General features: G+C 45.2%; 4 protein-coding genes across 4 annotated transcripts in view; 1 reads left to right on the top strand and 3 right to left on the bottom strand.

Annotated features, from left to right (window-relative positions):
• Positions 1 to 3359, top strand: part of HADHB (hydroxyacyl-CoA dehydrogenase trifunctional multienzyme complex subunit beta) — a 10640-nt gene extending 7281 nt beyond the window's left edge. The window contains exons 4-6 of the mRNA XM_072143997.1: positions 1362 to 1436; positions 1843 to 2007; positions 2990 to 3359. Of these exons, the coding sequence (XP_072000098.1) occupies positions 1362 to 1436; positions 1843 to 2007; positions 2990 to 3025 (276 nt within the window). The 3' untranslated portion in view covers positions 3026 to 3359. The remainder of the gene's footprint in view (positions 1 to 1361; positions 1437 to 1842; positions 2008 to 2989) is intronic.
• A 12130-nt stretch (positions 3360 to 15489) lies between these two features.
• Positions 15490 to 20183, bottom strand: LOC140123011 (adhesion G-protein coupled receptor F3-like). Its single transcript, XM_072144262.1, has 6 exons — positions 20162 to 20183; positions 19720 to 19943; positions 18982 to 19173; positions 17272 to 18660; positions 15765 to 15806; positions 15490 to 15681 (listed from the first exon to the last, which is right to left on the bottom strand). The coding sequence occupies exons 1-6, from the start codon at positions 20181 to 20183 to the stop codon at positions 15490 to 15492; spliced, it is 2061 nt and encodes a 686-aa protein (XP_072000363.1).
• Positions 20184 to 24167: 3984 nt separating this feature from the next.
• On the bottom strand, positions 24168 to 32673 carry LOC140123010 (adhesion G-protein coupled receptor F3-like). The gene is made up of 6 exons (XM_072144261.1): positions 32601 to 32673; positions 25686 to 25734; positions 25418 to 25564; positions 24931 to 25104; positions 24437 to 24655; positions 24168 to 24220 (listed from the first exon to the last, which is right to left on the bottom strand). Exons 1-6 carry the CDS (start codon positions 32655 to 32657, stop codon positions 24168 to 24170), a joined length of 699 nt encoding a protein of 232 aa, XP_072000362.1. The 5' UTR covers positions 32658 to 32673.
• Positions 32674 to 38435: 5762 nt separating this feature from the next.
• On the bottom strand, positions 38436 to 52291 carry LOC140123009 (adhesion G-protein coupled receptor F3-like). Its single transcript, XM_072144260.1, has 11 exons — positions 52205 to 52291; positions 51096 to 51162; positions 49649 to 49795; positions 48916 to 49062; positions 45162 to 45479; positions 44515 to 44687; positions 43102 to 43275; positions 41571 to 42938; positions 40422 to 40463; positions 38724 to 38777; positions 38436 to 38467 (listed from the first exon to the last, which is right to left on the bottom strand). Exons 1-11 carry the CDS (start codon positions 52289 to 52291, stop codon positions 38444 to 38446), a joined length of 2601 nt encoding a protein of 866 aa, XP_072000361.1. The 3' UTR covers positions 38436 to 38443.
• Between the last annotated feature and the right edge of the window lie 19798 nt (positions 52292 to 72089).

The following is a 72089-nucleotide window of genomic DNA, read 5'->3' as shown; positions in this document are numbered from 1 at the left end:
TAATTTTAAAGACTTGTTTTTACCCCCAGATTGAATGTCAGATCCTCCCAGAGGGGGCGCACACCTGTATGTTCAGTACTTGGTTTACAAACCTTCACCCTGGTGGTTCTGGAAGTTTTCGAACAAACAATCTAGCGTCACCCCTTCTGTAGCAGGCCCCTCAGCTCTGCTCCCCTCCCAGAATGGCACCCCTATAGCGGTCATGTCCACCATATGAAAGCTAGCCGCTCTCTGGGGGTGGGAGCTCAACCATTCTATTTCTATATGAAGGATAGCGTATAGCTATAAGTGAGGAGCTCCCAGCATGCCCCGGGGTAGTGTCTGGTACTGAGGCCCTACATGTGATTTCCATACATCCTCTGTAGGTAAATCCGTGTCGGCGTCCGCTCCCTGCGCCTGTGTGTACCTACCCTGCGCCTCCAGGTGTTTGTACAGTCTCCCTCTCTGTTTGCTCAGGATAATTTAATGCAAAATTAAAGCCATCTGCAGGACGCGGGTCACTGCTTATAGCAGCGGGGGATTTAAAGGGCCACCCCCCCTCCCCCCCCCTGTGTAGTGTAGCATCACCCTGACACCTCTGGTAACTGTGTGTCTCCTCCTCCTCCTCCGCAGGGCCAGCACCCCTGTAGTGTAGCATCACCCTGACACCTATGGTAACTGTGTCCTCCTCCTCCGCAGGGCCAGCACCCCTGTAGTGTAGCATCACCCTGACACCTATGGTAACTGTGTCCTCCTCCTCCGCAGGGCCAGCACCCCTGTAGTGTAGCATCACCCTGACACCTATGGTAACTGTGTGTCTCCTCCTCCTCCGCAGGGCCAGCACCCCTGTAGTGTAGCATCACCCTGACACCTATGGTAACTGTGTGTCGCCTCCTCCTCCTCCGCAGGTCCAGCACCCCTGTAGTGTAGCATCACCCTGACACCTATGGTAACTGTGTCCTCCTCCTCCGCAGGGCCAGCACCCCTGTAGTGTAGCATCACCCTGACACCTATGGTAACTGTGTCCTCCTCCTCCGCAGGGCCAGCACCCCTGTAGTGTAGCATCACCCTGACACCTATGGTAACTGTGTGTCCTCCTCCTCCTCCGCAGGGCCAGCACCCCTGTAGTGTAGCATCACCCTGACACCTATGGTAACTGTTTGTCCTCCTCCTCCGCAGGGCCAGCACCCCTGTAGTGTAGCATCACCCTGACACCTATGGTAACTGTGTCCTCCTCCTCCGCAGGGCCAGCGCCCCTGTAGTGTAGCATCACCCTGACACCTATGGTAACTGTGTCCTCCTCCTCCGCAGGGCCAGCACTCCTGTAGTGTAGCATCACCCTGACACCTATGGTAACTGTGTGTCCTCCTCCTCCTCCGCAGGGCCAGATCCTCGCCAACCTCAAAGCCATGGAGTCCGATTGGTTTGCACAGAATTACATGGGACGGAAGACAAAGGTGAGAGAACGTTTGGACTGAACAGGGAGATCACATTAAAGGGGATGAGGCTTTTACCTTAATGGCCACTGCTGTGCATGAAGGGAGTGCGGTCATTACCCCTGTGTAGAGAGGGCTCACAGGCTAAATCATCTGCACACAAGGCGGTGTCCCCGGATATGTAGCTGCTGCACTGCTAGGACTCACCAGATTTCCATAAGGCCCCTAGATAATTATTCCTGGGGAGCTCCTCTGCGGTGTCCCCGGCTCCCGGATATGTAGCTGATGCACTGCTAGGTCACCAGACCTCCATAACGCCTTTATAATTATAATTTATAATTATTCCTCCTCTGAGGTGGTCGCTGATCTTCCCTCGTGTGCAGTTACCTAAACTTACAAATAATTCTCCATTTTGTGTCTTTGTCAGGTCGGAGCTCCTGCCCTGGACAAGTTTAACGCCTGGGGCGGCTCGCTGTCCCTGGGTCACCCCTTTGGGGCCACTGGCTGCCGGCTGGTCATGGCGGCCGCCCATCGGCTGCAGAAGGAGGGAGGACAGTACGGGCTGGTGGCGGCTTGTGCGGCCGGAGGACAGGTGAGGAGTCTATTACATGGAGATCGTCTCGCTGTTACACACATTGAGCAGTGGCTGCACATTGCACTTCAGCTCTTAATGACTGGAACTGATCTGCAATAGCTACAGATTACAGAAACGATTGATATCACCGGACCCCTAAACAGTCCATTATTGGTAAAACCCCTTTACGGCTGCCGTCTTCCACAAGTACAATGCATGAGTGTGACCTGCATTACCTGAGATGACCTCTGGACAGGTGGGGCGCTGTCTTTGGCGCTGGGCAGCTTTTGCTTTAGTAATCTCTCCAGTCCTCATGAGGACTTGTATATTAGCTGCTGCTGTGGTGGTTCAGGGGTTAATCATTCTAGAGGTTACTTTACACTTTGTCCTTAAAGAAACCTAAATGCCGAGAGAAACCTCCCGGGGGGTGAATGCTTTATCTGTTACACAATCCCCCATGGGAACACTGTGACGGATCCTCAGCGAGGCTCCGTGTCTTGTGTTTCTAGCCCTAAATAACCCAGTGTTTGTATGTGGCTCCTGCCCCCAGGGGTCCCACCTCCTCCGCCGCTCCTGTACAGGTGTGTATGTCTCCTCCTCCTGCAGGGGGCGCTCTATAGACTCTGTATACCATATTTACTCTGGTTTATCTTGCTTAGCTCTCCAGATAGTGATGTGTTGATAGTCTCGTGATATCCTGTATGACTGTTATACACAGTACAGCAGCCTCTTCTCCCTGGGGGGTCTCAATGACCCCCAGATATGTCACTTGTAGTCATAATAGCACCAATAGGTGGAGTCGGGTCGCTCCATTTCCCTCCCGCAGGTTGTGTAGATGTCTGACCGTTCACTCAATGTCATTCGATTTTTCTGATAACCTCCCGTTCCCTTTCCCGTTGCGTCTCCGCTTTTGTATCGGTACTTGGACCCGTTGCCTTGTTAATCCTGTAAGAGACTTTGCACTTTAATGATTCTCTCCTTCTCTCTTCTCCCCTTGCAGGGCCACGGGATGATAGTAGAAGCCTACCCCCAGTAACCCGACCCCCCGGACCCCCAGAGCGATGCACTGGCACCCTCCAATGTCTCTGGCCATTTTGCAGCACTGTAAATATATAAATTTTTTTCTTAGTTGCCTTGACTGCAAATTTGGTGATAGATGTTCATTGTACGGGGCACACGGGGCATCTGCTTGTCACCACACGTGGGGCTGATCGGGGGCCCAGGGCGGGTCCTTGCTTTCCTATCCAGGACATGGCACTTGCAGGCGGGTAAAGCCCCTGCCCTCTAACCGCTTTCAGAGATTGTAGAGAATCTAAAACCACGCGAGAGACTGAGCGCAGAGACCCGAGAACGGGGAGAGAAGACGAATTTTTCAAGAACAAATAAAAAAAATATATATAAAAAAAAAATGTGTCCAAATCTGTTACCTTGATATTAAACGAAGCGCGGAGGCTCCGGACCTGCTGGTGCAGAATCCCCCAAACCTACAGGGCAGGGTGCGGCGTAACCAGAAATGAGAGATAAGAACTTTATTACAGAGGTCAGTGCGGGGTCATGACCTGCTGCAGGTGATGTAAATACACGAGAATACGAGAAATCTGATCAAGTCACATAGAAAAGATGCACATCCGGGATAGGAAACGTATAACACGGAGCCAGTCATACAGGACGCGAGGATGTCCCCGCTCTTACAGGAGACCTCCTCTGCTCGCTGTAGCCTGGGCGGGTAGGGCCTTTGCTGCATGGATGTCCGTGGTCAGGTGCAGTGACAGATGACAGGGCGATACATGTGCCCAGGAGAATGCCCCCCCCCCCCCTTTCTGTACGGTACCGGCTGCAAAGTCTGGCGTAGGATGAGGGATAAAGTTACTGGGATGAGGTCCAAGGGTGGTCTCTTGGTTCCTCCTGCTTCCACATATTAGGATATTGTGGACAGTTATTGGCCCATCTTTTCAGGGTTCAGTTTGGGGAAGACTTTTCTGCTCAAGGATGACTGTGACCCTAGTGGACTTGGAAAAGGGGGAGGTGCGTTGCACTGGGCAAGGGCATGAGGGGGGAAGGGATCGCGATGCGTTTGGCAAGGGCGTTGGGGAGGGGAGAGCTGTTTGCATGGTGGTGGGTGCGCGGTGCGCTTGTCAAGGTCATTGGGGACACACAGTGCGCTTGTCAAGAGCAATGAGGTCATGGGGGGGGAGGCAAGGGTTACTCCCTGGTCTTTGGGTGCCTGGTCTCTTGTGGATGGACTATTGTTTATTTCACAGTAGATGATACAATACATGTACAGTGTTACTATGTTACTCCAGGATGTGGTGGTCCTGGGGGTCCTCCGTGTCCTGCTGCAGCCGGGCCGCCTGGTGACGCCATCATCTCCTGAAGATCTGTCTGTAGGACTCGAGAGCTTCTGGTGCACGGTTCTGGTCCTAGAAGATATAAATGTAAAGATTTTGGTTCCAGTATTTTGTTTAGGCTCAACCATGTTGGTGGTCCTGATACTGGACTGTAAATCCTGTGCCGGATGTGGTTACGCCGTGATCCCCATCATGGACTCATTGTTTGGATTGTTCTTTCGCTGTAGACCATGAAGTGACCTATTCCCTGCCTCTCAGCTTGACTCCTCTCTGGCAAAAAGTAACTCTTCTCAGCTCATTTGCATATGACTTTGGAGAAGATTTTATGATTGGTTTTGATATACTTTCTTGCATTCCTTCTTTTATATTTATACCCCACCTTGTGTGGCTGCTGGTCTATTGGTGTATGGACTGGGGACCAAGCGCCTTTCAGTTTCCTATTTCTACAACATTTTGTTCTCTAGAATCATGACAACCATCCTACTCTCCCACTGCAGCCATCATTTTCCAACGTGCTGCAATCACCACAACACAAACTTGTAACACTTCATACTTTCTAAGCCGTGAACTTTGTAAGGAAGTTGTGGCCACGGAGACTGTGACATGGTTATCATCATTGTATTTCAATACAACACAACGTGTGCAGGACTTGGGGAATTCAGGATACGTATATGCCCCTCCCCCCTCATCCCAGATTGCCATTGTCACATACTCTAAGTGACTACAGTACTCATCAGACACACACAATAGGGGCATCTAGCAGCTTACAGGGGGCCATTGGCTCCTTTTGAGTACAGAACTTCATGACGACTTCTCCCGGCCATGAGTTAAAGCAGCTGAATTTGCACCCAGATGTCTTCAGATCCTTGCAGCACATCTCCACAGCGCACCCCTAAAAATACCACAGTCACTTTATTATGCCCCTTAGATAATAACCTATATCCTGCATTGTACTTTTATACAATATATACCCCCTCATAACACAAGTAACCAAACTGTGCCCCCCATATGTAGCATATATACCCCTCACACCACAACTAACCACACTGTACCCCCACATATATCATATATACCCCTCACACCACAACTAACCACACTATGCCTCCACATATATCATATATACCTCTCACACCACAACTGACCACACTGTGCCCCCCACATATATCATATATACCTCTCACACCACAACTAACCACACTGTGCCCCCACATATATCATATATACCCCTCACACCACAACTGACCACACTGTACCCCCACATATATCATATATACCCCTCACACCACAACTGACCACACTATGCCTCCACATATATCATATATACCTCTCACACCACAACTGACCACACTGTGCCCCCCACATATATCATATATACCTCTCACACCACAACTAACCACACTGTGCCCCCACATATATCATATATACCCCTCACACCACAACTGACCACACTGTACCCCCACATATATCATATATACCCCTCACACCACAACTGACCACACTGTGCCCCCACATATATCATATATACCCCTCACACCACAACTGACCACACTGTGCCCCCACATATATCATATATACCCCTCACACCACAACTGACCACACTGTACCCCCACATATATCATATATACCCCTCACACCACACCTGACCACACTGTGCCCCACATATATCATAAATACCCCTCACACCACAACTGTCCACACTGTGCCCCCACATATATCATATATACCCCTCACACCACACCTGACCACACTATGCCTCCACATATATCATATATACCTCTCACACCACAACTGACCACACTGTACCCCCACATATATCATATATACCCCTCACACCACAACTAACCACACTATGCCTCCACATATATCATATATACCTCTCACACCACAACTGACCACACTGTGCCCCCCACATATATCATATATACCTCTCACACCACAACTGAGCACACTGTGCCCCCACATATATCATATATACCCCTCACACCACAACTGACCACACTGTACTCCCACATATATCATATATACCACTCACACCACAACTGACCACACTGTGCCCCTACATTATCATATATACCCCTCACACCACAACTGACCACACTGTGCCCCCACATATATCATATATACCCCTCACACCACAACTAACCACACTATGCCTCCACATATATCATATATACCCCTCACACCACAACTGACCACACTGTGCCCCCACATATATCATATATACCCCTCACACCACAACTGAGCACACTGTACCCCCACATATATCATATATATCCTCACACCACAACTGACCACACTGTACCCCCACATATATCATATATTCCCCTCACACCACAACTGACCACACTGTACCCCCACATATATCATATATACCCCTCACACCACAACTGACCACACTGTGCCCCCACATATATCGTATATACCCCTCACACCACAACTGATCACACTGTGCCCCCACATATATCATATATACCCCTCACACCACAACTGATCACACTGTGCCCCCACATATATCATATATACCCCTCACACCACAACTGATCACACTGTGCCCCCCACATATATCATATATACCCCTCACACCACAACTGATCACACTGTGCCCCCACATATATCATATATACCCCTCACACCACAACTGACCACACTGTGCCCCCACATATATCATATATACCCCTCACACCACAACTATTCACACTGTGCCCCACATATATCACATATACCCATCACACCACAACTGACCACACTGTGCCCCCACATATACCATATATACCCCTCACACCACAACTGATCACACTGTGCCCCCACATATATCATATATACCCCTCACACCACAACTGACCACACTGTGCCCCCACATATATCATATATACCCCTCACACCACAACTGATCACACTGTGCCCCCACATATATCATATATACCCCTCACACCACAACTGACCACACTGTACCCCCACATATATCATATATACCCCTCACACCACAATTGACCACACTGTACCCCCACATATATCATATATACCCCTCACACCACAACTGACCACACTGTACCCCCACATATATCATATATACCCCTCACACCACTACTGACCACACTGTGCCCCCACATATATCATGTATACCCCTCACACCACAACTGACCACACTGTGCTCCCACATATATCATATATACCCCTCACACCACAATTGACCACACTGTGCCCCCACATATATCATATATACCCCTCACACCACAACTGATCACACTGTACCCCCACATATATCATATATACCCCTCACACCACAACTGATCACACTGTACCCCCACATATATCATATATACCCCTCACACCACAACTGACCACACTGTACCCCACATATATCATATATACCCCTCACACCACAACTGACCACACTGTGCACCCACATATATCATTCATATCCCTCACACCACAACTGACCATACTGTACCCCCACATATGTCATATATACCCCTCATACCACAACTGACCACACTGTGCCATCCACATATTATATATACCCCTCACACCACAACTGACCACACTGTGCTCCCCCCAAATATCGTATATATCCTCACACCACAACTGACCACACTGTGCCCCCATATATATCATATATACCCCTCACACCACAACTGACCACACTGTGCCACCACATATATCATATATACCCCTCACACCACAACTGACCACACTGTGCTCCCCCCAAATATCGTATATATCCTCACACCACAACTGACCACACTGTGCCCCCATATATATCATATATACCCCTCACACCACAACTGACCACACTGTGCCCCCACATATATAATATATACCCCTCACACCACAACTGACCACACTGTGCCCCCACATATATAATATATACCCCTCACACCACAACTGACCACACTGTGCCCCCACATATATCATATATTCCCCTCACACCACAACTGACCACACTGTGCCCCCACATATATCATATATACCCCTCACACCACAACTGACCACACAGTACCCCCACATATATCATATATTCCCCTCACACCACAACTGACCACACTGTACCCCCAAATATCGTATATATCCTCACACCACAACTGACCACACTGTGCTCCCCCCATATATCAAATATATCCCTCACACCACAACTGACCACACTGTGCCCCCACATATATCCCCCTCACACCACAACTGACCACACTGTGCCCCCACATATATCATATATACCCCTCACACCACAACTGACCACACTGTGCCCCCACATATATCATATATACCCCTCACACCACAACTGACCGCACTGTGCCCCCACATATATCATATATACCCCTCACACCACAACTCACCACACTGTGCCCCCACATATATCATATATACCCCTCACACCACAACTGACCACACTGTGCTCCCACATATATCATATATACCCCACACACCACAACTGCCCACACTGTGCCCCCACATATATCATATATACCCCTCACACCACAACTGACCACACTGTGCCCCCACATATATCATATATATCCCTCACACCACAACTGACCACACTGTGCTCCCACATATATCATATATACCCCTCACACCACAACTGCCCACACTGCAGAGACCACATATATCATATATACCCCTCACACCACAACTGACCACACTGTGCTCCCATATATATCATATATACCCCTCACACCACAACTGCCCACACTGCAGAGACCACATATATCATATATACCCCTCACACCACAACTGACCACACTGTGCTCCCATATATATCATATATACCCCTCACACCACAACTGACCACACTGTGCCCCCACATATATCATATATACCCCTCACACCACAACTGACCACACTGTGCCCCCACATATATCATATATACCCCTCACACCACAACTGACCACACTGTACCCCCACATATATCATATATACCCCTCACACCACAACTGATCACACTGTGCCCCCACATATATCATATATTCCCCTCACACCACAACTGACCACACTGTGCCCCCACATATATCATATATACCCCTCACACCACAACTGCCCACACTGTGCCCCCACATATATCATATATATCCTCACACCACAACTGACCACACTGTGCCCCCACATATATCATAGATACCCCTCACACCACAACTGACCACACTGTGCCCCCACATATATCATATATACCCCTCACACCACAACTGACCACACTGTGCCCCCACATATATCATATACACCCCTCACACCACAACTGACCACACTGTGCTCCCACATATATCATATATACCCCTCACACCACAACTGCCCACACTGTGCCCCCACATATATCATATATACCCCTCACACCACAACTGACCACACTGTGCCCCCACATATATCATATATACCCCTCACACCACAACTGACCACACTGTGCCCCCACATATATCATATACACCCCTCACACCACAACTGACCACACTGTGCTCCCACATATATCATATATACCCCTCACACCACAACTGACCACACTGTGCCCCACATATATCATATATACCCCTCACACCACAACTGACCACACTGTGCTCCCACATATATCATATATACCCCTCACACCACAACTGACCACACTGTGCCCCACATATATCATATATACCCCTCACACCACAACTGACCACACTGTGCTCCCACATATATCATATATACCCCTCACACCACAACTGACCACACTGTACCCCCACATATATCATATATACCCTCACATCACACTGCAGAGACCACATACGTAATATCAGAAGACTTGGCGATAAGCCAATGACTCACACAGAAAACATGGAGGACCCCAGCGCCTTCTCTGCTGTACATTACTGCTTGTGGGGTTAGTGAGGATCCCATGGCGCTCCCCTGCTACATAAACAAGGACATGACAATTGCAGATGGACAGACTGTGCACTTACAAGGAAGAGAAAAACGGCTTCACAAAGTTTCATTTCTAAGAAATAAAAATAAATTCCTATTCTTTGAAGATTGAATCTTTTCTGCTGGAGACCTCGCGCCTCCCCCGCGCCTCCCCCGCGTTGTGGTTGTAATTCTGGTCCTGGAATTCCTCAGCGCTTGTGTCTTCTCCTGGATGATTTCGGTTATTCGTGGCCTCGTCAGATCTCGCTTGTGTTTGCATTTTTCTGTGTTGCTACCTGCTCTCAGCAGCGCCCCCCAGAGGCAGGGGATGGGGGCTGATTCCTTCCATCACTTCTGTAGGTGACTTTCAGTTGGTTATTTTTGGGAGGGATCTCACGGGCAGCAGAGGTGGTGACACCGGAGCTTTCAGCAGCTCATTCATGTTGGTAGCCGGTAGAGATGTCACACGGACGATCACTCGACCTCCACATCCATCCGGTTATTGGAATAATGCAGAACGTGGAGGTAGAATCGGACGCCTCTCTGGGTGCCGCAACTTCAATCCCCATGGGCACTGGTGCACCCCCCAGCCTCGTCACCGGCACTGGTGTACCCCCCCAGCCTCGTCACCGGCACTGGTGTACCCCCCCAGCCTCGTCACCGGCACTGGTGTACCCCCCCCAGCCTCGTCACCGGCACTGGTGTACCCCCCCAGCCTCGTCACCGGCACTGGTGTACCCCCCCAGCCTCGTCACCGGCACTGGTGTACCCCCCCCAGCCTCGTCACCGGCACTGGTGTACCCCCCCAGCCTCGTCACCGGCACTGGTGTACCCCCCCCAGCCTCGTCACCGGCACTGGTGTACCCCCCCCAGCCTCGTCACCGGCACTGGTGTACCCCCCCCCCAGCCTCGTCACCGGCACTGGTGCACCCCCCAGCCTCGTCACCGGCACTGGTGCACCCCCCAGCCTCGTCACCGGCACTGGTGCACCCCCCAGCCTCGTCACCGGCACTGGTGCACCCCCCAGCCTCGTCACCGGCACTGGTGCACCCCCCAGCCTCGTCACCGGCACTGGTGCACCCCCCAGCCTCGTCACCGGCACTGGTGCACCCCCGTCACGGCTCCTTAGTTTTAGGTAATTTTGCCTAATTTTCACAACTCAGTCTAATGAAAGTCAATCCTGCAGCTCATTTCATGGATCTGATATTGATGGATAATTGAATCTGTCCTAACATCTCCTGACCATGTGATACCTGATCCAACGATCACTAAAGACCTTTGGGCCACAGTTACAACCTCAACCCACGAACTAGACCTGAAGAAGCACTCTGCATACTGCGAAACGCGTTGTCAATAGCTTTTCCTAATAAAGAAACCCTCATTTTTGAGCACCAGCGCCCTATGAACGTCTCTTTTTCCCACCTGGGGAGTCAAAAACAGTAACCCACCCTCCATCACCTACCTGATCCAACGATGACTGTGGTGAATGTATAGTCCTCCTTTACATTCATAATCAGCCATAAACTCTCCCTTCTAGTACAAACTGGCCACTTTCAGATATAAATGAAAGGTTAGGACGCAGGGAAGAGTCTGTGCAGAAAGTGTGACCGTCCACACCACTCCAGACCACAGGTCCTGTGCCTAGGACCACAGGGGAAGGGTAATACAGGGGACTTAAAGGGGTTTTCCCATCTGGGCAGTCACATTTAATGAAATCCATTTGCCATATGTAAACATTTCTTCTATTGGATGTTGTTAAAAAATGTTCCTGTGTGAAGATGATTTCTCATAAATGTAGTCATGTTGTCCCTTAGAAACGAGATAGCTTCCTTGGATACGACCACCTCACATTTTGGCAGGGGTGGCCAGACATGGGCTATTGAGTCCTGCCTGACCTCCTGGCTCCAGCGATCATTACCACAGAACGGGTGTGAGACCTACAGTAACTCCCGGACATTACATATACAAAAACCTTTTTGTTTCTTTGTGCAATCGCTCCAGCAGCGGTGGTCGTATCCAAGGACACAGTCTTGTTTCTAAGGGACCAAATCACTACATTTATGAGAAATTATCTTCACACAGAAACATTTTTTTTTTAATAACATCTAATTGAAGAAATGTTTATATATGGCAGATTAATGGCACTGAATGTGAATGCCCAGATGAGATGAGAAGACCCCTGTAAGGAATTAGATATTTCCTAATGACTCAGGCATAACGTGTAGTTACGAGGCCCCAATAACCGAATAGGATTAAGAGGGCTTATCCACATGTCTTTTACATTTCAGGACTCTAGTTGTTTGGGAACAACAACAGGGTCAGATGACATAACACCCCTGATTTTAGACCTTGCCACCCCAAATTTGGTACGAGGTGATAGAGGGCGGGGTATTTATTTCCCCCGCTGTATGTATTGTGTGTATATTCATTATCTGATAAGTATAAATGAGTCCTCTGCTTGGTGGGCTGTGGTATGAGGAATACTCCAGCCATTAAGTTAAAGGGTTAATGGCAATTAAAGCCTTTACAGTGTAAAAATAATAATACACTATCCCACCGCTGCCACCAAACTGTGATGAACCCCCCTCTGGAGTTATGTCACGGGGTGCACTTACACTAGAGAACCTCATAATTTAGCACCTACGCAATATGCGCGACTTTTCTCTAAATTTTACTCTCTCGTTCCTGGCAATCATTTCAATCATCACTGCCAGCACTTATACTTCTGTTATTAAATTATAACAATAAGGCAAATAAGGGCCTAAACAATTACAGAATACACAATAGATAGATAGAATAGATTTCGCTAACATTATGTTTTTGGACACTTAAGTTCTTTAAGGCTTATTACGTTTTAAGGGTTTAATACACAAAAGTGCAGTGCAAACATGAAAAATGGTTACAGTGAATATACACACAATACATGTATAAACAGTTATAAAAAGGGACAAAAACGGATAGCCTTACTATTGAATAGTAGCAGTTATTTGGCTGTGGACTTCCAATGGACAGATCTTCCGGGCAGCCCCTCTATGCAATGATGAATTCCCCAAGTGACTGACAACAGGTATTTGCATAGACACTAATTTATAGTTCCTGATTTTTCCTTCCACCCCACAACCGGTGATGTCACTGAGGGAGGAGTCTGCATATGCTAATGGACACTATACTGCCATTTATACTGCAGATTTATAGTAAAACATTAGTGGCCGTTCTTGTGTTGAAGGATCCTCTGCAAAGTATCTTTTGTGGGAGCCTCAGCTTTGGAGTGTGGGATTAGTAATGATCCCGGTGCCTAAGGGTGCCGTACGGTGTCCAATCTAGACACTTCATCGGGTTCTACACATTGGGGGTCATTTACTAAGGGTTCGAATGCCGCACTTTTCGTTGGGTTTCCCGAATATTTCTCTTTTGCCCTGAATTGCCCCGGGGTTTTGGAGCACGCAATCAGATTGTGACGCATCGGTGCCGGCTTGCATGCGACATAAATCGGGGGACGTGGCCGTCGGAGAACCCGACGGATTCGGATAAACTGCGAAATTTAAAAAAGGAAATGTGTTGCAAGATCAGCACTTACATGCACCAGGAAGAAGATGGTGAACTCCGGCGGACCCCGGCGCAGCAGCGACACCTGCAGGATATCGGGCGCACAATCTTAGTGAATCGCGGCAGCTCCGAATCCTCGTCGGACAATGAGCTGCGGGATCACGAAGGGACCGGGTAAGTAAATCTGCCCCATTATATTGAATTCACATTTTTATAGAGTATTGTCTCGTGTTGCGGCTTTTGTCACTTCCTACACGACATCGCACTCAGTGGAGGGCTAAATAAACATTGTAATAATATTAAAGATGGCTTTCTCCAGCATCGCCTCTCCCATTGCACCTGTCACCATAAAAATAATCCAAAATTACTCCGACATTTAACAAAAGACGTCCACAATCGTTTTGAAACATTGGGGCTCATTTACTAAGGGTCTGCGCGATTCAGTCGGGTATCCCGACGATTTGCGCCGAATTCCACCGGGATTTTGGCGCACACGATCGGATTTTGGCGCAATCGTGTCGGGTTGCATGTGACGGAAATCGGGGGTGTGGCCGTCGAAAAAACCAGACGGATTTGGAAAACCTGTGGTATTTAAAAAAAAAAAAAAAAAAGACATGCTTGCTTGACATGCACTTACCTGCACCAGGAAATAGAAGGTGAACTCCAGTGAACCTCGGCGCAGCAGCGACACCTAGTGGATATTGGCAGACCCGAATCAGCGTCGGAGAACCTGCCACTGGATCGCGACAGGACCGGGTAAGTAAATGTGCCCCAATGCGTAGACGTAAAGTCTTTTTGATGTACAAATTAAAAACTATAGATCCCTATGAAATGAAACAATCATAGTAGCCCTATTTATGGTGGATGTACAGATATATGGGCGTATATATATATTATTGTGAGACACTGAAGGGGTTATCTGTGGATGGGCGGTATGTTTCCCCTAGGTTTTCCTACTATGCAAGGCCTTAGTGCTGAGGTTGAGTTGTCCAGTACCTTGGACACAGGTGGTGGGAGCAGCCTAATCAGCCTGCATAAAGCTGCTGAGCAGAGCTAAGAGCGGTGTGGCTCTGAAAGGAGGCTGGAGAGCACACACAGACTGACTTTGCCTGGAGCAGCAGTCTTTTATGTTCTAGTGGTGAGTTAGAATAACTCTGTTTAGTTAGCACCCTGATTTTGTTTATGTTTGATGCCTGAATGTGAAGGCTGTTCTATTTTGTACCTGCTCCTGGAATAAACGCAGGTGAGACCTGTTTTGGACAAAACTTTGGTGTCCCTGTCATGGACTGCATCACGAATCACCACTACCACGGTCTCTACTGGGCCAAATCTCCCACAATATATATATGTATATGTGATGGGCAGCACTCCTGGGATTTGCATCCATTTATATTTTAATTGTTGTGCTGCTTTTCACTGTATACATTTTTTGTATTGATGGAACAAGTCAAACCCCTTAACCCTATGCGATCCGGTCATTGGGGCCTCATAACTACAAATTAAATCAGAGCTATTAAGAAATATGTAAATCCTTTAGTCCCCTGTGTTACCCTTCCCCCGGCTCCTCCCCTTTGGTCCCAGGCACAGGACCTGTGGTTTGGAGCGGTGTGGATGGTCACACTCTCTGCACAGACTCTTCACTGCATCCTTTGAGCTTCAGACCCGTGGGCCACCGGCACCGGATCGGATCTCTACCTGAAACCTTACGTGTCATTTAGATTTCCAAACCAGGCTTTGTACTAGAAGGCAGAGTTTATGGCTGACTCTGATTATGGATGTAACGACGAGCTACGGCTATATTTATACTCTCACCACGAGGACCAACATTAAACTCCCCACAAATATCGTGTGGTCTTACCACGCTGTACGAGACTTGTTCACAGCAGGTCGGAGAGGAGAACAGGGATTGAAGCTTTTGGAATCTTTTGGCCAGAAATTTCCGGATCTGGAACGATAGACGTGACACTGAATATCCATCACTCCGTCCTACAAGTCAGCGCTCTGTCCTTACAGTATCTGTGCACTTACCCTTCTGTCCAGGAGACATCCAAAGATCAAGATGATCACACCCTGAAAAAGGAGGGCACAATGTCAGAGCAGAGGCTTCATGTGTGGTGGTGTCTATGAACTCAAGAAGATGTTGGATGGGAAAGGACTGGATGGCGTTTTATGGGTTAAACTGAGTGACCTGGAAAGAGGAGTGATGGATGAGCGTAGCCGGGGGGAATCCGATGTGTAAGCAGAGGAAATACGATAAAGCTCCAGTGAAATCTAGATCTACAGCTGGAGCGTCGTCACTGCCAATTGTGTAATTTTTGGACATACTGGACAGAGGTTTTAACGACAGAAATTAGGAATAACTGGAAATAGCTTTTCTTTGAGGCAGACGACATACAAAATTGTACAGGGATGTAACGAAAGAAGGATCGGACAAGTTGGATGTCATCATACCCATCCTTTCTATCATGGGAGATAAGCCACTGATCAGAGGGGTCCTGAGAGCAGGGCCGGTGTTAGGGGGCGGCACACTGGGCATTTGCCCAGGGACCCCTGTTCTAAAGGGGCCCCCTGCATGTGGATTTTTGTGGGCAGAGGATGTATTGTTTTTTTGTAGGGAACCCTTTTTCTGGCTCCCGCTTATCCCCATTAGAGAACAGTGTACACATTGCCAAAGAGTTTTTATAGTAAAACTGGCTTCTGCTGATGAAAGTTTAGCTTTCTGTATGCAGAGCTGTGTCCCTAGGAGTAGGCAGACATGTATGATGTCCTCAGGGAGGAAGCGTATGGGGGAGAAGATATGGGGGACATGGGAGGGGCCATATAGGGGGTGGGGGCAGACATGTATGACATCCTGAGGGGGGAGGAGATATGGGAGAATTTCGGGACACTGCTCTGCACAAAGAAATGTAAACTTTCATCTAAAATATCTAAATAAAAGTCAGGTTTACTATAAAAACTCTTGTGTACACTATTATCTATGGGGACATGGGGGAGCTTAAAAATGGGCTCCTGATGACAGGTTTAATACCCTGTGTTTGATTGCTTATCACCTACCTCCTGTCTATAAATCTATCATCTATCTGTCTAGTTATCATCTCCTATAATCTGTCTATCTAACCAGTTATCTATCCAGCTCTTTGTCCATGTATCTATATATCTATTATCTACCCATCTATCAATCAAACTTCTACCTCTTATTTACTGTATCTATCATCTACTTTATATTTCTCTATCATCTATCTATAAATCTCTATCATCTTGCACATTTATCATCCATCTCCCCTATAACATTCTCCTACAGTCCCATATTACAGATACTTACCTACTACTGTGTGTAACTACAATGTGTTATTACTGTTACAGGAGCCTCTTACTGACTGTGACTCTTCATACAATATTTGATTTTGGGGCCCCACTTTTAGTTTTGCCCAGGGCCACTCTTTGTCTAGCCCTGCTGCCTGAGGGGGCCGTGGTGGTAATAGTCCACTCCTTCTTCCTCCCTCACACAAAGGTTGTGAACCCTCAAAGATCTTACCTGGAAAGAATTGAGCACTTTAAGGGCATAAACAAAGAACTCGTGGACTTTCTCCAACCACATCTCTGACTCCAGAAACCACGTTATGCCAAACAGTGATGTTAAACATGCAAGTGCCCTGGCCACCAGGGATTTAGTGTCTCCCTCATCCTCCGGCTCTTCAGCTTCAGGGGGTCGTAATAACTTCCAGACCATCGCACCAATTGTAAAGGAATTGAGTACAACAACCAGAAGAGTGGGACCTTCAAAGGCGAATACGGCTCCATCTTCTCGATTCAAAAAGCAGGTCCCCTCCGTGAGGTATCCTTCGTTGGGGTATTCAACCCCTATGGTCACACTGGCAACGATGAGTGGACAGATATAACCAATGCCTATCATGGCCACAATGACAGCGGCTTTGAAAAGTTGGAAAGTGAAGACGAGCTCGTAAAGAAGGATCAACCCTTGGATCAGCATCCAGAATAAGCTGGCCAGATAGAAGACGTGCTGGAAGAAGGCAGCCGAGATGCAAAGATGGTTGGTGTGACTAACAGATATGAAGGTAGACACCAAAAACCAAACATCGGCAATGATCCTGGAGACACTAATGTTGATCAAAGTCACCTGTCGATAGAAAGTGATGTCATCCTTCACCACGAGCCTCCACTCTATTATGTAGACAATGAAGCAGATAAGAAGGCTGAAGATGGACAGACTAGCTCCAACCTGGCTGAGAATCTCCAAAGCATCCTCCTCCAATTCATCTCCAAAAACACCAAGTGACCTCAAGACTGAGCATGGCGCCACGTGTCTACACCTGCACACAACGCTGTGATCTACAGGCCGTGTCTGGCATCCTTCAGTGGACCATCCTCCAGATCCTTCAAAGAGACTGTTGTCCCAAAAGACACATTGGGCAGTAGTGACTTCTGTCTCATTGGGTTCCCTCATACGAAAGAAGGTCATATGTAAATCAGATTCTGTAATCGTCTCGGCCCCACCCTTCATGGTGTTGATTAGGACATGACTTTCCACACTGTGGTTGTGTCCTCTCACGCTCTCTCCAAAACTCCACGGAAGTATCTTGCCAAGGTTCATCAGGACCATATTTATTATAGTGATCTTACCACTGGGCTTCATTGCTATATTTTTAATGACCACTTCAATGTTGGGTGTTGTACTGAAGGAAATGTTATACTCGGTCCATGCCGAAGAGTCTAGGACCACGGTGCTCACGTGGAGGTTAGGCTGGATGAGCATGAGGGAGCTGGAATCGGTCTCGAAAAGTCTGGATATTACCTCCACTGACTGCAGGAACATGGAACCAAGGGAAGGTTGTCTTCTAAGTGCTGGTGTCCAGAATGTCTCCAAGTCAAAACTGAGCAGCCGGCTACACACTGTAACAAAATCCTGCACAGAAAGAAGATCCCATCAGTGATATCCAAAATCTTTAACAAAATTCAAAAACATAATACATATGAGGAGAGAGCACTGCCCAAAAGAACTTGCACCACCATATAGGTCGTTGTCTACATATTTTACAATGTAATACCCCACTCCAGCTCTTCCTCCCCTATCACAGCATTCACTCTCAGAGAAGGCAATGCTATGATTTCAGTGGAAAAGCACATTTGTTCCTGAACCTTTGTAGATGATATAACTAGGGCAGCGTAAGAAGCAGATCACATACGGAAGCCGTTTAGCCACTCCTTCTCTAGACGACATACTTACCAACATGGAAGAAGGGGGCAGTTGTATGTTATACTCTACACCGGCCCTGGAGAGTATCTTTATGGTTTCCACCACTGTGATGATATCCGAGGGGTGGCTGATGTAGTTTAAGCGCTGCATGGTGTAGTTCCTGAGAGTTTCCATAGTCAGTGAGATGTCCACCTCTGGTATTCCGACGCCACCGTTGAGCCTCTGATGGAGGAAGATTTTATGTTAATGTAGAGATTCTCCGATTTACATTCTATCTTGACCTTGACCTTGACCTGTTCTACCTGCCCTGACCTGCACCTGATTACCATATTGGCTCTGTGCTGCCTGTCCTGACTTATTCCTTAAGTATAGTAACCCACAAATCCTTAGTCCTAATATCAGCTTCCCTCCTGAATAAGTATCTGCCTCCTCCTTTGGGGATTTGCTCCAATGTCTCCTGAAACCACCACTGATTAGAGATTAGGCCAAGAGGTAGCGACCTGGTGGTTCTCTGCAGTGAAGTCCTGATACCTATAGAAAGGTTAAAGTTGATACCAGGGGAGACTTAAGTTGATTCTTTTAAAACATTGATTTGTGTCATGAGGTGGGGTCCTAGAGAAAGGGCAGTGGGGAGAAGGTCCTGCTGGGGCCAGTCGTCTTACAGCCAGTGACCGGAGAAAAGATCATGGGTAAAGATGAACACAGCTCTGTATACGAGGGGAGTATTAGACAAGAACATGGCATAATATGGAGATGAAATGGACCCACCTTCGCCTGCTCAAGTAGACTCCAGAGCCTGGTGTCCTCACAGGAGTCTTCAGGAGGTGCCCACTGACCGGTCGTTAGACAGCTTCTGGTTATCCTTCCCGTTTTACCTCTGGGACAGAGGATTTCAGCGTTGTGTCCGGCTTTGGTCACCTTCCATCTTCTATCTCCGTCAACAGAGCAGAACTTATCTGTGTCTTCACATGAAATACAGAAGCTATATGAGGCTGGAGAAGAGCGTAGAAGGAGAAATAGACAGCGGCCGGCACTTGTGAGGCTGCAGGGTGTAGGACAAGTGAAGTCTCTGGGTCCTGGTCAGGGTCTCAAGGAGCAAAACAATAATATAAAGCGAGGACCCAACAAGAGGGACCAGGGAGGGTCCAAACTATGAACTCCAATAGACCACACAACTTCTCTAGAGACTCTCCTCATGGATGTCACCTACCCGGGAAAAGGGTACTAAGCATATGTAAGAAAAGAGAGAACAAACCGACTTACCTCTAATAACCGCAACCTGGACACCAGACCGGACATCAGCACCAAAACCATCCCGAAATATACACGAGTAATACATGTCCTGCTCCGGGATCTCATCCATAGAGAAGGGATAACACCGCCAGTCACCTCTGTACACGGGATCTACACAGCAAGGAGCAGAGAACATTCACCTTCCCATATTCTTATAGCTAGTAGCAGTATCATACATAGGGGGCAGTATTATAGTAGTTATATTCCTGTACATAGGGGGCAGTATTATAGTAGTTATATTCCTGTACATAGGGGGCAGTATTATAGTAGTTATATTCCTGTACATAGGGGGCAGTATTATAGTAGTTATATTCCTGTACATAGTGGGCAGTATTATAGTAGTTATATTCCTGTACATAGGGGGCAGTATTATAGTAGTTATATTCCTGTACATAGTGGGCAGTATTATAGTAGTTATATTCCTGTACATAGGGGGCAGTATTATAGTAGTTATATTCCTGTACATAGGGGGCAGTATTATAGTAGTTATATTCTTGTACATAGGGGGCAGTATTATAGTAGTTATATTCTTGTACATAGGGGCAGTATTATAGTAGTTATATTCTTGTACATAGGGGGCAGTATTATAGTAGTTATATTCCTGTACATAGGGGGCAGTATTATAGTAGTTATATTCTTGTACATAGGGGGCAGTGTTATAGTAGTTATATTCCTGTACATAGGAGGCAGTATTATAGTAGTTATATTCTTGTACATAGGGGGCAGTATTATAGTAGTTATATTCTTGTACATAGGGGGCAGTATTATAGTAGTTATATTCCTGTACATAGGGGGCAGTATTATAGTAGTTATATTCTTGTACATAGGGGGCAGTATTATAGTAGTTATATTCTTGTACATAGGGGGCAGTATTATAGTAGTTATATTCTTGTACATAGGGGGCAGTATTATAGTAGTTATATTCCTGTACATAGGGGGCAGTATTATAGTAGTTATATTCTTGTACATAGGGGGCAGTATTATAGTAGTTATATTCCTGTACATAGGGGGCAGTATTATAGTAGTTATATCCCTGTACATAGGGGGCAGTATTATAGTAGTTATATTCTTGTACATAGGGGGCAGTATTATAGTAGTTATATCCCTGTACATAGGGGGCAGTATTATAGTAGTTATATCCCTGTACATAGGGGGCAGTATTATAGTAGTTATATCCCTGTACATAGGGGGCAGTATTATAGTAGTTATATTCTTGTACATAGGGGGCAGTATTATAGTAGTTATATCCCTGTACATAGGGGGCAGTATTATAGTAGTTATATCCCTGTACATAGGGGGCAGCATTATAGTAGTTATATTCATGTACATAAGGGGCAGCATTATAGTAGTTATATTCCTGTACATAGGGGGCAGTATTATAGTAGTTATATTCCTGTACATAGGGGGCAGTATTATAGTAGTTATATTCTTGTACATAGGGGGCAGTATTATAGTAGTTATATTCTTGTACATAGGGGGCAGTATTATAGTAGTTATATTCTTGTACATAGGGGCAGTATTATAGTAGTTATATTCTTGTACATAGGGGGCAGTATTATAGTAGTTATATTCCTGTACATAGGGGGCAGTATTATAGTAGTTATATTCTTGTACATAGGGGGCAGTGTTATAGTAGTTATATTCCTGTACATAGGAGGCAGTATTATAGTAGTTATATTCTTGTACATAGGGGGCAGTATTATAGTAGTTATATTCTTGTACATAGGGGGCAGTATTATAGTAGTTATATTCTTGTACATAGGGGGCAGTATTATAGTAGTTATATTCCTGTACATAGGGGGCAGTATTATAGTAGTTATATTCTTGTACATAGGGGGCAGTATTATAGTAGTTATATTCCTGTACATAGGGGGCAGTATTATAGTAGTTATATCCCTGTACATAGGGGGCAGCATTATAGTAGTTATATTCATGTACATAAGGGGCAGTATTATAGTAGTTATATTCCTGTACATAGGGGGCAGTATTATAGTAGTTATATTCCTGTACATAGGGGGCAGTATTATAGTAGTTATATTCTTGTACATAGGAGGCAGTATTATAGTAGTTATATTCTTGTACATAGGGGCAGTATTATAGTAGTTATATTCCTGTACATAGGGGGTAGTATTATAGTAGTTATATTCCTGTACATAGGGAGCAGTATTATAGTAGTTATATTCCTGTACATAGGGAGCAGTATTATAGTAGTTATATTCTTGTACATAGGGAGCAGTATTATAGTAGTTATATTCCTGTACATAGGAGGCAGTATTATAGTAGTTATATTCTTGTACATAGGGGCAGTATTATAGAAGTTATATTCTTGTACATAGGGGCAGTATTATAGCAGTTATATTCTTGTACATAGGGGGCAGTATTATAGTAGTTATATTCCTGTACATAGGGGGCAGTATTATAGTAGTTATATTCTTGTACATAGGGGGTAGTATTATAGTAGTTATATTCTTGTACATAGGGGGCAGTATTATAGTAGTTATATTCCTGTACATAGAGGGCGGTATTATAGTAGTTATATTCCTGTACATAGGGAGCAGTATTATAGTAGTTATATTCCTGTACATAGGGAGCAGTATTATAGTAGTTATATTCTTGTACATAGGGAGCAGTATTATAGTAGTTATATTCCTGTACATAGGAGGCAGTATTATAGTAGTTATATTCTTGTACATAGGGGCAGTATTATAGTAGTTATATTCTTGTACATAGGGGCAGTATTATAGCAGTTATATTCTTGTACATAGGGGGCAGTATTATAGTAGTTATATTCCTGTACATAGGGGGCAGTATTATAGTAGTTATATTCTTGTACATAGGGGGTAGTATTATAGTAGTTATATTCTTGTACATAGGGGGCAGTATTATAGTAGTTATATTCCTGTACATAGAGGGCGGTATTATAGTAGTTATTTTCCTGTACATAGGGGGCGGTATTATAGTAGTTATATTCCTGTACATAGGGGGCAGTATTATAGTAGTTATATTCCTGTACATAGGGGGCAGTATTATAGTAGTTATATTCCTGTACATAGGGGGCAGTATTATAGTAGTTATATTCCTGTACATAGGGGGCAGTATTATAGTAGTTATATTCCTGTACATAGGGGGCAGTATTATAGTAGTTATATTCTTGTACATAGGGGGCAGTATTATAGTAGTTATATTCTTGTACATAGGGGGCAGTATTATTGTAGTTATATTCCTGTACATAGGGGGCAGTATTATTGTAGTTATATTCTTGTACATAGGGGGCAGTATTATTGTAGTTATATTCTTGTACATAGCGGCAGTTATGAGGCTTAAATCTGCCTGAAGTAGTAGTTGCTATTCATCACCATCTGATTCTTGTCGCCTCTGACCTGAAATCTTGCGTCCCGGTTCCCAGAATACATTGTATGAGCTTCCGTCTTCCTGGATGCAGCACTCTAAGGTTATCCCAGTAAAGTTGGTTGAGTTCTTCCAGATAAAGACTTTTGGAGAGATTGGGACTATATCCTTGGAAGTCAGCGGAAACTGTACTTGATGACTTGTCTCCAAGTGGGATCCCTGATATTCATATCTGCACATGTAAAGTCCTGCGAGACAAGAGGCCAAGATGATGACTCCATAATCAAGGGAGACCAGGTCATAGGGGTTTAGACATTTTACCTTAGTACCAGCGACACCAGGTTACTGAACACTGGGACAACCCATAAACCACATGGATTGTTTGGGATCTAAACTGCTTAAAAACGCACAAGGGTGAAGAAGCAATAACCTGCCCCGGCCTGGCTACACAAACCATTGCACACGAGAGGAAGGGACTTAGGATCCACAACTACAGATCAGGATTCCAGAGACCAATAAATCAAGTAGCCTGATAACCAACAAGAACTTCAGTGATCTAGAAAGGAAACAACTTTCTAGAACCACTCCAGAACCACTAGAGTACCAGTGCTTGAACTGGACACCAGGACTAGCAAGCAGAACCCTAAAGACCCAGGACTTGAGATACTTGTATCTCCAGGGGCAGGAGGACCTCATGGCAGGACATCAGTTAAGAAACCAACAGACTCCAGGGATTCAGAATACGACTACTTGAAATTTTCCATTTTTTTCTAGATTATCTGACAATTTATTGTTCTAATTATTATGTGAAAGTGCTAAATATACGGTAAAAGCAGCAGCTTACCTCCCCAGTATCGAGGAATGTTCTTGATGGTCAGAGTTGATGTCCTCCCGGAGGTCACCACCGTCGTTCTGCTCCCGTTGTGAACCTCCATCACCATTTTCAACCTCACGTTTCCCAGGAACCATCTTATGTTGGTGACATCATCGCTGGCCGTGAACTCCAGGACGATGTCGCTCCCCAAAGTGGCCGGGATTGGGGATAAGGTTATTTTACCTGGAGCTACAGAAACGAGAAGAGACGTGAATTAATAGACTACAATGTCCTGGAGGTTTGGGAGGAGGACAATACATTGGCAATAAACTGGACAAGAACTTCAATAAAAACCTGTAATACATTGGTTGAAGGTCCTCTAAAAGTAGACTGCACCCTTCTCCAACTATGACTTGTTTTGGTGAGCAAAGTATAAGGTGGCAAATCAACTAAACAAATCAAGCAACATGGACGAATATCACAAGAATAATATATGAAGGGTCCAGGCTGAGGATGTCACCTACGTGGTGGAGGCTCCTCGCAGTACACAGTGTTGTTCGCATACAGTTCGGGGCAGAAGCAGTACTCGTCATCCTTGTCCGGGATGTAGCACGAGGGGTGGGAAATGCACTGCTGCATGTCAAAATGGAATTCAGACAGGCAGCCACACTCCATCTTCTGATCTTTCTTGGTGCATTCTGAGGGACAGAATATGGCAAGTCAGGCAAAGAAGACACAGGTAGGTTCACAATATAGAGGTTGGTTAATCTATGGGACACTACATGGGGTCAGAAAGCTCCATACACCTGCCCCATCACTAGGAAATTCTAAAACCTCTCCCAATTAAGGACATATTTCCATGACTCTCTCTTGTTCAGGTATAATTTGGTGGAGAATGCGGGCAGATGTGCCACCTATCCCAATATTCTCAGGCCGAGCTGCACTGATCAAGTTGCAAGGACATCTGTTCATGTAGGTCACTCTTATAACATAGAGAAGGAAGACTCTGACCTGTGGTTGCCACTATACTGGTGATTTCAGTTGTTGACTCTTTGTATGGAAAGACCTCCTCTGTCAGGACACTCATCACGACATGCAGGTCACTGGCTTCTTTATTCAATGGTATGACCTGTATGTAGGCGATTCCAGAAGATCCACCTACAAGGCACACCATATACATATTATATATATCATCCAGGGTTGTCACCTCTAGGTGGTTGGCACTGAGTTTTCTACCATAGCCGTGGAATTGTTGCCCTCACGAAGGTCAAATAATTACCCGAAGATCTTCTTATTCTTCTCCCTGGTATTTTCTCAGCGATTTCCACCTGAAATATAGAAAAGGACAGAAAAAAAAAATCTAAATTTGCAAATGAGAAAGTCCTTCTCAGGATCACGATGCCCGTCCTCTCCTCAGGCCCCTTGGTGCCCATGCACATTCTTGGGGCCCATCTTGACTATGGTGTAGTAATACAACCAGACACATTTACCTCTCACATCTGAGGCTTCAGGGTCATCAGGGTCTCACAAGCTTGATGGTGGCAATGGTCTTACTTGAGGCAATGAACTTAAGGGACATGGAGGTGACGTAGACTTTGGGAGAGGGCAGCAGCTTTGCATGGGCACAGTTCTTCGCATATGTCACAGAGGGACCCAGCTTGGCGTAAGAGAACACAGTTCCTTCCAGAATTTGATAACTGATGGTACCAGCAGCCCATGGACCTATGTCCTGGAGCATCTCACACCCCACAGCTCACTACACACCTTGTCTCTCTCGAGCCTCCACACCAGTTGATTGAGGCTCCTGTGGTTCATGGTCGGAGGTCGACAGGTCATGTGCAGGTCTGGAGTGTGTCTCATAGATTTATGCAGGGCTTGATCTCTGACCATCTACAGGCAGGATCAGAATCTCCTAATCTTGTAATGTCCTGGAGTTCCTAGCGAAATGATCTAGTGGTCCCACTGAACTTTCCCGAACTCAGTTATCCAAGCCATAGGGCTCTTTCTATGGGCTCAGGATAAGAATGGACCGTTACATTGTGCATTACATGGACGTCTGTATGTGTAACCTGAAAGGGTTCAATATTTTTTTTTATCTTAAGGGCTCATGAGTCGGTGAGCTGTGAGCCGGCTGGAGAAGGAGGGCATGAGTGTCCGGCTCCAACACGGTGCGGTGAGACAAATATGTGCTCGTCACACCATGCCGCATGGCATTGCATGTCTATGGCACATGTGAGCTGGCTGCACTGTGTGCAAGAGGCCTGTGCCTGCAATATTATTACCTGCCTGAGGCTTTGTAGGCTGCGATTGGTTGGCAGCCCAGAACTTTCTAGAGAAAGCAAATCCATAAATGTAAACTCTGTCTGGAGTTCTGAGCTGATTGTTGTGCTGCTAATGCAGAAGAGCCGATGCAGCTCACCAGAGACTATGGCTGACCCAGGTGACCCCTGGACCAGGCGGAGGTATTATTCTGTCCTTGCTACATGAGGTCTATTATCCTGCCACAGCCAACTATCAGCCCTGCTGGTCCTCAGAGGAGGAGATTATCCCCAGCCTGGTGTCTGCTGCTGTTGGAGTTTACAAGGTCTCCACTTGCTTTGTGTATCCCCGACCAGACGGTTCTGCCACCGGCTCCATCCTACAATCTGCTGGGGATCTGTCACCTACACCAGGAGACCCCCAGGGGGAAATGTTACTGTCACACAGACTCCCCCCTGCCGGCTGTGGCTGAGGACAGGACTTCTGTGACGACAAAGACTAATTAGCCATCAAGTTGCCAACTCTTCTCCCAGTAACCTGCCGTCCCCCATACACTATGGGCACCCGGGGGGGGGGGGATTCTGGCAGTCTATCTGATTGGTCACAATAATCTTACAGTCATCTGTGATCTCTGCCGGTCTCTGTATTCTCAGGACCCCCAATACGCCCCCCCCCCCCCCACTGGCCTTTAGGACTTTCCAGGGGAGGATTTACATCTGAAAGGTTTCAGTGAAACCGGAGACGAGTAGTAGCGCCCTGCACGGCGGCTGACGAGGCTCCGTGTACTTACCTTCTGTTTACTCTTCTCTTTACATCCGAGGACACGGACAGAAGATTTGTATATACAAACTGCAGAGATTATATCCGGATATGACTGATAGGACACAGGCGGGGGGGGCGGTCACCCCACAACTCACCTCCGGGCCCAGCACCGTAAGCCCAGGCCCCACAGACTTCAATCCTTCCTCCAGAGAGAAGCCAAAGGATGAATTTTTGTTGCTCCTTACAATTTCTATTCTCTGCTGAAGTCTCATAATACCCCGACTGTGGCCACAATGTAGGGTCCATCACCGCTACTGGGGCTGATTCTGTGTGACCACTAGGGGGCGAGCAGTGTAGATTATGGGGAACTACACAGAATACGGCTCTCTATTCAGTACAGATCATGTAGATGTGTCCTGCAGTCCTATGTAACACCACAGATAGCACAGTGATATCTCTGAGTACAGATCATGTAGTAGATGTGTCCTGCAGTCCTATGAAACACCACAGATAACACAGTGATATCTCTGAGTACAGATCATGTAGTAGATGTGTCCTGCAGTCCTATGTAACACCACAGATAACACAGTGATATCTCTGAGTACAGATCATGTAGTAGATGTATCCTGCAGTCCCATGTAACACCACAGATAACACAGTGATAGCTCTGAGTACAGATCATGTAGTAGATGTGTCCTGCAGTCCTATGTAACACCACAGATAACACAGTGATATCTCTGAGTACAGATCATGTAGTAGATGTGTCCTGCAGTCCTATGTAACACCACATATAACACAGTGATATCTCTGAGTACAGATCATGTAGTAGATGTATCCTGCAGTCCCATGTAACACCACAGATAACACAGTGATAGCTCTGAGTACAGATCATGTAGTAGATGTGTCCTGCAGTCCTATGTAACAGCACAGATAACACAGTGATATCTCTGAGTACAGATCATGTAGTAGATGTGTCCTGCAGTCCTATGTAACACCACAGATAACACAGTGATATCTCTGAGTACAGATCATGTAGTAGATGTGACCTGCAGTCCTATGTAACACCACAGATAACACAGTGATATCTCTGAGTACAGATCATGTAGTAGATGTGACCTGCAGTCCTATGTAACACCACAGATAACACAGTGATATCTCTCTGAGTACAGATCATGTAGTAGATGTGTCCTGCAGTCCTATGTAACACCACAGATAACACCGTGATATCTCTGAGTACAGATCATGTAGTAGATGTGTCCTGCAGTCCTATGTAACACCACAGATAACACAGTGATATCTCTGAGTACAGATCATGTAGTAGATGTGTCCTGCAGTCCCATGTAACACCACAGATAACACAGTGATATCTCTGAGTACAGATCATGTAGTAGATGTGTCCTGCAGTCCTATGTAACACCACAGATAACACAGTGATATCTCTGAGTACAGATCATGTAGTAGAAGTATCCTGCAGTCCTATGTAACACCACAGATAACACAGTGATATCTCTGAGTACAGATCATGTAGTAGAAGTATCCTGCAGTCCTATGTAACACCACAGATAACACAGTGATATCTCTGAGTACAGATCATGTAGTAGATGTATCCTGCAGTCCTATGTAACACCACAGATAACACAGTGATATCTCTGAGTACAGATCATGTAGTAGATGTGTCCTGCAGTCCTATGTAACACCACAGATAACACAGTGATATCTCTGAGTACAGATCATGTAGTAGATGTGTCCTGCAGTCCTATGTAACACCACAGATAACACAGTGATATCTCTGAGTACAGATCATGTAGTAGATGTGTCCTGCAGTCCTATGTAACACCACAGATAACACAGTGATATCTCTGAGTACAGATCATGTAGTAGATGTGTCCTGCAGTCCTATGTAACACCACAGATAACACAGTGATATCTCTGAGTACAGATCATGTAGTAGATGTGTCCTGCAGTCCTATGTAACACCACAGATAACACAGTGATATCTCTGAGTACAGATCATGTAGTAGATGTGTCCTGCAGTCCCATGTAACACCACAGATAACACAGTGATATCTCTGAGTACAGATCATGTAGGAGATGTGTCCTGCAGTCCTATGTAACACCACAGATAACACAGTGATATCTCTGAGTACAGATCATGTAGTAGATGTGTCCTGCAGTCCTATGTAACACCACAGATAACACAGTGATATATCTGAGTACAGATCATGTAGTAGATGTGTCCTGCAGTCCTATGTAACACCACAGATAACACAGTGATATCTCTGAGTACAGATCATGTAGTAGATATGACCTGCAGTCCCATGTAATGACAGATAACACAGTGATATCTCTGAGTACAGATCATGTAGTAGATGTGTCCTGCAGTCCTATGTAACACCACAGATAACACAGTGATATCTCTGAGTACAGATCATGTAGTAGATGTGACCTGCAGTCCTATGTAACACCACAGATAACACAGTGATATCTCTGAGTACAGATCATGTAGTAGATGTGTCCTGCAGTCCTATGTAACACCACAGATAACACAGTGATATCTCTGAGTACAGATCATGTAGTAGATGTGTCCTGCAGTCCTATGTAACACCACAGATAACACAGTGATATCTCTCTGAGTACAGATCATGTAGTAGATGTGACCTGCAGTCCTATGTAACACCACAGATAACACAGTGATATCTCTGAGTACAGATCATGTAGTAGATGTGACCTGCAGTCCTATGTAACACCACAGATAACACAGTGATATATCTGAGTACAGATCATGTAGTAGATGTGTCCTGCAGTCCTATGTAACACCACAGATAACACAGTGATATCTCTGAGTACAGATCATGTAGTAGATGTGTCCTGCAGTCCTATGTAACACCACAGATAACACAGTGATATCTCTGAGCACAGATCATGTAGTAGATGTGTCCTGCAGTCCTATGTAACACCACAGATAACACAGTGATATCTCTCTGAGTACAGATCATGTAGTAGATGTGTCCTGCAGTCCCATGTAACACCACAGATAACACAGTGATATCTCTGAGTACAGATCATGTAGTAGATGTATCCTGCAGTCCTATGTAACACCACAGATAACACAGTGATATCTCTGAGTACAGATCATGTAGTAGATGTATCCTGCAGTCCTATGTAACACCACAGATAACACAGTGATATCTCTGAGTACAGATCATGTAGTAGATGTGTCCTGCAGTCCTATGTAACACCACAGATAACACAGTGATATCTCTGAGTACAGATCATGTAGTAGATGTGACCTGCAGTCCTATGTAACACCACAGATAACACAGTGATATCTCTGAGTGCAGATCATGTAGTAGATGTGTCCTGCAGTCCTATGTAACACCACAGATAACACAGTGATATCTCTGAGTACAGATCATGTAGTAGATGTGTCCTGCAGTCCTATGTAACACCACAGATAACACAGTGATATCTCTGAGTACAGATCATGCAGTAGATGTGTCCTGCAGTCCTATGTAACACCACAGATAACACAGTGATATCTCTCTGGGTACAGATCATGTAGTAGATGTGTCCTGCAGTCCTATGTAACACCACAGATAACACAGTGATATCTCTGAGTACAGATCATGTAGTAGATGTGCCCTGCAGTCCTATGTAACAGTACAGATAACACAGTGATATCTCTGAGTACAGATCATGTAGTAGATGTGTCCTGCAGTCCTATGTAACACCACAGATAACACAGTGATATCTCTGAGTACAGATCATGTAGTAGATGTGTCCTGCAGTCCTATGTAACACCACAGATAACACAGTGATATCTCTGAGTACAGATCATGTAGTAGATGTGTCCTGCAGTCCTATGTAACACCACAGATAACACAGTGATATCTCTGGGTACAGATCATGTAGTAGATGTGCCCTGCAGTCCTATGTAACAGTACAGATAACACAGTGATATCTCTGAGTACAGATCATGTAGTAGATGTGCCCTGCAGTCCTATGTAACAGTACAGATAACACAGTGATATCTCTGAGTACAGACCATGTAGTAGATGTATCCTGCAGTCCTATGTAACACCACAGATAACACAGTGATATCTCTGAGTACAGACCATGTAGTAGATGTGTCCTGCAGTCCTATGTAACACCACAGATAACACAGTGATATCTCTGAGTACAGATCATGTAGTAGATGTGTCCTGCAGTCCTATGTAACACCACAGATAACACAGTGATATCTCTGAGTACAGATCATGTAGTAGATGTGTCCTGCAGTCCTATGTAACACCACAGATAACACAGTGATATCTCTGAGTACAGATCATGTAGTAGATGTGTCCGGCAGTCCTATGTAACACCACAGATAACACAGTGATATCTCTGAGTACAGACCATGTAGTAGATGTGTCCTGCAGTCCTATGTAACACCACAGATAACACAGTGATATCTCTGAGTACAGATCATGTAGTAGATGTGTCCTGCAGTCCTATGTAACACCACAGATAACACAGTGATATCTCTGAGTACAGATCATGTAGTAGATGTGTCCTGCAGTCCTATGTAACACCACAGATAACACAGTGATATCTCTGAGTACAGATCATGTAGTAGATGTGTCCGGCAGTCCTATGTAACACCACAGATAACACAGTGATATCTCTGAGTACAGATCATGTAGTAGATGTGTCCGGCAGTCCTATGTAACACCACAGATAACACAGTGATATCTCTGAGTACAGATCATGTAGTAGATGTGTCCTGCAGTCCTATGTAACACCACAGATAACACAGTGATATCTCTGAGTACAGATCATGTAGTAGATGTGTCCTGCAGTCCTATGTAACACCACAGATAACACAGTGATATCTCTGAGTACAGATCATGTAGTAGATGTGTCCTGCAGTCCTATGTAACACCACAGATAACACAGTGATATCTCTGAGTACAGATCATGGAGTAGATGTGTCCTGCAGTCCTATGTAACACCACAGATAACACAGTGATATCTCTGAGTACAGATCATGTAGTAGATGTGACCAGCAGTCCCATGTAATGACAGATAACACAGTGATATCTCTGAGTACAGATCATGTAGTAGATATGACCTGCAGTCCCATGTAATGACAGATAACATATACAGGATGGTATATATGAATGATATGACTTACTGCACTGTGTATGTAGCCCAGGAGGATGACCTGGAGTAGGTGTCCGGATGCTCTCATGTTGGTCGGTGTCTGTGCTGGGGTTTGGGATGTTTGGACGAGGACACGGAGAGAGATTTGAATATTATACATTGGAATGAAATGATAACAGGGAGGATCCGCCCCCAATATCAGAATAATGTAACTCACAGGAATAGATACAATGTTGTAGGTATAAGATAACTATCGTTACTACTACTGCTACACGGCCAAACATCTCCTGCCCTGTCCCGTAGCCAATAGTCATAGCACCTGCCCCACAAAACTATTAGTCACAGTGCTGCCCCAGCAGCAATTGGTTATAGTGCCGGTCCCAGTAACCAATAGTCACAGTACCACATGGTAGCCATTAGTCACAGCACCTGCCCATTAGCCACTATTCACAGTGTCTCCCCAGTAGCCATTACTCACAGCATCTTCTCTCTGTGGCCAATCACCACATTCCCCGCCCCACAATAGCCATTAGTATCAATGCCTGCTCCAGTAGCCCATAGTCACAGTGTCCTACCCAGTAGCTATTATTTACAGCATTTTTCCCAGTAACCATTAGTCACAGCGCCTTCCCCAATGGCCAATAGTCTCAGCCCCTGCCTCAGTAGCTATTAGTATCAATACCTTCCCCTGTATCCATTAGTCACAGCGCCTTCACCAGGAGCTCATAATCTCAGCCCCTGCCATAGTAGATAATAGTCACAGCACCTTTCCACAGTAGCCATTAGTCACAATGCTGGCCCCAGTAGCCACTAATTTAAGCCTCGACTCCTGTAACCAAAAGTCACAGTGCTTTCCAAAAGCCCATAATCAGTCACAGTGCCTGCCCCACAGTAGCCATTAGTAACAGTGCCAGCCCCAGGAGCCCATAGTCACAGAGCTTTCCCTTAGAGTCAATAGCCACAGCTCTGACCATTTACAGGCAGTCTCAGTGCTCTTTTAATGATCTTGTAATGTCCTGGAGTTGTTGCCCGATGGACCCAGTGGGACTGATCACTGGACTTTCCCCACCTTAGATATCCAAGTAATAGGACCCTTTCTATGTGCCCAGGACCCTACTTGTTCTAACCTTTTGTTAATACTGAACCGATTGCTGATTGTCAGCTACACCGGGAGAGGGGAACTTTTACCTCCCCCCCTTCTTACTTCACCCTGGTGGTTGTGGCCGAGGACAGGACTTTTGTGACACCAGCTACTAATTAGCCATCAAGCTGCCAACTCTTCTCCTAGTAGCCTGCCATCCCCCATACACTATCGGCACCGGTGGGGGATCTGGCAGTCTATCTGAGTGGTCACAGTAATCTAACATAGTCATCTGTGATCTCTGTATTGTGTATAGTGACAGTGTCTTACCCAGTAGCCATTATTTACAGCCAGTATCTATTAGTCACAGTGGCTGCCCCAGAAGCCACTAATCATTGCCTCTACGTCTGTAGCCAAAAGTCACAGAGCTTTCCCCAGTAGCCAATAGTCACAGCTCCAGCCCCCAGTAGCCAGTAATCTCAGTGTCTTTCATCAGTAGCAATAAGTCCCACCCCCTGCTCCTAGTCCCCAATAGTCACATTGCCTGCCCCTGAGTAGCCAATAGTCATATAATTTGCCCCAATACCCTATAGTCATGGGGGAACAATAATCATAGTGGGTCTCAGGTTCGCCTCTTTTTGCGCCTGGTTTGTTCTTTTTTTTGGCTTTTGATTTAGTAAATGGGTTTTTGAATTGCTGCACGTCCAATTAATTTGCGCCTAATTTTGCGCCAAATTTGTCTCTAATTTTTACCCTATAAAGTAAGTCTAATTTGTGACTAATAATGGAACGAGATTGAGAAAATGTGACGATTTCCGTGTCGCTCCGCATTTAACAGGGGTTTTTGGCACACGCTATCGGATTTTGGCACAATTGCGCCGACGTTCATGCAACGCATATCGGGGGCGTGGCCGTCAGACAACCCAGCGATTCAGACTACACGCAGGATGTAACATTCAAATTGTGTCACAAGACACGCACTTACATGCACCGGAAAGAAGAAGAAAAGGATGAACTTTGTTGGTGAATCGTGCTGGACTTCATCTTCGTCGGACAACGCACCTCGGGGATCGCGCAGGTACCGGGTAAGTATTTGTGCCCCATAGTGTTGTAAATGCAGGGACTAAAAGTTACAGATATGGAAAAAAAAATTCAGCCGCTCACTGGGTCAGATAAGGGGCAAAAACTCAAAACCACTAAGTGTAGGACTATTGCTTGCACCAAAGAGAGACAAATTCACTAACTGCGCCAAAAAATTTAGCAAAAAAATGTCAAAAACAGTCTTAAAAACTATGATCAATGTCCCCTATGGTTCCCAAAGTAACCAAAAGTCATAGAACCTTTCCCCAGTCGACAACACTCACAGCTGCTGTCTCTAGAAGCCCACAGTCAAAGGACACGCTCCAAAGCTCCTTCTCCTAGAAGTCAGTAGTTGAAGTGCCTTCCCAAGTAGCCGTTAGTCACAACATCTGCTCCCAGTAGTAAATGGTCACAGCATATAGTCATAGTGCCTGCCACAGTAGTGAATAGTCTCCGGGCTTCTCCCAGTAGCCATTAGTCACAGCCTCTACCCCAGTAGGAAACATTCACAGTGCTTGCTCCCCAGTGGCAAACAGACACAGGGCTTGCCTCATTATCCAATAGTCACAAGGACTGCTCCTAGTAGCCAATAGTCACAGTGCCAGTCCCCATAAGTACATAGACACAGCGCCTGTTCCCAGAAGCATATACTCACAGTGCCTACCAAGGTAGCCCATAGCCATGTTTCCTGCCCCCGTATCCAATATTTACAGTGCCTTTCCCCAGTGGCCAATAGTCACAGCACCACTCACCAGGAGCCCATAGTCACAGCACATTGACATTGAGAGCTGAAGCTTAATTTGTAATTCAATGAAGTCACATCACAAAGAGTCTTAATGAGTTTATTCACAGTAAAGTGTCCACACAAATAATGCAGATAACATTGTATATAACAACTTCATAGGACGAGCCAGCGGAATACATGGAGCTAGCCCCAGGAGCTTACAATCTACTCTATAATAAATAGTAAGGATGTAGATTAGGGGAACAGGCAAAGCTTACAATGTAACATATGTCATACAGATGAGATGGTAATGGGGACAGAATTCTTATCTCCTCGTTCCCCTTCCCTCAGTTTAGTCTCACATTTTCCTTTAACTGGACACCATTACCAAACCAGGGGTTAAAATAAGAGTGTGAGTATTGGGCAGTCATGTCCCTCTACAGGTTGGTGGAGAGGGTGGCTCTTGCAGGTAGAAGCTCCATCCCCTGCCATGTTATTCACAATCCAAGGACACAAGGAGGTAGATCGAAACCTTCTCCCAGAGAACAGTCAGATATATTATGTATCAGACTCTTGTAATATGGAGATGATGGGATGGGATTCTGGATGGTCTCCAATCCCGGAGAAGGAGCGCGGAGTCCATGTCGTGGTCTGTGCGTCCGGCTGCTATGGGAGAACATAATGTACAACAATGTAATCCAATGGAGTCGGAAATAATTTGGTCCATAAAAGTTTGAGGGAGGATCCACTTTCTAATCTAAATAAAATAAAATAATCTATTAAATGTCATTATGGCTAGTCTAATCAATCCTCTCCAATATCCAATCAGGAAATCATCAAAATCCATCAAGATAAACCAGATTCAGTCTGTGAAAAGTAACACGGACTGAGCACTCTACTGGGGCCTGAGCACTCTACTGGGGCCTGAGCACTCTACTGGGGCCTGAGCACTCTACTGGGGCCTGAGCACTCTACTGGGGCCTGAGCACTCTGCCGGAGACTGATCACTCTGCCGGGGTCCCATCGCTCTGCCGGGGTCCCATCGCTCTGCCGGGGTCCCCATCGCTCTGCCGGGGGACTCATCGCTCTGCCGGGGGACTCATCGCTCTGCCGGGGGACTCATCGCTCTGCCGGGGGACTCATCGCTCTGCCGGGGGACTCATCGCTCTGCCGGGGGACTCATCGCTCTGCCGGGGGACTCATCGCTCTGCCGGGGGACTCATCGCTCTGCCGGGGGACTCATCGCTCTGCCGGGGGACTCATCGCTCTGCCGGGGGACTCATCGCTCTGCCGGGGGACTCATCGCTCTGCCGGGGGACTCATCGCTCTGCCGGGGACTCATCACTCTGCTCGGGACTCATCACTCTGCTCGGGACTCATCACTCTGCCGGGGTCCCATCACTCTGCTCGGGACTCATCACTTGTGGCACAGACTGATCATGGACAAATGTGAATTCAGCTTTACTCATAGATCCTGGCGCTGGAGGCCATGGATAACAGATATAAGAAGATACCACAGTCCCGGTGCTTAGATTGATGAGTAACGTCCCTGGATTATCAGGATGGATTTGGTGGTGGATTTCCTTTACATTTAGTCTAAACTAGTCTGTAGTAAGCGGGTAGATACATCCATCTAGTGTTATCCATATCTCATTTCTCGCACACAAGCGAGACCAGGTCTAATCCAGTCTCGAATGTTTCATTCATAGTCTGATGTGTTATATTCTAGTTCCTTCATATGGAAATGTAGATTCATTTAGTGCCGTGCCCCCCCCCCCCACCGATGTCACAGAAATATGTTCTAATCTTTAGAAATTTTATATAATCTACTGTAACATATTCAAGTCTAAATCATTTATTCCATCCTTATCTACACCATTATAGTTTTAGTCAAATCTAACGTAATCTCATGTGGTTTTTCTAATGTAATATATTCTGTCCTTAAACCTAATCCAAACCAGTTTAGTTTCATGTGGTCTAATCTTGTTGTGTCTATTATATTCAAGTGTTAGGTTATTGCTTAGTCTGAAATGTTCCTAAGGCTCCTTTATAAATTTGGTGGATGGACGTCCCTTTTCAACTCCAATAATCCTCATCCAATAAATTGTGATCTAATCTTATGTAGTGTAGTGTAGTCTCGCCTAAACGACTTAAACCTAATATGACTCTGACCTAATCGAGAATAATGTATCAAAATTTGCTCAAATTGAATCTAACATTTAAGTCTACGACAACCTATTTAAATCGATTCTACCGTTTTTTTTCGGACTATAAGGCGCACCGGATTATAAGGCGCACCATCAATAAATGCCTGCTAAAACGTCTAGGTTCATATATAAGGCGCACCGGATTATAAGGATGAATGACCAGCAGGTGGCAGACCTGTGCACAGTACAAGGCAGCTGTTGTCTGTAAGTCCAGTTCATATATAAGGCACACCGGACTATAAGGCCCACCTTTGATTTCTGAGAAAATCAAAGTATTTTTTGTGCCCCTTATAGTCCGAAAAATATGGTAGTTATAGTCTTTGTTTTATTTACTTAGATCTTGTGTAATCCATAATCTAATTTATTGTAATTTTACTGTAGTCCAATTCACTGTCCATCTCCTAGAAGCTGAGATTCGAGGAGATATTTGTTAGGCCCCTCACACTGTAGAACCGTCTCTTCCCTTATATTTGATTTGTTGAGGTTCGGAAAGTGGTGGTGTAAAATTATACTTTCCTAAATTTAATCTCCTGGATACCAGGTTCAGGTTGTAAGTTGAACAGTCAATCTGGCAAGGTGTCCCTCCGGCCAATCACAGCCCTGGTTATCTGCTAGAGGCAGTAATTGGCCAAATTGACTGTTTGGCCACCAATCCGGCAATATGTCTGGGTCACACAAACCGGGTCAAACCCAAACGCAACATCAGGTCCACTTATCTCTACCCATCGTATCCCAGCCTCCGGGACCCCTTATTTTAGGGGAGGGAAATAATACCTCTGTCCTCAGTATGAACTGACAGTTGTAGCCTGTGGGAGAAAAAGTTCACAAAATCACAAGTTGAACACAAAGTGTAGATACAAGACTGTTACCTTCTCATTACATGGTTGGGGGTATCTTAGGGGTGATCGGGGGTCGATCATTTTGTGTTTTTATTGTTGCAAAAAATATGTTTTATCGTTCAGATTATCGTGTAATATGTAATTATTCATCATTTATTATTTAGTCAATCTTGACTTATTGAGGACCCCCCTTAGGTCTGACCTATCAGTAGTTTGTTCTTACCGTACTGCTGAACATGGGGGTCTTTGACATCCTGTTCTTTATCAGATCCATCACCTGGAACATAAGATGTGCGTTACATTCCTGATATAATTTATCTGAGTTTTATCCATTCCGATCCATACAAAACGACTGTCACCTGATCTGCTGGAGGATCATCCGGTGTGATGTAGTTCAATCTAATTTATATTTAGTGTAATTTATACGTAGTGTAATTTAGTCCAATCCAACGACATAACAAAGACTGTTGTCCTCTAACCTACTCTAAACTAGCTCCATTTCCAATATGTTATTGCAGGCCCAATCTACTGTAGTTTACCAAATTTTATCTGCTTTATTCATGTTTACTTTAATCTCATTTATTTGGTCTAGGTTAATCTTATGTGGGACAATATAGTTGTATCTAGTACATTACAATCAAATCGATTCTAATCAAAAATACCCAGATATTTTTATTAGTAGAATCATCTAATTTACAACAATGTACCCAAATCTAATTCCTGAAAGTTTTATATAATACAATTTATAATTTTACAGTTTATCTTTTTAAAGTCTTGTCTAGAGCCAGGAAAGTTATTGTAGTAGAACATGTTCTAATATAATTCTCTACAATGTGGTAATCGTATCTACTTCAGTCAACTCCAGTGTAGTATAGTCTAGCCTAGTCTTAGTCTTATTTAGTTTCATCTAATTGGATTTAGTATCTTTAAGTGTTGTCTGGTATAATGTAGTTACGATAAGTGTAATTGATATTAGTATAATTTTATCTTAACAAAATTGTATGATTTCATGTGATCTAATGTGGTCCCACCTACTTTCTGTTATTTAGGCCTGTCTAAAGCTCTTGTACGCTCAAAGCTTCTGAAGTACAGTCTAAACAAGTCCGGTCTCATTTAAATATGTTTAGTCTGATTAAATTTCTAATTTAGTGATTTAATTTAAGATTTAATTTCTAATTTTTAGTTAAAAATCTCATCAGTTTTAATCTATTCCAAAGAAATCTAGTGCATTCTAGTCTAACTTATCTAACTTAGTCTTTTATATTTTAGTCCTTGTCTAATCCAAGTCTTTGTAGTTTAAGCCAATTTTGCCTTTGTTACTTCTTATATATTTTAAAAACTATTCAAATTTGTTCTAATTTAATTTAATTTAATTTATAGTAATTGGGGTAAGTGGGAAGTCGCATAGTTTAAAAATATTTAATTAAGTTTGGTCCATGTTAGAAAAGTAAAGTCAAGTGTCAGTCATTTCAGCTTATCTAACATATTGTATTATTATCTAGTTCAAAATAAATTTAGATTAAGATTTATTTTAGTCTGTCATTGTCCAGCCTAATCTCCTCTCGTGCTGTATTTGTAAAAATAATAAAGAAGTAACGTGAAGTCCTATTATGGGGCCAGGAGGGATCATAGACCATTACCTACAGATGAGGCAATCATCAGACATGAGGATTTTTGCTGCTCTGGATGTAACCAGGGTATGAAATGCGGCAAACTCTACATCACTACAAGATGAGTGAAGTTTAGAACTTACAAAATTAAGTTACAATTACACAGATCAATAATCAATAATCCAGATAATTGATATTCCTGATAATTGACATGTGTGAAGGCACCAACAATCTGTGGACAGTGAGCGAGCACTTATCATATACAGCACGTGATATGTAGGTGGAAATCATTATATATCATGTGAACTGACCTTCTTATCGAGAAGACACCCAAAAATGAAGATGAAAAACCCCTGCAGTAGAAGAAAGTGACCACGATGAGAAAACTTCATGGGAAAGGTCAATATTCTCTATATTTACAATCTGTTATGTGCAGATACATTTCAGTCAGTCAATGTTTGTTTCCAGAAGAGAAGGTCCATCCATCCCCATGCACAGTAGAGCCCACAAGAGACATCTAACGTATGACTCCAGCACAGGATGGGTGAATGTAAGGACAACTTGGGATCTTGTCCAATCCCATCAAAATTCGGATTTGGTCTCCTTGATTACAAAATACTCTAAATACCCTAAATACTTAATCCTACAAGGACCATATGGTGGCTCATACTGAGCTTCGATCACCCCAGAATTATACATGCAGTTTAGAAGATCTGGAGGAGATGAAGGTGTAGACTCCATGTTATATACAGTAGAATGTAGGCATAATACTAAGTTCTCATTTCACAACTGCATCTAAGCTTTAGGTCTAATGACTCAAGTTTGGTTCATCAACAAAACAGCCCACACCCCATCCATGTGGATGCCTGGCTTGCCTAAACACGCATGTCTTCTCAAAACATAGGGTGTTGAAATTCATCATGCTTGATTCTTCTTTCCCCACGAACGAGCTTCAAGATGCCCCATACACACTATATATTAAGAAACTATTAGCTTTGGCTTACATTTATCTAATTTAGCTCATATTCCCATTGCATATTCTACTAGTGGAACTTCTATAAGACTTCTCTCATGCTTCACCTGGACTCTCGAGTTCTCATCCATGGTCAATGAGTTGCTTGCTGGACGACAAGGTTTCAGAACACTTTTATACCAAAAGCCATGAATCTCTACAATAAATGGACTCAAGGAGCAGCCAAATCAACTCAATTACCCCCTACTTGCCCCCCGAAGCCATATTGTACTCTTACTTCTTGTGTTATGTTAGTAATTTTCTTTGCACTCGTCATACCAGATCTATGTTCAGCACAATTTCCTCAGGGATCAATAAAGCTTTATTGTATTGTATTATATGAATATTTATCTTTTTACACCAATTACTTCTCTTCTGAAACCTTTTGCTCTCCTAAATCTAATGTCTATTTCAAATCGCAAGAAATAAAAAAAGTGACAAAACTGACCTGCAGTGGATTGAGAATGACAAATAAATAGTGTAACGCCACCAAGCTCCCATCCGACAGCAAAGGGATTCCAACAGCCCATGTCAAACCAAACTGTGGTGTGCAGAAGACCACAGCCTTCATCAGCTTCTTGATGACTTCTTCATCATCATTGTTGCCTTCAGAGATGGATGGTCGGAGAATCTTCCGGATGACCACAAGGAGGATAAGGAAGTTTATAGACAGGATAATAATAGTTGGGATGTTAAAAGCCAAAGTAGCCCCTGAATCGCTCTCCAGCCAACAAGCGTTGTCCTTCTGATAATCATTAGTAGGAGTGTAGTACAAGAAGGTGCCCATGGCAATTATGCTGGGACATACGTATCCAAGACCCACCGAGAGACTCATGAATTCCTTCTTTGTGATGTGATGGAACACAAACACCAAGCGGCAAAATAGGTAAATACTTTGGACTAAGGTCCAGCAAAAGAAAGCTAAGAGAGAAAAGTGGGTGCAGAAGGTCAACCCCACGCAAAGTCTGATATGTTCTTTGGGGGTGATATAACTGGCTGCTATAAATGAGAGGTAACTCAGAAGAAGAAATATGGAAACATTGAGTATGGCCATGTGTCTGTAGTAAGCTACAAGGTTCATGGGAAACTTCATTAAGTAGACTTGGAAGGTGATGCATAATACGAGCGAAGCTATGGAGATAGCAAGACCAGCGATGGTGATGTAGTCAAGCGCGGAGTTGTTCTTTAAGCCATTGGGAATATATTTTGCAATCAACACAGAGAACGATGTAAGGTGATGGCAATAGCAGTGGGTGACTCCATCGTCAATCTCCGTTGTGCACCCCTCTGAAGACCAAATGTGTGTGGTGAAATTCCAAAAAGCACAAATAGCCATATGGTCACAGTAGTTTCCACTGGAACAACGGAAAGTCAAATTGACATATGGGTGGTGGAAACTCTCACTATCGATTTTCATGACACTGGTCAAGATGTTGCTGTCCACTTCGAAAGCAGAACTTGAACGTTCTTGTCCTTCATACTGACCCGGAAAGTCAATATTTTGGGTTTTGGAAGACAATAACAAAATGTTGACCAAACAGGATGGAGCAAAGGTTTGTTGGCTGTCCTCCTGAGGCAGGGCTAGACTGACATGGGGCTCTATGCTCAGGGCAGTCTCGTTACTCATGTTGACACAGGGGGCGACTACGCAATGGAAGTCAATGTTGTCGTAGGAAACAGTAAAAGACGAATTTACCATTTCCATTCGTTCTAACAGATTTTCAAAGCAGCCTAAAATTTGTGGGCCAATTACGGAGCTGGATGATTGTCTCCAGGATGTATTGTTCAGGAGTTCGTTGACAATGGACAGGATATCCTAGAAGGAAGAAATCAATAGGTTAATGTGTACAACCGGGCATCAACAGAAGTCGACAAAACATTCTCTAGGTGGAGCAGCAATGACAACACCATCCACCATGAAGAGCGGCCGTGGTCATACGCCAATTCTACTAGTTCTTCCCAAGTATTTTATTACTCACCATCATGGCACTCACAGGAAAGCTCAGGTTAAACTCAGCAACATTTTTAGTTATGTTCCCCAAAATCTGCAGGATTAATTCCTCCTCCTCTTTATGGAAACCATACAGACTGACCAAGGAAGTATATCTCTGTAAATCTGGAATGATGCCCAGTCCTGCGTCTGTAGATAGGTTCTGGAAGAGACCAAAGATCCAGTGATGTCCAAACCCAATTATATGATATAATGAAAAAGTTGTCTGCCTGCAGGTACCACTAGGGGGAGCACAAGACTAGGGATGAGCAAAGTCAAACTTGCATTGTTTGGGTGGGTGCCGAACATTGTGGGTTGAGGTCCCTGGACTACAGCAAGAAGTCAAGGTCAAGTGTTTAGGCTCTAGCCGTGTCTGTTACTGGCACCGATTAGGGATGTCAGCAGTGCGCACAAGCAGCCATTCAATGCCAGTGGCTCATGTGTGCCACCATTTTTCCTAGGATCCTAAGGAAAATGGTCCAAAAGCGCTTTTAAAAGGTAACATCCAACCAATTTGGGAACCTGATCCCAGGCCTAAACAGAACTTTCAGTGTCAGGTTCAGCTGAACTCAGCGAATCTGGACTCCGGATGCAGTATGCAATAAACTCTTGAGCTCCCCTAGTGGTGGCTATGGGTAGCAAAAATTTTAACATCTAACTCATTGGGCCAGATTTACCAAAAGTAGTGCGGCAGATTAATGAATACAGGCACACAATCTTCATTAATGGTGCACCTTTATTAAAAAGGGTGAGACACAATTCTGTCGAGTAGCTTTATTAAATGTATCTAAGCAGTAACAGTCCCTTTAGGTAACATTTTTTCTGTCTTGTGGGACACAGAGCAGCCGCGACACAAAACTGGCGCAGACACTTTATGAATATGTGTACAAGCTCCAAAGATGTTCTATCAGTGCAAAGTCACCAGAAAACTGGCACAGCCAGAATAATAGATCTGGTCCAGTGTCTGCGCAGGGGATGGAACCCCATTCAAGAGCATAAAAAAGACCACCCTCACGGCTGCTATATATTGTGCTCTATTTGCAATGGGAAACTGTAAGCAAAAGTTGCGCTGTTTGAAAAAAAAAAAGGGAGAAGTTAATTTGGTAATAGGGAGTCCTAACCTAATGTTTCTAGAAGATAATTGGTCCCTTTGCTCAATAGACACAAGGGGGCATATTTACTCACTTGGTCCGAGGAGTTCACGAAAAATACATTGTCAGACGATAATGCCCTGTGCCGCGATTTCTGACGCATGAAAGCAGCACAGCTCCGCCACAATCCTATCGCGTGCGACACAATCCCAGCACAGACACCTGTTAAATACCTGTCAAAGCTGCGCAAATCCTGAAAAACGGCAAACAGTCCGACTACCCTTAGTAAATAAGCCCCAATGAGTACTTACCATGAATGTGTTTTGAAACCAATCCATCAGCTGCTTCCAGTCAGAGGAATTATAGACAGAGGCGGTGGTGGAGGAGAAGAGTGTGGGGGAGGTCGATGTGATGGAGGTGGAGGAAGTCGTTGTGGAGGTGGAGGAGGTGGTTGTGATGGAGGTGGAGGAAAGTTCTGTTACACCTAAATATTATGGGACAATGACATGAGTTATATTTAATATTACAATATCTACACAAAGACGTAGCAAGTCAGGATGATGTCATGAGGCAAAAACAAACATGGTGTCCCACAGGAATCCTAAAGTTTTGTTAACTTGGATCACAATACCTTACAAATGGTCAGGAGGTGTGTATATAACCTGTCACCTGTTGGGGCAATATACACTGTAAATAATGTTTTTTCATGAATGTAGCCCGGTAGTGTTGTATCTCACTAGCTACGCAAATATACATGTCATGGTGTATATGACAAAAAGGTTAGGATGTGACTGGAGTCCATCAGATACAATCCATTGCCCAATACATATGCACCACATAATATCCCCCTGACAGACCATCTATTCCTGGCCACCACCCTTTGGACTAGATGTAGCCATGACCCTGGCACCGGGTGTTTAAGGAGAGGTCTTATAGAGGACGCTGTATAACATCTTACCGGACGTTTCCCCTGTGGTCTGGGATATTGTGGAGGACTCTGCATATGACATTCCCAAAGGGATAGATGAGAGTGGTTGGAGCACAGTATTGGACAAGGAGGTGGAGACAGTGGTCGGGCTTGTCTCCAGGGCTGGTGATGAAGTCTCTGGAGGAGTGTCCATATTGACGGTGCTTGAAGTTCCCCCATTTAAAGAAGAGGTTGTACTCAAAGCTTCAGTTGTGTAAGATGTTGGGTCTATGGGCGCAGGAGTTGTCCCGGGCAATAAACCCAGTGCAGCAGTCCCAGATGTTATCCCGGCACCGTAGAGTTTGAAGTCTTAAAAGGAATGTAACGGAAAGATAAAAACAATAAACTTCTACATTTATCGGCTTCATTATTATAGCAATCATTTTCTAAGCATTTACCCCTGACACACTTTCTCTTATCTGGAGTTTCATGCCCCTGCCATCTCCTTTCTGGGGTCTCCTGCTCCTGCTGTCTCCTCTCTGGGTTCTTCTGCCCCTGCTGTCTCCTCTTCGTAGTCTCCTGCCCCTGCTATCTCCTCTTTGTAGTCTCCTGCCCCTGCTATCCCCTCTCCAGAGCATCCTGCACCCGCTATCCCCTTTCCAGAGGCTCCTGTACCTACTGTACCCTCTCCGGAGTGTCCTGCACCTGCTATCCCCTTTGTGTAGTCCAATCTTCCTGATATTCCCTCTTCATAGTCTCCTGCCCCTGCTAGCCAGAGTCTCCTGCCTTTGATATCTCCTCTCTGGAGTCTCCTGCACCTAGTTTTCCATCACCAGAGTCTTCTGCCCTAACTATCCCTTCTCCTGAATCTCCTGCACCTGCTATCACCTCTCTGGAATCTCCTGCCACTGCTATCCACTCTCTGGAGTCTCTTGCACCTGCTATTCCTACTCCAGAGTCTCCTACACCTGCTATTTCCTCTCCAGGGTCTGCTGCCCTTGCTGTCCCCCTCTCCAGAGTCTACTGCCTCTACTTTTCCCTTTACAGAAACACCTGCACCTACTATTCCATCTCTAGAGTCTCTCGCCCCCCACTTTTTCCTTTTGAGAGTCTTCTCCAACTTCTATCCCCTCTCAGAGTCTCCTGCACCTTCTATCCCCTCTCCGTAGTCTCCTGCACCTGCTATCCCCTCTCTGGAGTCTTCTGCCCTTGCTATTTCCTCTCTGGAGTATTTTGCACCTCCTACTTCCTCTCCAGAGTCTCCTGCACCTGCTACCCACTTTTCGTAGTCTCCTGCCCTTGCCAATAACTCTCTGGAGTCTTCTGCACCTGCTACTCCCTCTCTGGTGTCTGCTGCCCTTGCTTTCCCCCCTTGAGAGTCTCCTGCCCCTGCTATTCCCTCTCTAGAACATCCTGCCCCTGCTTTTACCTTTCTGGAGTCTCATGTCCCTGTTACTCCCTCCCCAGAGTCTCTTGCACCTTCTAGCTCCTCTCTGGAGTCTTCTGCCCTTGCTCTTTCATCTATGGAGTCTCCTGCACCTGCTATTTCCTCTAAAGAGTCTCTTGCACCTGCTATCCCATCTCCGGAGTCTCCTGCACCTGCTATACCCTTTCTGGTGTCTCCTGCCCCTGATATCTGCTCTATGAAAAACCTCCTGCCCTGCTATTCCCTCTCTGGAGTCTCATGCCCCTGTGATTCCCTCTGCAGAGTCTCCTGCAGCTTTTATCCCCTCTCCACAGTCTCCTGCACCTGCTATTTCCTTTCCAGAGTCCCCTGCCCTTGCTATCCCCTCCTTGTAGTCTCCTGCACTGCCTATCCCTTCTCCACAGTCTCCTGCACCTGCTATCCCCTCTCCAGAGTCTTCTGATCTTGCTATTTCCTCCCTGGAGTCTCCTTCACCCGCTATTCACTCTCTGTTCACCCGCTATTCACTCTCTGGTGTCTCCTGCCCTTGCTTTCCCCAGTCTCCTCCCCCTGTTATTCCCTCTCTGGAAACTCCTGTCCCTGCTGTTCCCTCTGTGCCACTGCTATTTCCTCTCCAGAGTCCCCTGCCCTTGCTATCCCCTCCTTTTAGTCTCCTGCACTGTCTATCCCTTCTCCAGAGTCTCCTGCCCCTGCTATCCCCTCTCCGGAGTCTTCTGCCCTTGCTATTTCCTCTCTGGAGTCTCCTTCACCTGCTATTTCCTCTCCGGAATTTCTGCTTTCAGTTGTCCGGAGTCTCCTGCCCCTGCTATTCCCTCTCTGGAGTCTACTGCTCTTACTATCCCATCTCTGGAGGCAGGATCCCCTGCTTTTTTTCTCCCCTGAGTCTCCTGCACCTTCCATCCCCTCTCCGCAGTCTCCTGCACCTGCTACGCACTCTCCGTAGTCTCCTGCCCTTGCTATTTCCTCTCTGGAGGTTTTCACACCTGCTATTTCCTCTCCAGAGTCTCCTGCCCTTGCTTTTCCCTCTCCGGAGTCTCCTGCACCTGCCTCCACTTTCTGTAGTCTCCTGCCCTTGCCAATTCCTCCCTGGAGTCGTCTGCACCTGCTACTCCTTCTCTGGTGTCTGCCGCCCTTGCTTTCCCCTCTTAAGAGTCTCCTGCCCCTGCTTTTACCTCTCTGGAGTCTCATTCCCCTGCTATTCCTTCTAGAGAGTCTATTGACCCAGCTATTCCCTCCCCGGAGTCTCTTACACCTGCTATCACCTCTCTGGAGTCTTCTGCCCTTGCTCTTTCCTCTCTGGAGTCTCCTGCACCTGCTACTTCCTCTAAAGAGTCTCTTGCACCTGCCATTTCCTCTCCAGAGTCTCCTGCACCTGCTATCCCTTCTCTGGAGTCTTCTCCCATTGCTATTTCCTCTCTGGAGTCTCCTGCACCTGCTATATGCTCTACAGAGTCTCTTGCACCTGCTATTCCCTCTCCGGTGTGTGCTGCCCTTGCTTTCCCCTTTCTAGAGTCTCCTGTCCCTGCTATTCCCTCTCTGGGGTCTCATGCCACTGCTATTTCCTCTCGAGAGTCTCCTGCACCTGCTTTACCCTCCCAGTAGTCTCCTGCTTTGTCTATCCCTTATCCAGAGTCTCCTGCACCTGCTACCCCCTCTCCAGAGTCTCCTGCCCCTGCCATTTCCTCTCTGGAGTCTGCTGCTCTTACTATCCCATCTCCGGAGGCAGGAGCCCCTGTTTTTTTTCTCTCCAGAGTCTCCTGCACCTACTATTCCCTCTCCAGAGTCTGCTGCCCTTGCTATCCTCTCTCTGGAATTTCATGCCCCTGCTGTCCCTTGTCAGGAGTCCCCTGCCTTTGCTGCTATTTCTATCCGATCTCCTACACCTGCTATCTGGTTTTGCACTTACTATGCCCTCTCCAAATTCTCCTGCCCCTGCTATTCCCTCTCTGGAGTCTCCTACCCCTGCTATTCCCTATCCTGAGTCTCTTGCACCTTGTTTCCCCTCTCCAGAGTCTCCTGCACCTTCTGTCCCCTCTCCGGAGACCTCTGCACCTACTATTCGCTCTCTGGAGTTTCCTGCATCTGCTATTCCCTCTCCGGAGTTTCCTGCCCCTGCTATTCCTTCTTCGCAGCCTGCTGCCCTTGCTATCCCCTCTCCTGAATTCCCTGCCCCTACTGTCCCTTGTCAGGAGTCTCCTGCCACTGCTATCTCCTTTCTGGAGTTTCCTGCTTCTGCAATCTTCTCTCTGGGGTCTCCTTTGCCAGAAATGGTCTTTGGTAACTTCACAATAAAGGGTCTACCACTCATGTTATATAATGCTGTAGCCTGCTCCTGTCAATGTAAGCATCTAGATGAATATTTTCTCGGTAACACATTACCAACTTCCAGGCAGTAGATGGCTGTGCCGCTCTTCTCGCTGTAGGCTGTGGAACACCAGGTGTAGCCTAAAGCACTCTGAATACAAGCTGTATAATTCAAGCCGTTATACTGGAAGGGAAATACACATGCTAGATAGCTGGTATATCCTGCAAGACACAAATAGTACAAACATATATAAGATCTAAGAATGTCCAAAAAATGGATTTATCCAAAGTATAGCAAGAAGACAAGAAGCAGAGATGTGACATCTCCCCTAAAATCAGTCCATAGTGTGGTCACAATTATGTTGCTTTCCTGTTAGCTCTCAGGTGGTGGGACATCACATCTTTTCACTAAGCCTTAGTGAAGTTCACTAATCCATATACTTCCTAGCAAAAAAGGTCCAAAGCCCTCTCATAAGTGTTATCCTGGGGATACAGGGGTGGGGGATGGAGGGGTCCACCAACTAGACATCAGATAGGTCTCCAGAATTTGTTTTCCTCCACCCCTCATCCCAAAATGCCATGTTTTTAGGATTTCCTTACTCTATGTGATAACCACACACCATGAGCAGTTGAACATTAGAACTGGAGATACATCGAGGTTGGGCATGGAAAGCAGTAAGAGCACATGAACTGGCGTCAAACTAGGAGAGAATTTGAGTCACTGGGTGCCCCACCCTTTCCAATGCTGGTTTTAGGATCCTACAACAGACATAATAGAAGATATAGGTAAATTATTGTTGTGTCTCACCTGGGCCGGTGCACCAGCTCCATTTCCCATCCCTGTCAAAGTTATCAGTGGTGGCGCACCAGTAGGCCCTGGTCTGTCCCGCCATAGTACAGGAAGTGTAGGATACTCCATTAGCAATAAATGGGAAGTAACACGCAGGAGGCTTCGCTGAAATCAAAAGATGTTTCCTTAAATGTTATGTTTGCGATTATTTGTGGGGACAAATGTATGTAGAACATAATATTGGTTGAGGAATCTGAATAGGAGGCAATTCTGTTTAATAAATCCAGGGGACTACATGGTAATGAGGACTATCTCAACAAGACAATGACTGAAGACCAACAAGGTTTATCAGCTCCATCAATATTACCTACTCAGCGGTCATGAGCCTGACACGTGTGACATCTAGCAAAGTCTGGACTCTTGTGATGCAGTCATGGACCGATTGATTTGATGCCATAACTCATGGACTCCATAGATGTCATCTTCTTACAAGTCATGGCCTCCTCAGATGTCATCTCTTTACAAGTCATGGTCTCCACGATTGCTATCTCCTTACAAATCATGGTTGCTATAGGTGTCAGCTTCTAACAAGTCATGGTGTCCACAGATTTCATCTTCTTACAGGTCATGGACTCAACAAGTGGGATCTCATGGATTTGATCTTCTGAGTATCTTCTCACAAGTTATGAACTCAACAAGTGTGATCTCATAACTCATGGACTCTATGGATATGACATTCTTACAAGTTATGAGCTACATGTGATCCCAAGAGTCATGGACTTGAAAAATATGATCTCACATGAGCCTAAACGTGTGATCTTCTAAGAAGTCAAGGAATCTCCAGATATGATTTTCTCACAAGGCCAGGAGAAATCTTCTTACAAGTCACAGACTCCACAGATCTGAGCTTCTCTCAAGTCATAAACCCATCATTGTTGTCTTCTCACAACTAATGGCTCCCTAGATCTAAGAGGCAGTAAGACCTCTAAGATCTTTTTACAAGTTATCTCCACACATTGGATCTCCTCAGGAGTGATCATCTCACAAGTCATACACACCACACTGATCTTCTACAGTGGAACCTAATTTCCATAACAATGACAATTGCATCTTGTATTGTCCTGCATTTCCCGTCTCTTCCATATGGTGTTTTGTGAATAACCTGCTATACAGTGTATGATACACCCTGGAGTATAGTGGCCGTATAATAGTGCCATATAGTGGACATGTCCATACACTGGGCGGCATCACCATGGTAGATACGACCTCCACCAGCAGACATTATATGGTGCTACACTAAATAAATGTCTCCAAAATTTATCCAAAAAAATACATTGAGAAAAAATCTATTCCGTATGTGATGTAACATAAAAATTGTGCTATAATGTGTCTGATAATGGAATCCTATAGTGGTCAGAAGAACAAAATCACCATAAATAGGGTCTACGTGGAGCGTGGTACTTACCGGGAGGAGCTCTCCGAACCCGCTGCGGGACTCCCGACGCCTGATTGACTATGGCGCCAATATTGTCCTATAAGAGATAGAAGAAGAGGGACATTATATACAGTGAATACATATCACATCCGATATCATCAGGCAGGGCACTGGCTACACCCCCCCATGAGGCTCATAGCAGGGGCAGACGCCCACCTGAGAACAAGTCTGGAGCCTCCAGGATTAACATGCCGGTATTATTCCAGAAACAGCGCCACTCCTGTCCATAGGTTGTATCTGGAACTGCAGCTAAACTCCATTAAAGTGAATGGGACTGAGCTGCAATACCAGATGCCACCAAAGGGAAAGGAGGCGCATTGTGATATAAAGCGCCTCCTATTGGTGACTAAGCAGGAGATATGGAGCTCGGACCACGATAAAGAAATATTAAGTGATGAAACAAACTCGATTTAGATTAAAAGGAAATAAAATGGCAGAGCCCGCCCCCCATGCTGTACCTACCTGAGGCGGGACCCCCAGTCCTCACTGCTATATGGCAGCCCCCCAAATATGCACCCACCTGAGTCGGAGCCCCCAGTCCTCACTGTTATATGGCAGCCCCCCATGCTGTACCTACCTGAGGCGAGACCCCCAGTCCTCACTGGTATATGGCAGTCCCCCAAATATGCACCCACCTGAGTCGGAGCCCCCAGTCCTCACTGTTATATGGCAGCCCCCCAATGCTGTACCCATCTGAGGTGGAGCCCCCAGTCCTCACTGTTATATGGCAGACCCCCCAAAGATATACCCACCTGAGGCTGAGTCCTTTTTATTAATTGGCAGCCCCCCAATGCTGTACCCACACGAGACTGAGCCCTCAGTTTTCACTGTTATATGGCAGCTCCCTCAAAGATGTACCCACCTGAGGCTGAGCCCCCAGTCCTTAATATTAAATGGCAGCCCCCCCAATGCTGTAGCCACACGAAACTGAGCCCCCAGGTCTCACAGTTATATGGAAGCCCCCCAATTATGCATGCACTTAAGGCTGAGCTCACAGTCGTAAAAGTAATGTGGAGACCCCCACCACTCCATGCTGTATCCATCCTCACTGTTGTATGGCTGCCGCCCATGGTACCCACCTGAGGCTGAGCCCCCTCCACCTGCAGTAGACAAACAGTGATGAGCAGACACCAGAGGACAATCGCTGTCACCAGACAATTCATCATCCTGATAGGTATGAAGATTCCTGCTGTCAGCATCAGACTCCAGGGACAGTAGCATCATGCAAATGTTCAGCAGCATCACTGTCCTCCGCTCCGTACATCACTACATATCACTACAACAGTGTCCCTGACACCAGGAGGAATCCACATAACACTACAACAGTGTCACCTGCCCGAGAGGACACTACATAACACTACTACAGTGTCACCTGCCCGAGAGGACACTACATAACACTACTACAGTGTCACCTGCCCAAGAGGACACTACATAACACTACTACAGTGTCACCTGCCCTGACGGAGACTACATAACACTACTACAGTGTCACCTGCCCGAGAGGACACTACATAACACTACTACAGTGTCACCTGCCCGAGAGGACACTACATAACACTACTACAGTGTCACCTGCCCGAGAGGACATTACATAACACTACTACAGTGTCACCTGCCCGACAAGACACTACATAACACTACTACAGTGTCACCTGCCCGAGAGGACACTACATAACACTACTACAGTGTCACCTGCCCGAGAGGACACCACATAACACTACTACAGTGTCACCTGCCCGAGAGGACACTACATAACACTACTACAGTGTCACCTGCCCGAGAGGACACTACATAACACTACTACAGTGTCACCTGCCCGAGAGGACACTACATAACACTACTGCAGTGCCACCTGCCCGAGAGGACACTACATAACACTACTACAGTGTCACCTGCCCAAGAGGACACTACATAACACTACTACAGTGTCACCTGCCCGAGAGGACACTACATAACACTACTACAGTGTCACCTGCCCGAGAGGACACTACATAACACTACTACAGTGTCACCTGCCCGAGAGGACACTACATACCACTACTACAGTGTCACCTGCCCGAGAGGACACTACATAACACTACTACAGTGTCACCTGCCCGAGAGGACACTACATAACACTACTACAGTGTCACCTGCCCGAGAGGACACTACATAACACTACTACAATGTCACCTGCCCGAGAGGACACTACATACCACTACTACAGTGTCACCTGCCCGAGAGGACACTACATACCACTACTACAGTGTCACCTGCCCGAGGAGGACACTACATAACACTACTACTGTGTCACCTGCCCGAGAGGACACTACATAACACTACTACAGTGTCACCTGCCCAAGAGGACACTACATAACACTACTACAGTGTCACCTGCCCGAGAGGACACTACATAACACTACTACAGTGTCACCTGCCCGAGAGGACACTACATAACACTACTACAGTGTCACCTGCCCGAGAGGACACTACATAACACTACTACAGTGTCACCTGCCCGAGAGGACACTACATAACACTACTACAGTGTCACCTGCCCGAGAGGACACTACATAACACTACTACAGTGTCACCTGCCCGAGAGGACACTAGATAACACTACTACAGTGTCACCTGCCCGAGAGGACTCTACATACCACTACTACAGTGTCACCTGCCCGAGGAGGACACTACATAACACTACTACAGTGTCACCTGCCCGAGAGGACACTACATAACACTACTACAATGTCACCTGCCCGAGAGGACACTACATACCACTACTACAGTGTCACCTGCCCGAGGAGGACACTACATAACACTACTACTGTGTCACCTGCCCGAGAGGACACTACATAACACTACTACAGTGTCACCTGCCCGAGGAGGACACTACATAACACTACTACAGTATCACCTGCCCGAGAGGACACTACATAACACTACTACAGTGTCACCTGCCCGAGAGGACACTACATAACACAACTACAGTGTCACCTGCCCGAGAGGACACTACATAACACTACTACAGTGTCACCTGCCCGAGAGGACACCACATAACACTACTACAGTGTCACCTGCCCGAGAGGACACTACATAACACTACTACAGTGTCACCTGCCTGAGGAGGACACTACATAACACTACTACTGTGTCACCTGCCCGAGAGGACACTACATAACACTACTACAGTGTCACCTGCCCAAGAGGACACTACATAACACTACTACAGTGTCACCGGCCCGAGGAGGACACTACATAACACTACTACAGTGTCACCTGCCCGAGAGGACACTACATAACACTACTACAGTGTCACCTGCCCGAGAGGACACTACATAACACAACTACAGTGTCACCTGCCCGAGAGGACACTACATAACACTACTACAGTGTCACCTGCCCGAGAGGACACTACATAACACTACTACAGTGTCACCTCCCCGAGAGGACACTACATAACACTACTACTGTGTCACCTGCCCGAGAGGACACTACATAACACTACTACAGTGTCACCGGCCCGAGAGGACACTACATACCACTACTACAGTGTCACCTGCCCGAGAGGACACTACATACCACTACTACAGTGTCACCTGCCCGAGGAGGACACTACATAACACTACTACTGTGTCACCTGCCCGAGAGGACACTACATAACACTACTACAGTGTCACCTGCCCAAGAGGACACTACATAACACTACTACAGTGTCACCTGCCCGAGAGGACACTACATAACACTACTACAGTGTCACCTGCCCGAGAGGACACTACATAACACTACTACAGTGTCACCTGCCCGAGAGGACACTACATAACACTACTACAGCGTCACCTGCCCGAGAGGACACTACATAACACTACTACAGTGTCACCTGCCCGAGAGGACACTAGATAACACTACTACAGTGTCACCTGCCCGAGAGGACTCTACATACCACTACTACAGTGTCACCTGCCCGAGGAGGACACTACATAACACTACTACTGTGTCACCTGCCCGAGAGGACACTACATAACACTACTACAGTGTCACCTGCCCGAGAGGACACTACATAACACTACTACAATGTCACCTGCCCGAGAGGACACTACATACCACTACTACAGTGTCACCTGCCCGAGGAGGACACTACATAACACTACTACTGTGTCACCTGCCCGAGAGGACACTACATAACACTACTATAGTGTCACCTGCCCGAGGAGGACACTACATAACACTACTACAGTATCACCTGCCCGAGAGGACACTACATAACACTACTACAGTGTCACCTGCCCGAGAGGACACTACATAACACAACTACAGTGTCACCTGCCCGAGAGGACACTACATAACACTACTACAGTGTCACCTGCCCGAGAGGACACCACATAACACTACTACAGTGTCACCTGCCCGAGAGGACACTACATAACACTACTACAGTGTCACCTGCCTGAGGAGGACACTACATAACACTACTACTGTGTCACCTGCCCGAGAGGACACTACATAACACTACTACAGTGTCACCTGCCCAAGAGGACACTACATAACACTACTACAGTGTCACCGGCCCGAGGAGGACACTACATAACACTACTACAGTGTCACCTGCCCGAGAGGACACTACATAACACTACTACAGTGTCACCTGCCCGAGAGGACACTACATAACACAACTACAGTGTCACCTGCCCGAGAGGACACTACATAACACTACTACAGTGTCACCTGCCCGAGAGGACACTACATAACACTACTGCAGTGTCACCTGCCCGAGAGGACACTACATAACACTACTACAGTGTCACCTGTCCAAGAGGACACTACATAACACTACTACAGTGTCACCTGCCCTGGAGGAGACACTACGTAACACTACTACAGTGTCACCTGCCCAAGAGGACACTACATAACACTACTACAGTGTCACCTGCCCGAGAGGACACTACATACCACTACTACAGTGTCACCTGCCCGAGGAGGACACTACATAACACTACTACTGTGTCACCTGCCCGAGAGGACACTACATAACACTACTACAGTGTCACCTGCCCGAGAGGACACTACATAACACTACTACAGTGTCACCGGCCCGAGAGGACACTACATAACACTACTACAGTGTCACCGGCCCGAGAGGACACTACATAACACAACTACAGTGTCAGCGGCCCGAGAGGACACTACATAACACAACTACAGTGTCAGCTGCCCGAGAGGACACTACATAACACTACTACAGTGTCACCTGCCCGAGAGGACACTACATAACACTACTACAGTGTCACCTGCCCGAGAGGACACCACATAACACTACTACAGTGTCACCTCCCCGAGAGGACACCACATAACACTACTACAGTGTCACATGCCCGAGAGGACACTACATAACACTACTACAGTGTCACCTGCCCGAGAGGACACTACATAACACTACTACAGTGTCACCTCCCCGAGAGGACACTACATAACACTACTACAGTGTCACCTCCCCGAGAGGACACTACATAACACTACTACTGTGTCACCTGCCCGAGAGGACACTACATAACACTACTACAGTGTCACCGGCCCGAGAGGACACTACATAACACTACTACAGTGTCACCTGCCCGAGAGGACAGTACATAACACTACTACAGTGTCACCTGCCCGAGAGGACACTACATAACACTACTACAGTGTCACCTGCCCGAGAGGACACTACATAACACTACTACAGTGTCACCGGCCCGAGAGGACACTACATAACACAACTACAGTGTCAGCTGCCCGAGAGGACACTACATAACACTACTACAGTGTCACCTGCCCGAGAGGACACTACATAACACTACTACAGTGTCACCTGCCCGAGAGGACACTACATAACACTACTACAGTGTCACCTGCCCTGGAGGAGACACTACGTAACACTACTACAGTGTCACCTGCCCAAGAGGAAACTACATAACACTACTACAATGTCACCTGCCCGAGAGGACACTACATACCACTACTACAGTGTCACCTGCCCGAGGAGGACACTACATAACACTACTACAGTGTCACCTGCCCGAGAGGACACTACATAACACTACTACTGTGTCACCTGCCCGAGAGGACACTACATACCACTACTACAGTGTCACCTCCCCGAGGAGGACACTACATAACACTACTACTGTGTCACCTGCCCAAGAGGACACTACCTAACACTACTACAGTGTCACCTGCCCGAGAGGACACTACATAACACTACTACAATGTCACCTGCCCGAGAGGACACTACCTAACACTACTACAGTGTCACCTGCCCGAGAGGACACTACATAACACTACTACAGTATCACCTGCCCGAGAGGACACTACATAACACTACTTACAGGGTCACCTGCCCGAGAGGATACTACATAACACTACTAGTGTCACCTGCCCGAGAGGACACTACATAACACTACTACAGTGTCACCTGCCCAAGAGGACACTACATAACACTACTACAGTGTCACCTGCCCTGACGGAGACTACATAACACTACTACAGTGTCACCTGCCCGAGAGGACACTACATAACACTACTACAGTGTCACCTGCCCGAGAGGACACTACATAACACTACTACAGTGTCACCTGCCCGAGAGGACACTACATAACACTACTACAGTGTCACCTGCCCGAGAGGACACTACATAACACTACTACAGTGTCACCTGCCCGAGAGGACACTACATAACACTACTACAGTGTCACCTGCCCGAGAGGACACTACATAACACAACTACAGTGTCACCTGCCCGAGAGGACACTACATAACACTACTATAGTGTCACCTGCCCGAGAGAACACTACATAATTACTACATAAGCTACACATTGGGGGTACTAAGGGCCCGATTCGCGTTTTCCCGACGTGTTACCCGAATATTTCTGATTTGCGCCGATTGTACCTGAATAGCCCCGGGATTTTGGCGCACGAGATCGGATTGTGGCGCATCGGCACCGGCATGCACGCGATGGAAATTGGGGGGCGTGTCCGAACCAAAAACCTGACGGATTCGGAAAAACCGCCGCATTTAATAACCGAAAATGTGTCGCTTGGGAAGCGCTTACCTTCACCTGGTCCAGCTCGGTGTATTCCGGTGCGTTCAGATGATTTTCAGCGCAGCAGCGCCACCTGGTGGACGGCGGAGGAACTACCTTCATAAATCCCGTCCGGACCCGAATCCTGTGCAGAGAACGTGCCACTGGATCGCGAATGGGCCGGGTAAGTAAATCTGCCCCATTGTTACAAGAAAAATCTTCTGGTTTTCCATCGGTTTAATCAGTAAATTTCCCCCTTTATGTTTCTTATTAATGTTTCTTATTATCTCCTCCTTGATTCCTCTGCTCATGGTCTTCATCGTCATCTTTATCTTCTCTTTTCTCTGGGTTTGCCTTTCTCTGTCTTCTCCTTCCTTCACATTGTTTATCCCTCTCCTTGTGATCTTCTCCTCCTTCCACTTTTCATACTTGTTCTATTTCCATCCTGTCTTCTTCTCCTTCTCCTTCCTCTTCTGGAATCTTCTTTCATTTCTTGTTTCTTTTCTGTATCTTTCAGATCTTTGTACTTTCTTCATCTCCTTATTTGTTACGTTATTATTTGATTTCTTGTTGCATTTCTTTATTTTTCTTCATTTTACTTTCCTCTTTTTGGAGTGCACCCCCCTCTCCATACTTTACACATTATACAAATACTCATAGTTTACTATCTGTCAGTTTCTGTCAATTTGTTAATAAAATTAGACTATTTTGTGGCTACAATGCATCACAGACTGATTTCCTGATAGCATCAAACACAGTATATAGTATATAGTATGGTGTGAACACTGTGTAAGAATCGTGTCACAGAATGGGCCGATGAAATAAATTCCAAATTTTAATTGACAGTTTCATAGAAATAGAAAACAACTCTTAAAGGAAACGTCTATAAGGGATCAGTGATTTGTCTATTTATGTATCTTCATCTCACTGAACGTTCGTGACATCAGATAAACACAAAAGGCAAACATAGGAGCAGCCGCTGTGTACTCAGCAAATACAGGTTGCATGTCACCCACTCACCCTGAGAAGCTGATTTCCCTGCAGCTTGAAGGCAGAAGTTCAACCCCAACCACCAATAGGGACGGAAAAATCAGGAGAACTGACATAGACAATGAGAGGGAAGGAATATAACTACTATAATACTGCCCCCTATGTACAGGAATATAACTACTATAATACTGCCCCCTATGTACAGGAATATAACTACTATAATACTGCCCCCTATGTACAGGAATATAACTACTATAATACTGCCCCCTATGTACAGGAATATAACTACTATAATACTGCCCCCTATGTAAAAGAATATAACTACTATAATACTGCCCCTATGTACAAGAATATAACTACTATAATACTGCCCCCTATGTACAAGAATATAACTACTATAATACTGCCCCCTATGTACAGGAATATAACTACTATAATACTGCCCCCTATGTACAGGAATATAACTACTATAATACTGCCCCCTATGTACAAGAATATAACTACTATAATACTGCCCCTATGTACAAGAATATAACTACTATAATACTGCCCCCTATGTACAAGAATATAACTACTATAATACTGCCCCCTATGTACAAGAATATAACTACTATAATACTGCCCCCTATGTACAGGAATATAACTACTATAATACTGCCCCCTATGTACAAGAATATAACTACTATAATACTGCCCCCTATGTACAAGAATATAACTACTATAATACTGCCCCTATGTACAAGAATATAACTACTATAATACTGCCCACTATGTACAGGAATATAACTCCTATAATACTGCCCCCTATGTACAAGTATATAGCTACTATAATACTGCCCCCTATGTACAAGAATATAACTACTATAATACTGCCCCCTATGTACAGGAATATAACTACTATAATACTGCCCCCTATGTACAGGAATATAACTACTATAATACTGCCCCCTATGTACAAGAATATAACTACTATAATACTGCCCCTATGTACAGGAATATAACTACTATAATACTGCCCCTATGTACAGGAATATAACTACTATAATACTGCCCCCTATGTACAGGAATATAACTACTATAATACTGCCCCCTATGTACAAGAATATAACTACTATAATACTGCCCCTATGTACAGGAATATAACTACTATAATACTGCCCCTATGTACAGGAATATAACTACTATAATACTGCTCCCTATGTACAAGAATATAACTACTATAATACTGCCTCCTATGTACAAGAATATAACTACTACAATACTGCTCCCTATGTACAAGAATATAACTACTATAATACTGCCCCCTATGTACAAGAATATAACTACTATAATACTGCCCCCTATGTACAAGAATATAACTACTATAATACTGCCTCCTATGTACAAGAATATAACTACTATAATACTGCCTCCTATGTACAAGAATATAACTACTATAATACTGCCCCCTATGTACAAGAATATAACTACTATAATACTGCCCCCTATGTACAAGAATATAACTACTATAATACTGCCCCTATGTACAGGAATATAACTACTATAATACTGCCCCCTATGTACAAGAATATAACTACTATAATACTGCCCCCTATGTACAAGAATATAACTACTATAATACTGCTCCCTATGTACAGGAATATAACTACTGTAATACTGCCCCCTATGTACAGGAATATAACTACTATAATACTGCCCCCTATGTACAAGAATATAACTACTATAATACTGCCCCCTATGTACAGGAATATAACTACTATAATACTGCCCCCTATGTACAGGAATATAACTACTATAATACTGTCCACTATGTACAGGAATATAACTACTATAATACTGCCCCCTATGTACAGGAATATAACTACTATAATACTGCCCCCTATGTACAAGAATATAACTACTATAATACTGCCCCCTATGTACAAGAATATAACTACTATAATACTGCCTCCTATGTACAGGAATATAACTACTATAATACTGCCCCCTATGTACAAGAATATAACTACTATAATACTGCCCCCTATGTACAAGAATATAACTACTATAATACTGCCTCCTATGTACAAGAATATAACTACTATAATACTGCCCCCTATGTACAAGAATATAACTACTATAATACTGCCTCCTATGTACAAGAATATAACTACTATAATACTGCCCCCTATGTACAAGAATATAACTACTATAATACTGCCCCCTATGTACAGGAATATAACTACTATAATACTGCCCCCTATGTACAGGAATATAACTACTATAATACTGCCCCCTATGTACAAGAATATAACTACTATAATACTGCCCCCTATGTACAAGAATATAACTACTATAATACTGCCCCCTATGTACAGGAATATAACTACTATAATACTGCCCCCTATGTACAGGAATATAACTACTATAATACTGCCCCCTATGTACAGGAATATAACTACTATAATACTGCCCCCTATGTACAGGAATATAACTACTATAATACTGCCCCCTATGTACAAGAATATAACTACTATAATACTGCCCTCTATGTACAGGAATATAACTACTATAATACTGCCCCCTATGTACAGGAATATAACTACTATAATACTGCCCCCTATGTACAGGAATATAACTACTATAATACTGCCCCCTATGTACAGGAATATAACTACTATAATACTGCCCCCTATGTACAAGAATATAACTACTATAATACTGCCCCCTATGTACAAGAATATAACTACTATAATACTGCCCCCTATGTACAGGAATATAACTACTATAATACTGCCCCCTATGTACAAGAATATAACTACTATAATACTTCCCCCTACTAAGGTAAGGTTTAATTTAAGAATAAAATGTACCTTTTCTTTTTTGCCTTAATGGTTATTCCATAGGATACGTTAGGGTTCAACAAATAGCACCACATAGTCTTTACCACTATTATATCTAACCATGCCTTGGAATACAGTGTTTCCTGTCTATTTCTCTTCTCTAAGCATTGTAAACTATGCAGCCATTTAACAGATTGTATTATAATTACTGGCTTGTCATATCCATGTTTACTTCATTGTACTGCTAATAGAATCACCATGTTTGTTATCCGCTTTTTCAGGTTTTCTTAAACACTCATTGTGAAACATTAATTTCCTTATCCTAATATTCTGCGTCATATAATCAGTGTCTTTCCATTACCCACCATACCTTTTATTGTGGTTGTTTTTAAACATTTGAAGTTCTTATTGTATTACGATACCTCGCTGCACCATGGTAGGCGTGTCGCAGTCCGATCATGTGATTTCCGTCACGTGATCGTGACGTCACACGCCATTACCGGAGCGGGATCTTTAAATTGACAGTATGTTTTTTGAGCTATAGAGACCATGATTAAGCCCTGAGAGAGGGCGAAACGCGTTGGTTACCATACCTGTGCCATCACACGTTTGTAATTTTGCCTATTGTGGATTTTACATGATTTAAAAATAAAAGATTTGAATTTTACCTGTATATCCCTGAAGCGCGGACATCATTTTCTTCTTCTTGGAATATGTGCCTGTGGTCCGTGGGGCTTTTTTGGATGTATTTCACGCTGGGAATCAGTCAAGTTGGAAGGTGAGCAGGAACTTTTGCATTTGTCTTATTCGCTACTGCCCCCTACGTACAAGAATATAACTACTATAATACTGCCCCCTATGTACAGGAATATAACTACTATAATACTGCCCCCTATGTACAAGAATATAACTACTATAATACTGCCCCCTATGTACAAGAATATAACTACTATAATACTGCCCCCTATGTACAAGAATATAACTACTATAATACTACCCCCTATGTACAAGAATATAACTACTATAATACTACCCCCTATGTACAAGAATATAACTACTATAATACTGCCCCCTACGTACAAGAATATAACTACTATAATACTGCCCCCTATGTACAAGAATATAACTACTATAATACTGCCCCCTACGTACAAGAATATAACTACTATAATACTGCCCCCTATGTACAGGAATATAACTACTATAATATTGCCCCCTATGTACAGGAATATAACTGCTATAATACTGCCCCCTATGTACAGGAATATAACTACTATAATACTGCCCCCTATGTACAAGAATATAACTACTATAATACTGCTCCCTATGTACAAGAATATAACTACTATAATACTGCCCCCTATGTACAGGAATATAACTACTATAATACTGCCCCCTATGTACAAGAATATAACTACTATAATACTGCCCCCTATGTACAAGAATATAACTACTATAATACTGCCCCCTATGTACAGGAATATAACTACTATAATACTGCCCCCTATGTACAGGAATATAACTACTATAATACTGCCCCCTATGTACAGGAATATAACTACTATAATACTGCTCCCTACGTACAAGAATATAACTACTATAACACTGCCCCCTATGTACAGGAATATAACTACTATAATACTGCCCCTATGTACAAGAATATAACTACTATAATACTGCCCCTATGTACAAGAATATAACTACTATAATACTGCTCCCTATGTACAAGAATATAACTACTATAATACTGCCCCCTATGTACAAGAATATAACTACTATAATACTGCCCCTATGTACAAGAATATAACTACTATAATACTGCCCCCTATGTACAGGAATATAACTACTATAATACTGCCCCATATGTACAGGAATATAACTACTATAATACTGCCCCCTATGTACAAGAATATAACTACTATAATACTGCCTCCTATGTACAGGAATATAACTACTATAATACTGCCCCTATGTACAGGAATATAACTACTATAATACTGCCCCTATGTACAGGAATATAACTACTATAATACTGCCCCCTATGTACAGGAATATAACTACTATAATACTGCCCCTATGTACAAGAATATAACTACTATAATACTGCCTCCTATGTACAAGAATATAACTACTATAATACTGCCCCCTATGTACAAGAATATAACTACTATAATACAGCCCCCTATGTACAGGAATATAACTACTATAATACTGCCCCCTATGTACAGGAATATAACTACTATTATACTGCCCCTATGTACAGGAATATAACTACTATAATACTGCCCCCTATGTACAAGAATATAACTACTATAATAATGCCCCCTATGTACAAGAATATAACTAATATAATACTGTCCCCCATGTACAAGAATATAACTACTATAATACTGCCCCTATGTACAAGAATATAACTACTATAATACTGCTCCCTATGTACAGGAATATAACTACTATAATACTGCCCCCTATGTACAGGAATATAACTACTATAATACTGCTCCCTATGTACAAGAACATAACTACTATAATACTGCCCTCTATGTACAGGAATATAACTACTATTATACTGCCCCTATGCACAGGAATATAACTACTATAATACTGCCCCCTATGTACAAGAATATAACTACTGTAATACTGCCCACTATGTACAAGAATATAACTACTATAATACTGCTCCCTATGTACAGGGATATAACTACTATAATACTGCCCCTATGTACAAGAATATAACTACTATAATACTGCTCCCTATGTACAAGAATATAACTACTATAATACTGCCCCCTATGTACAAGAATATAACTACTATAATACTGCCCCCTATGTACAAGAATATAACTACTATAATACTGCCCCCTATGTACAAGAATATAACTACTATAATACTGCCCCTATGTACAAGAATATAACTACTATAATACTGCCCCCTATGTACAAGAATATAACTACTATAATACTGCCCCCTATGTACAGGAATATAACTACTATAATACTGCCCCTATGTACAGGAATATAACTACTATAATACTGCCCCTATGTACAGGAATATAACTACTATAATACTGCCCCCTATGTACAGGAATATAACTACTATAATACTGCCCCCTATGTACAGGAATATAACTACTATAATACTGCCCCCTATGTACAGGAATATAACTACTATAATACTGCCCCCTATGTACAAGAATATAACTACTATAATAATGCCCCCTATGTACAAGAATATAACTAATATAATACTGTCCCCCATGTACAAGAATATTACTATAATACTGCTCCCTATGTACAAGAACATAACTACTATTATACTGCCCCTATGCACAGGAATATAACTACTATAATACTGCCCCCTATGTACAAGAATATAACTACTGTAATACTGCCCACTATGTACAAGAATATAACTACTATAATACTGCTCCCTATGTACAGGAATATAACTACTATAATACTGCCTCCTATGTACAAGAACATAACTACTATTATACTGCCCCTATGCACAGGAATATAACTACTATAATACTGCCCCCTATGTACAAGAATATAACTACTATAATACTGCCTCCTATGTACAAGAACATAACTACTATTATACTGCCCCTATGCACAGGAATATAACTACTATAATACTGCCCCCTATGTACAAGAATATAACTACTATAATACTGCCCCTCTTGTAATACTGTACAAGAATATAACTACTATAATACTGCCCCCTATGTACAGGAATATAACTACTATAATACTGCCCCCTATGTACAAGAATATAACTACTATAATACTGCCCCCTATGTACAGGAATATAACTACTATAATACTGCCCCCTATGTACAAGAATATAGCTACTATAATACTGCCCCCTATGTACAAGAATATAACTACTATAATACTGCCCCCTATGTACAGGAATATAACTACTATAATACTGCCCCCTATGTACAAGAATATAACTACTATAATACTGCCCCCTATGTACAGGAATATAACTACTATAATACTGCCCCCTATGTACAAGAATATAACTACTATAATACTGCTCCCTATGTACAGGAATATAACTACTATAATACTGCCCCCTATGTACAGGAATATAACTACTATAATACTGCCCCCTATGTACAAGAATATAACTACTATAATACTGCCCCCTATGTACAAGAATATAACTACTATAATACTGCCCCCTATGTACAGGGATATAACTACTATATTACTGCCCCCTATGTACAAGAATATAACTACTATAATACTGCCTCCTATGTACAGGAATATAACTACTATAATACTGCCCCCTATGTACAGGAGTATAACTACTATAATACTGCCCCCTATGTACATAATACTGCCTATAATATAATCCTGTGTGTTATGTCTAGGATTAGGTGGTCCGGCAGTCAAGGTCTCCTGAGCTTATGTTGCGGTTCCTCAGGACTTGGATGTTCTTTCTTGTCTCATAAGTCATGGTGTTGCGGGATCCTCTGTGTGTAATGAGGTTTCTGTCCTTGAGTCTTCTTCCTGTCGGTGATTTAGAGTTGAGCGATTCTCCGGGTCAGGACCGGCAGAGGAAATGTCAGAACAGGAGAAGATAGCGGAGCCCATCACAGCAGCACAGAGGATAACGTATACATTGTATATAGTAGGGATGAGATCAGCCACGTATCACATGCATGTTATGTGCGGTACATTATGTAGATGTAGGTTACAGGGTATAAGTACTGGAAGGATTTTCCGGTCACCCAGCTTTTCTGGAAGCAGATGATCTTCTGTCAGCAGAGGACGTTGGGGACGTCTCGAGGTTTTCATATGTTTGTTCTCCTCCTCCCTTGTATCTTTTCATACTTTCGCCTCATGATAGCGTCTTGTTTTGGATTCTTCGAGGATCCATCCTCCAGTTGTGTCTGCTCCTTCATATCGCTTGGCCAGAGAAATGACTGTTTACAGCAGCAGATCCTGCACAGTGTGCACAGATCTATGGCTCATACCTCAGATCTTGTCAATGGGGTCAGAGCCGTGATCATTCAACTTTAATGGACCCACAAATTACGGAACTATTACTGTGACACTATGTGGCAGAACCTCATAACTGTGAGGCGGCTCCTTCCCTTCAATCCCCCCCAAACAAACAAACACACACGGTGCTGGGATGTTATTCTGAAATATATTATACTGTGTAAGTAGTGATGCACGAAACTATTTTCCAACTGGATTAATACAGTTTTATTCTATTCTACTCATACAAGATCTGAACTATCCTGACTGTGCTCCTAAGCTCATCACTGGCATCAATGCCTAACCTCAGCCCATCCAATATCCTGACTGTGCTCCTAGACCCATCCCCAGCATCAGTGCCTAACCTCTGCCCATCTAACATCCTGACTGTGCTCCTAGGCTTATCACCAGCATCAGTGCCTAACCTCAGCCCATCCAACATTCTGACTGTGCTCCTAGGCTCATCAGCTGCAGCACTGCCTAACCTCAGCCCATCCAACATCCTGACTGTGCTCCTAGGCTCATCACCTGCAGCAGTGCCTAACCTCAGCCCATCCAACATCTTGACTGTGCTTCTAGGCTTATCACCAGCATCAGTGCCTAACCTCAGCCCATCCATCATCCTCACTGTGCTCCTAGGCTCATCACCAGCATCAGTGCCTAACTACAGCCCATCCAACATCCTGACTGTGCTCCTAGGCTTATCACCAGCATCAGTGCCTAACCAAAGCCCCATGTAACATCCTGACTGTGCTCCTAGGCTCATCACCCACAACAGTGCCTAACCTCAGCCCATCCATCATCCTGACTGTGCTCCTAGGCTCATCACCTGCAGCAGTGCCTAACCTCAGCCCATCCAACATCCTGACTGTGCTCCTAGGCTTATCACAAGCATCAGTGCCTAACCTCAGCCCATTCATCATTCTGATTGTGCTCCTAGGCTCATTACCAGCATCAGTGCCTAACTACAGCCCATCCAACATCCTGACTGTGCTCCTAGGCTTATCACCAGCATCAGTGCCTAACCAAAGCCCCATGTAACATCCTGACTGTGCTCCTAGGCTCATCACCAGCATCAGTGCCTAACCTCAGCCCATCCATCATCCTGACTGTGCTCCTAGGCTCATCACCTGCAGCAGTGCCTAACCTCAGCCCATCCAACATTCTGACTGTGCTCCTAGGCTTATCACAAGCATCAGTGCCTAACCTCAGCCCATCCATCATTCTGATTGTGCTCCCAGGCTCATCACCAGCATCAGTGCCTAACTACAGCCCATCCAACATCCTGACTGTGCTCCTAGGCTCATCACCAGCATCAGTGCCTAACCAAAGCCCCATGTAACATCCTGACTGTGCTCCTAGGCTCATCACCAGCATCAATGCCTAACCTCAGCCCATCCAACATCCTGACTGTGGTCCTAGGCTCATTACCAGCCTCAGTGCCTAACCTCAGCCCATCCATCATCCTGACTGTGCTCCTAGGCTCATCACCAGCATCAGTGCCTAACTCTCAGCCCATCCATCATCCTGACTGTGCTCCTAGGCTCATCACCAGCATCAGTGCCTAACTAAAGCCCATCCAACATCCTGACTGTGCTCCTAGGCTCATCCTCAGCATTAGTGCCAAACCTTAGCCCCATCTATCATCCTGACTGTGGTCCTAGGCTTATCACCAGCATCAGTGCCTAATCAAAGCCCCATGTAACATCCTGACTGTGCTCCTAGGCTCATCACCAGCATCAGTGCCTAACCTCAGCCCATCCATCATCCTGACTGTGCTCCTAGGCTCATCACCAGCATCAGTGCCTAACCCTCTGCCCATCCATCATCCTGACTGTGCTCCTAGGCTCATCACCAGCATCAGTGCCTAACCTCAGCCCCATCCAACATCCTGACTGTGCTCCTAGGCTCATCACCAGCATCAGTGCCTAACCTCAGGCCATCCAACATCCTGACTGTGGTCCTAGGCTCATCACCAGCATCAGTGCCTAACCTCAGCCCATCCACCATCCTGACTGTGCTCCTAGGCTCATCACCAGCATCAGTGCCTAACCTCAGCCCATCTATCATCCTGACTGGGCTCCTAGGCTCATCACCAGCATCAGTGCCTAACCTCAGCCACATCCATCATCCTGACTGTGCTCCTAGGCTCATCACCAGCATCAGTGCCTAACCTCAGCCCCATCCATCGTCCTGACTGTGCTCCTGGGCTCATCACCAGCATCAGTGCCTAACCTCAGCCCCATCCATCATCCTGACTTTGCTCCTAGGCTCATCACCCGCATCAATGCCTAACCTCAGCCCATCCAACATCCTGACTGTGGTCCTAGGCTCATCACCAGCATCATTGCCTAACAGCCCCATCCAACATCCTGACTGTGCTCCTGGGCTCATCACCAGCATCAGTGCCTAACCTCAGCCCATCCATCATCCTGTCTGTGCTCCTAGGCTCATCACCAGCATCAGTGCCTAACCTCAGCCCATCCATCATCCTGACTGTGGTCCTAGGCTCATCACCAGCATCAGTGCCTAACCTCAGCCCATCCATCATCCTGACTGTGCTCCTAGGCTCATCACCAGCATAAGTGCCTAACCTCAGCCCATCCAACATCCTGACTGTGGTCCTAGGCTCATCACCAGCATCAGTGCCTAACCTCAGCCCATCCATCATCCTGACTGTGCTCCTAGGCTCATCACCAGCATCAGTACCTAACCTCAGCCCATCCATCATACTGACTGTGCTTCTAGGCTCATCACCAGCATCAGTGCCTAACCTCAGCCCATCCAACATCCTGACTGTGCTCCTAGGCTCATCACCAGCATCAGTGCCTAACCTCAGCCCATCCAACATCTTGACTGTGCTTCTAGGCTTATCACCAGCATCGGTGCCTAACCTCAGCCCATCCATCATTCTGACTGTGCTCCTAGGCTCATCACCAGCATCAGTGCGTAACTACAGCCCATCCAACATCCTGACTGTGCTCCTAGACTTATCACCAGTATCAGTGCCTAACCAAAGCCCCATGTAACACCCTGACTGTGCTCCTAGACCCATCACCCACAACAGTGCCTAACCTCAGCCCATCCAATATCCTGACTGTGCTCCTAGACCCATCTTCCACATCAGTGCCTAACCTCAGCCCATCCAATATCCTGACTGTGCTCCTAGGCTCATCACCAGCATCAGTGCCTAACCTCAGCCCATCCAACATCCTGACTTTGCTCCTAGACCCATCACCCACATCAGTGCCGAACCTCAGCCCATCCATCATCCTGACTGTGCTCCTAGGCTCATCATCTGCAGCAGTGCCTAACCTAAGCCCATCCAAAATCCTGACTGTGCTCCTAGGCTTAGCACCAGCATCAGTGCCTAACCTCAGCCCATCCATCATTCTGATTGTGCTCCTAGGCTCATCACCAGCATCAGTGCCTAACTACAGCCCATCCAACATCCTGACTGTGCTCCTAGGCTTATCACCAGCATCAGTGCCTAACCAAAGCCCCATGTAACATCCTGACTGTGCTCCTAGGCTCATCACCAGCATCAGTGCCTAACCTCAGCCCCATCCATCGTCCTGACTGTGCTACTGGGCTCATCACCCGCATCAATGCCTAACCTCAGCCCATCCAACATCCTGACTGTGGTCCTAGGCTCATCACCAGCATCATTGCCTAACCTCAGCCCCATCCAACATCCTGACTGTGCTCCTGGGCTCATCACCAGCATCAGTGCCTAACCTCAGCCCATCCATCATCCTGACTGTGCTCCTAGGCTCATCACCAGCATCAGTGCCTAACCTCAGCCCCATCCAACATCCTGACTGTGCTCCTAGGCTCATCACCAGCATCAGTGCCTAACCTCAGGCCATCCAACATCCTGACTGTGCTCCTAGGCTCATCACCAGCATCAGTGCCTAACCTCAGCCCAAACATCATTCTGACTGTGCTCCTAGGCTCATCACCAGCATCAGTGCGTAACTACAGCCCATCCAACATCCTGACTGTGCTCCTAGACTTATCACCAGCATCAGTGCCTAACCAAAGCCCCATGTAACACCCTGACTGTGCTCCTAGACCCATCACCCACAACAGTGCCTAACCTCAGCCCATCCAATATCCTGACTGTGCTCCTAGACCCATCTTCCACATCAGTGCCTAACCTCAGCCCATCCAATATCCTGACTGTGCTCCTAGGCTCATCACCAGCATCAGTGCCTAACCTCAGCCCATCCAACATCCTGACTGTGCTCCTAGACCCATCACCCACATCAGTGCCTAACCTCAGCCCATCCATCATCCTGACTGTGCTCCTAGGCTCATCACCTGCAGCAGTGCCTAAGCCCATCCAACATCCTGACTGTGCTCCTAGGCTTATCACCAGCATCAGTGCCTAACCTCAGCCCATTCATCATTCTGATTGTGCTCCTAGGCTCATCACCAGCATCAGTGCCTAACTACAGCCCATCCAACATCCTGACTGTGCTCCTAGGCTTATCACCAGCATCAGTGCCTAACCAAAGCCCCATGTAACATCCTGACTGTGCTCCTAGGCTCATCACCAGCATCAGTGCCTAACCTCAGCCCATCCATCATCCTGACTGTGCTCCTAGGCTCATCACCTGCAGCAGTGCCTAACCTCAGCCCATCCAACATCCTGACTGTGCTCCTAGGCTCATGACCTGCAGCAGTGGCTAACCTCAGCCCATCCAACATCCTGACTGTGCTCCTAGGCTTATCACAAGCATCAGTGCCTAACCTCAGCCCATCCATCATTCTGATTGTGCTCCAAGGCTCATCACCAGCATCAGTGCCTAACTACAGCCCATCCAACATCCTGATTGTGGTCCTAGGCTTATCACCAGCATCAGTGCCTAACCAAAGCCCCATGTAACATCCTGACTGTGCTCCTAGGCTCATCACCAGCATCAGTGCCTAACTAAAGCCCATCCAACATCCTGATTGTGGTCCTAGGCTTATCACCAGCATCAGTGCCTAACCAAAGCCTCATCCATCATCCTGACTGTGCTCCTAGACCCATCACCCAAATCAGTGCTAACTACAGCCCATCCAACATCCTGACTGTGCTCCTAGGCTCATCACCAGCATCAGTGCCTA

Source organism: Engystomops pustulosus, chromosome 3, assembly GCF_040894005.1.
Source record: "Engystomops pustulosus chromosome 3, aEngPut4.maternal, whole genome shotgun sequence".
Lineage (NCBI taxonomy): Eukaryota > Metazoa > Chordata > Amphibia > Anura > Leptodactylidae > Engystomops > Engystomops pustulosus.
This window is presented reverse-complemented; position numbering and strand designations above follow the sequence as displayed.

Bases quoted from the DNA above. Each gene is read 5' to 3' on its own strand.
- LOC140123010 (XM_072144261.1), bottom strand. From the start codon at position 32,657: ATGAGAGCATCCGGACACCTACTCCAGGTCATCCTCCTGGGCTACATA. The intron at 25,735-32,600 runs GTAAGTCATATC...TCTATATTTCAG, and splicing joins TGGGCTACATACACAGTGCA to GTGGAAATCGCTGAGAAAAT. The intron at 24,656-24,930 runs GTAGGTGACATC...TCGTTTCTGTAG, and splicing joins CTGCGAGGAGCCTCCACCAC to CTCCAGGTAAAATAACCTTA.
- LOC140123009 (XM_072144260.1), bottom strand. From the start codon at position 52,291: ATGATGAATTGTCTGGTGACAGCGATTGTCCTCTGGTGTCTGCTCATC. The intron at 49,063-49,648 runs GTGAGACACAAC...TGTGTCTTGCAG, and splicing joins GAGCTGGTGCACCGGCCCAG to GATATACCAGCTATCTAGCA. The intron at 45,480-48,915 runs GTAATGTGTTAC...ATTCCTTTTAAG, and splicing joins CATCTACTGCCTGGAAGTTG to ACTTCAAACTCTACGGTGCC.
- LOC140123011 (XM_072144262.1), bottom strand. From the start codon at position 20,183: ATGCTTAGTACCCTTTTCCCGG. The intron at 18,661-18,981 runs GTAAGTATGTCG...CTTTCTGTGCAG, and splicing joins TGCCCCCTTCTTCCATGTTG to GATTTTGTTACAGTGTGTAG. The intron at 15,682-15,764 runs GTAAGTGCACAG...CTATCGTTCCAG, and splicing joins GATGTCTCCTGGACAGAAGG to ATCCGGAAATTTCTGGCCAA.